Raw genomic sequence first — 68673 nt, 5'->3', positions numbered from 1 at the left:
TTCCTGAGGACCAGCCTCACATAACCAAGGACCTGTGAGCATTTCTACCTGTCCAACCAGGAGGCATGTCAGTGTCACCTGGACCCATCCTCAATCTCTCCCATAGAGCTGATGTTCTCCCAATGTTCTTGCCTCCAAAACATCCAACAGCTGTTCTCAGTGCTTCCCTTCCCCATGTTCTCACGCCGATGTCTAGAGTCACGGATGGATGGATGGAGTTTTGTATTATGTGTGCATGTGTCTGTTGGTTTTTCCTGAGGTCCAGCTGATTGAGAACATAGGAGTCGTTTCAGATAAACAACATGGTGATTCACTATTTTTACAGCTTAGACTCAATGTCAAGTGTTCATGAGATATTAATGAAGTTCATGACTTAGAGCCACTCTCCATCTCCACCATCTTCATCGGCTACCGTGAAAACAGGACGAGGCTATCTCGAGAGTGGAAAAACCACACTTCAGTCTCTCTAGTAAACGGATGTTTCAAAGGAACTTTTGAAAATGGGGAAGAAAACCCTTTCACAATGTCACTGCTCAGTTCGAAAGGCCATGGGTGAGGGACAGATACTTAAATGGAGGCCAGGTTTTTCAGTAACGTGACTCACTGTCCCCTAAGTCTGAGGACGAATCACAGGAGGAGGAAGCGGTTCTGTCCAAGAAAGCAGGAGCACCAACGAGGCATGAATGACTGAGGGGCTTGTCCCCAGGAGGGGGGTGTAGATGCTGTTGCAGGAAAGGAGAAGTCAGAGGTGGGTGTGGGAAAAAAAAAGCCACAGACTGAGCTGGGAGTCCTGTTTCCTTCCCTCATGCCCTTGACTTCTCCTCTGCGCTCACGGCCGCGCTGACCTACACTGAGCTGCACTTAGATGCTAGATGTGCGTCTCTAATGACCTGAGCTCTGCAGGGCAGGGGGAACCTACATTTATCTGAAGCATCTCCAGGACTGGTGACCCCTGTCCACGCGGAGGAGCCACAGGGATGTGCTGATGGACGGGCGGAGGAGGAAGGAGACCCCAAGGGGAGGCTCTGAGAGGGAGGACACAGCCTGGTCACCTATGCCTGGAAGGGGCACCAGGTTTGTCATGGACACAAGCACCAGGCTCCCAGGAAGAGGCAGTTCCCCCTTCTGTGGGGATGCGGACGTGACAGCCCAGTGACAGGCACCAGCCTCCGAGGGGCCACACCCTGCAGTCTGTGTGTCCTGAGGGCGCTGGGCTCTCCTCCAGCTGCACAGCCTGGACCACGGGGAGGAGACGCCATGACCCCCACACTCCCGGGCCTGCTCTGCCTCGGTGAGAAGCAGGGCGAGGGGAAGCCCTGCTCCGGGGAGGACCCGCCCCCTCCCCACACCAGCCTGTGCTCTCGGGACACCCAGCACCCAGGGGGCGCCCGGGCATGAAAGGTTCTGCTCAGAGTCCAGGGCAAGTCCTCACAGGTGCTTTCTTCCAGGGCTGAGTGTGAGCCTGGGGACCCAGGTGCAGGCAGGTGAGTCCGTGCCCAGAGGTCCCAGCACCTCAGTGGGGACAAGGGGCCACCCCCAGGCACTGGGCATGGAGACGGCAGGGAGGGGCTGAAGGGTGGGGAGCCAGGCAGGGTTGGGCTGAGAGCTGGGGGCCTGGGGGCGGGGAGGTCTTGTGACCTGGTCTCTCATGTCCTTCCAGGGACCCTCCCCAAACCCACCCTCTGGGCTGAACCAGGCCCTCTGGTCACCTGGAATAGCTCTGTGACCATCTGGTGTCAGGGGACCCTGGGGGACCAGAAGTTCCATCTGGTTAAAGAGGGAAGGCAAACTCCCTGGGACCGACTGAGCCCACTGGAGGCTGGGGACAAGGCCAAGTTCTCCATCCCGTACATGACCCAGGACTACACAGGGAGGTACCGCTGTTACTGTATCAGCCCCTCTGGCAGGTCAGAGCCCAGTGACACTCTGGAGCTGGTGGTGACAGGTGAGAGGACACTCAGGGGGCCCAGCCTCAGGCTCTGATCTCAGGCAGGGGTCTGCTCTCAGGGTGGGTCCCTCTCACAGCCCAGCCCTGGGGGAGCTCAGGGGCCATGAGCCCCATGTAACAAGCTGCCCCCTTCTCTCCTAGGAGCCCACAGAAAACCCGCCCTCTCAGCCCTGCCCAGCCCTGTGGTGGCCTCAGGAGGGAACGTGACCCTCCAGTGTGGCTCACAGGACAGATATGACAGGTTCATCCTGACTAAGGAAGGAGAACACAAGTCCTCCTGGACCCTGGACACACAGCAACACCCTAATAGGCAGACCCGGGCCCTGTTCCCTGTGGGCCCCGTGACCCCCAGCCACAGGGGGACGTTCAGATGCTATGGCTCTTTCAGAGACAAACCCCAGGTGTGGTCAGAACCCAGTGACCCCCTGGAGCTCCTGGTCTCAGGTGAGGGGGGCCCAGCCTGGTCCCAGAGCCCCATGTGAGTGGGAGGCTCAGGGGGTGGGGCTCCTGGACCAGAACCCAGAGTGTGAGAGACAGTGAGACCTGGGGGCAAGGGGGGACAAGGGGGTCATGGGGGAAGCAGCCCCTAACTCAGGGCTCTCTCTCCCCAGGGGGCTCTGGGAAGCCCTCCCTCCTGACCCCGCAGGGCCCTGTCGTGGCCTCTGGACAGAGCCTGACCCTCCAGTGTCGCTCTGCCATCAGCTATGACAGGTTCGCTCTGGCCAAGGAGGGGGCACGGGTCCTCCGCCAGCGCCCTGCCTGGCAGCCCCAGGCTGGGCTCTCTCAGGCCCACTTCCCCCTGGGCCAGGTGAGCGGCCTCCATGGGGGCCGGTACAGATGCTATGGTGGACACAACCTCTCCTCCCTGTGGTCGGCCCCCAGTGACCCCCTGGACATCCTGGTGGCAGGTGAGGAGCCAGCGGGTCAGGCGGGGACCCAGCCTCTGCACAGGCCCTGCTGGGGGAGCCCCAGGGGGGATGCTGGGACCAGGGGAAGGGGTCCCCAGGGAGGGAGGGACAGACATGGGGTTGGGGGGATGGAGAGGCTCAGAGAAACACAGATACACACAGATGAGGGTCCTCAGAGAGGCCCTGCCGAGTCTCTGTTCAGAATCAGGCCGGCCGGTAGCCCCTCACCACCTCCTTCTCTCTAGGATGGTTCCCTGCCACACCCTCCCTCTCGGTGCAGCCGGGCCCCTCGGTGGCCGCAGGACAGAACGTGACCCTGCTGTGTCGGTCATGGGTTCCCATGGACACTTTCCTTCTGTCCAAGGAGGGGGCGGCCCACCCCCCGCTGCGTCTTAGGTCACAGCCCCGAGCTGGGCAGAACCAGGCCCAGTTCTCCATGGGTCCTGTGACCTCGGCCCATGGGGGCACCTACAGGTGCTACGGCTCACTCAGCAGGGACCCCTACCTGCTGTCACAGCCCAGTCAGCCCCTGGAACTCGAGATCTCAGGTGAGAGCACCATGACCTTGTCCTGAGCTCAGGCAGCCCAGGACCCTGTCCCCTGAGAGCTCCTGGCTGGGGTGGGCGTGAGGGGACCTGCCCCTCAGAGGCCCTTCTGCCTCTGCCCATCCCTCCCCTCCCCAGGTCTGAAAGGTACCAGGCGGGCACCAGGAGGGTCTTGAGGAGGAGACAGGGCAGGTGCAGGGAGAGTTTGGTGAGGCAGGGACTCAGGGGCAGCCCCAGCCCCCAGCCCCCAGCCCCTTCCTGGCCTCATTCCCAGGAGCCCTGGGAGCCACCAGCCCCCACACCCAGGCCCCAGTTCAACAATGGGGGAATCTCAGGGCCCATTTGCTCACGGAGAGCACAGGCCACCACAGGGCAGTTTTGAGTCTCTGAGGAACTAATGCTGCTCAGAGGCTCAAGGAGAGGCTGGTCATCCAGGGGGAGGGGTAAGGCAGAGATTGGGGGGGACCCCAGGGCTCCAGGGGCTCTGAGATGGGTGGGTAAAGGTGGTCACGGGAGGGAGATGTTGGGACCAGCCCCCTTACCTCCCATCCTGACCCCCAGGAGGCTCCCAGGATCAACCCCTCCCACCCACGGACTCAGCCCCCCCCAGGGGTGAGTGCAGGTCTGTGGAGGGGAGTACTCGGGGGACACGGTGGGGTAAACCCCACTGACCAGCTGAGCTTCCTGTTCTCAGGGGACGGGTCCCGAGTCTGCCCTGTTAGAGCTCAGTCAGCACAGGGTCCTGACCCCAGAAAAGTATGAGACACTCATACAAGAGGGGACACAGGGCAGACTCCACAGAGGGGGACACAGAACCCAGGGAAGGGCTGCGTGTCCCCAACTCCTCACCCAAACCCCACTTCATGATTCTCAGGACCAGCAGACACCATCCGCCCATCACAAAACCAGCCAGATCCCACGAGCGGTGAGGAGGAAAAATCCTCAATTATGGGGCTGGGTTCTGGGGTGCAGGTCCTATAAAGGGGAGGCTGTGCCCAGGGTTCTGGGGGGACTGGGGTCTGCCCTCACCTCTGTGACCTCTCTGTCCGCATCCCCTAGCCTCTCCCCGACAAGACTACACAGTGGGGAACATCGTCCGGATGGCCGTGGCTGCCCTGATCCTGCTGGGCCTTGGGATTCTGCTCTTTGAAGTTCAACATGGCCATGGAGGAACCCAAGACGCAGCCAGGAGCTGAGCACAGAGGCCACAGGGCACCATCCAGAGGGCACAGCCTTGGCAATGAGCCGATGGGCCCAGGAGGTTCTGGAAGAGAATCCGCAGTGTTGTGAGAACTGCCTGCTGAGACCGTGGAGTGAGAGATGGGGTGTGGGTGTCGGGGGAGGACTGGGGAGTCCCCGTGCAAGGCTCTGCCTCTGTTAAACCGAGGTGCTCTCCCCCTCCTTGGACGCCTCTCCCTGACGGCCTGTCTTCTCTCACCTGGGACATGAGGTGCAGCCCACATGGCAGGTGTGTGCCCAAACCTGAAACACCTGCGTGCTCTGGTCCAATTTCATGGGGGATATTTGTCTTTTAATTTAATTCCACATTCCCTGAGATGTACTACTGACCTCCACCTCTGCAGCCAGAAGCAAAAGATGGTTTAAAGAACTGAACTAGAGAAAAAATGATTGAGAGAGAAAAATAAACGAATAAATAAAAATAAATAAAAAACTGAACAAGTGACGAAAAATCAGGTACTCTTTGGAACGGATGAATCCAAAACGATTCCCTTAAGCCCTTTCTGGAATCTCCAGCCCTCCCCTCCTCATCACATGTCACCCAGTGCAGTTCTTCCAGAAGCACCTGCACTTTGCAGGGACACCCTGGTGTTTGAGGTGACAGCCAGGTGCCGTGCTGATAAATGGACCCTAAGAATATGTCATTTGTCAAAAGCCCATCCTCGTGGCCTTTGTCTCTCTTTAGACTATCTCTTTCTGGCCACCGTCAGGGTGCCCGTGCAAATGCACTGAAGGCAGAGGTGGGAAGCAGGGAAGAGAGTTGTGTGATGGGACTTCCTGTCGGGGCTCAGGGGTAGTGAATCTCATGAGTATCCATGAGGACACAGGATCCATCCCTGGCCTTGCCCAGTGGGTTAAGGATCTGGTGTGGCTGTGACCTGTGGTGTAGGCAGGCAGCTGAAGCTCCAATTTGACCCCTGGTCCAGGTACCATGGGTGCGGCCATAAAAGCAAATATATATATGTATTTATATAAATTAAAAATTTCTTCAAGTCCACAAAAAGTAAATGCTGGGAGGCTGTGGAGAAAAGGGACCCCCCCCTACGGTGCTGGTGGGAAGGTAACTTGGTGCAGCCACCATGGAGAACAGTATGGGGGTTCCTCAGAAAACTAAATGTAGAACCACCACAGGACCCAGCAATCCCACTCCTGGGCATCTATCCAGGGAAAACCACCATTTGAAAAGATCCACGCACCCCCGTGTCCAGCGCAGCCCCATTTACAACAGCCAACCTCGTGGCCGTCGGCAGAGGAGGGAGAAGAAGACGCGGTACGTGGATACGTGGATACGACGGGTGAGGCTCAGGGAGGGAAGCCGAATGGAAGAGTGCTGTTTGCAGCAACACACATGGACCTCGAGACGCGCACACGGAGGTCAGTGACTCAGACAGAGAAAGACAGAGAGCATGTGACAGACAGCCCGGACACAGGGAATCTCGGTTTTAACATGGTATCAATAATGCATTTACAAAACAGACACAGACGGACACAACAGAAATCAAACTTCAGGTTTCCAATGGAGAAATGTTGGGAGAGGAATCAGGCATTTGGGACTAACCCACATGCACTATTCCACAGACAGTAACAACCATCAGGGAGCCTGAAAGGCACAGGGCCATCCACTCAATCATCTGGAATAAACTGTATGCTAAAGAACTGGAGGAGTTGCCTCTGGGGGCACCCACAGCGAGTGAAGGGCCCAACTTGTCTCCATGAGGATGTGGGTTGGATCCCTGGCCTGGATCAGTGGGTTAACTACCCGGCTTTGCCGGAAGCTGTGCTGTAGGTCACAGACACGGCTCCGATCTGGCGTGGCTGTGGGTGTGGAGGCGTCTGGCGCAACAGCTCTGATTCAACCCCAGCCTGGGAACTTCCCTATTTTGCAAGTGTGGCTCTAAAAGGCAAACCAAAGAAAAAAAAATCTGAACGAGGGTGTATATATGTACATGCAGATGCAATTCACTTCGTTGTACACCTGAAACTAACACGACATACTCAACCATACTCTGATAAACTTTTTTAAAAATCAAATAAAACAAAAGCCATTTCTCAAAGACAAAGTAACGGCAAAAGACCCACAAGAGCCGAAACATCTTGACAAAGAACAACGGAGTTGGACACCGCATACGTCCTCAAGTAAAACTTTATGACAGAGTCGCAGGATCTCATCACCATGATGCCAGCATCAGGATGCATGCTCGCAATAAAACCGAAGGACAACACGCAAACCCACATGAAGGATCAGCTGAGTTTTTACAAAGCTGCCAAGACTCCCACGTGGGGAAAGGACACTCTCTTCAACCAGCGGAGCGGGGAAATCGGGGTCTCCACCTGCAGAAGAACAAGGCTGGAGCCTTACCCTCATCATACCCACAAATCAGCTCCAAAGGATCAGTGGAAGAGCGGAAAGGCTTCTAGAGAAAACAGAAGTAAGTCACTGTAACTGTGAACTTCACAGCATTTCTTAGATAGGACACTAACAAGGACAAGAAGAAAAGGAAGCATAGATGAATTGAACCTCATCAAAATATAAAGTATACAAGCATCAAAAACAATAAAGAGGATAAAGGACACGGTAAAAATTCAAAAAAAAAAATGCCTGCACACCCCCTGTCTCATTGGAGTAGAGGATCCTGACAGAGAAAGAACACCTGTAACTCAATCATAAGAAATGACCCAGTATGTTAAAAAAATATCAAGAGGCTTGAATAGACATTTCCACACAGACGATACCCAGGGGCACAGTGAGCACAGAAAATGGGGTTCAGCACACTGGCCATTAGAGAAATGCAACAAACACCAAGGGAAATACCAGCTGAAACCAACCACATCGACCAAAACGTGAAAAAACTGATTAACCAGTGGCAAGGAGCAGGTGGGGAGATTTGAACCCACATACACCGCTCTTGGGAACGTGAACTGGGTCAACCTCTGTCCACAGCCAGTGGCACGTCCTGAAAAGCTGGAACCCGGGAGGACCGGATGACCTAGGCATTCCACCTCTAGCTGTGGCCTCTATGGTGCAGCGTCCTGTGCTCTAGAGAGCTGCTGTCCAAGTGTGACCCCCCATGGGTACAGGAGCTGGGTCTCAGGGGAAGAGCTCTGCCTGCCACAAAGAAAAAGGACAAGAAAATTCAGCCAGCAGGTTCCAGCACGTCTGCAGGTGGGCTCACCAGGGAATTCACAGGAAACACAACAGGACAACCACCCAGAAGCCCGACACTGATGAAGACACACACACAGAAACCACAGCTCCTGGTCGCCACTTGGTGCTCTGCCCACAGCACGGAAACGGAGCCGACAGCATCAGAGGAGGAGTGACTGGCCGGGGGCAAGTGGTGGGCGGGAAATGACTCTAGGTCTGGATGAAGAGGGATGACGAGGGGGGGCTGCTGCTGAGAGCAACGAGGACGTGGGAAAGGGCGAGGGTTTGGGAGAAACACAACCACACATCCAGCCCAGGAGGGTGGGGGGGCCTCCGGGGATCAGAGGACAGGAGCATCAACACCTCCCTGAACCCCTTCTGCCCCGGGCTCCTCCATCCTCCGATGGCCCCACTTGTCCCCTGGACCAGCAAGGGGACACCCAGGGGCCCTCGAGTCTTCGCCCTCTCCCAGCCCACAGACAACAAACCAGCCCACAGGCCTGGCCCTGAGCCCTTCCAATCCCTGGCCTGGTCCCACACCACAGTCGAGCTCAGGGCAAGACGCAGGAGGATGTGCTGGTGCGACCCCAGCAGCCTCCTTCCTGGCGTTCCTGCCCCAGGACCTCATGCCCAGCTGCGGGATTTGCTTCGCATGGCCCCAACCTCCACTACCGCAGGACCCGCCCCTGCAAAGCATCCTTCCAGGGTCTCCACCTGCCCTCAGGAAACTCCAAGGGCCCCCACCTGACATCCCACGAGGCTGGTGGTCAGAATGAGCTGACCTCTCCAGCACCAGCCAAGCTGACGCCCCCCTCAGGCCCAACTCATCCAGGAGTCATCTCCTCTCCCCAGACACACACAACCAGAGGTATCACGTGAGGTTCTTCTCAAGGGCCGACCCTTGAGCCTGGTTTTCACATCACAGACTCCTGCCCAAACCTCCCGGACCATGAAGACAACAAAGAACTCCGTTCCACAGGGAATGTGCTTGTTGTAGGATTCATTTAAGGGTTTCCTGAGAAATGCACACGCACCACTCAGGTACTGATCCAGGCATCACTTCGTGGTCAGACTGATGCTGGGGCCGACTCACTCTGTATTCCCACATCCTGCTGCCCTCCCGTCCCAACAGCCACGTGTCCACACCTTCCTCAAGGCTGTGGCCTGAAGGACAGACTCCAGGCACACTTGCAGGGGCCCCAGACCCTGTGGGATGGGGGGCAAGAGCCCTGATGGCTCCAGCCCTTGGCACAGCTCCCCTCTCCCTGGTCGAGGATGCCAGCCCCTCACCGCACCTGTGCTCACCTCTGTCCGTCTGGGTCTGTCCTGCTAAAGGTCCCCACACTCACGCAATCACAAGGCGACTGGATGTTCACCTGTTCCTGTCTCGCTGTCCTCTGTCCTTCTCTGCCTACACAAGTCACCAAAACAGAGCCATCACCGACACACGCACTGCCCATTGTCACCATCAGAGTTCCATGAGTCCAGGGAAGGACCTGGCCACCTTCACAAGGAAGCTCATGTCTGGATATAGCACCTGCTCCATAATCCCTGGCTGACAGCCTGGGTGGTGGGAGGAAGAAAGGCTGCATTGACAAGTTGCAGGAAGGGAAGTGACCTCCCCAAGGCCCACAGGGTCAAGGAAGAGCAGAGTCAGAACTGGAACCAAAGCAGTGCTCTCACTGGCCCCTCAGCTGGGTCTTCGGCTCTAGCCGTGTCTGGACGGAACAGACCCAGGGACGCCCTCCCTCCAGCCTCCGACCTCCCTCCAAGCATTTCCCAGTCCCAACCTTGGAACAAATCCCTCCCCCATCCTCTGCCTCCAGGACCAGCCCACACCATCTTCTGAGCTTCACTCCGTATTGCTGACCCACCAGGAGCGCCCAGATGCGTCAGAATCATTCCACCGAGGTGGAGGCCACCATCGACCGCCTGGTCAACAGGCATCTGCCCACATCTCACACCTACCTCTCGCTGGCCTTCTTTGTCCACTGCTGTGATGAGGCTTTGGAGGGGATGCGCCCCTTTTTTCTTAAAATGCTGAGCAGAATCACGAGGGTGCCGAGCTCTCCGGAAAATGCAAAGGTGCAGAGGGGGCTGCAGCCTCTTCCAGGACGAGCAGAACCCCCTCAGGAGCAGGGGTGAAAACCCAGGACGCCATGGAAGCTGCTGAGCTGCTGGAGAAGACCTGAACCGGGCCCTCTGGACCCAAAGGCCCTGGGTTCTCCCCACACACATGCCCACCTCCCTGACTTCCTGTGGAGCCGCTGCCTGGGGAGCAGGTGAAACTCACCAGGAAGATGGGCCACCACCTGACCGCCCTCTGCAGGCTGCCCGCCCCTGGGCTGTGCTGGGCTACTTTCTCCTGCAAAGCCTCCCCCTCAGGTGCCCCCAGAAGCCTCTGGGAACCAGCCCGAGCCTGGGCGTCTGCCTCAAGTCTCTCTGCAGACACGATGCAGCTCTCGAACCACCCTGGACCCTTTGCCCCAGCCGTGAACCAAAGGGATACAAATACAACATTGCAGAAAAAAGAACTGGCATTAGACGAGGCTGCTCCTGGCCCTGCCCTGCATCCTCACCTGCCTGCCCTGGACCCGTCTCTCTCCCTGGATGTGGCTTTGGCATGAGGGTGTGTGGGGCCCGGTGTAACTCAGATAGGGCCTCACCTGAGGCATATGTGAGTTCCCAGGCTAGGGGCTGACCTGGAGCTACCGCTGCTGGCCTATGCCACAACCATGGCAGTGCAGAATTGAAGACACATCTGCAACCTATACCATAGTGTATGGGAATGCCGGATCCTGAACCCACTAAGTGAGGCCAGGGATCGAACCTGCATCCTCATGGATACTAGTCGGATGGTTTGTTTTGTTTTGTTTTGCTTTACTTTTTGCTTTTTAGGGTCACACCTTGGGCATATGGAGGTGCCCAGGCTAGGGACAGAATTGGACCTGTAGCTGCTGGACTACCCCACAGCCACACCAATGCAGGATCCAAGCCATGGCTGTGACCTACACCACAGCTCATCACAATGCCAGATACTTAACCCAACGAGCAAAGCCAAGGATCGAACCTGCATCCTCACGGATGCTAGTCAGATTCGTTAACCACCAAGCCACAACAGGAACTCTACTAGTCGGATTCTTTTCCACAGAGCCACAATGAGAACTCCTGCAGCATTTATTTATAACAGAAAGATACAGGAGCAACCCAAGTGGCCAGCAACAGACCATGGCTTAAGATCTGGTGTGTAGGACTCCCTGTCGTGGCTCAGTGGAAACCAATCCCACTAGGAACCATGAGGTTGTGGGTTTGATCCCTGGCCTCCCTCCATGAGTTAAGGATCTGGCATTGCCATGAGCTGTGGGGTAGGTCACAGACCTGTCTTGGATCTGGTATTGCTGTGGCTGTGGTGTAGGCCGGCGGCTACAGCTCCAATGCGACCCCTAGCCTGGGAACCTCCATATGCCATGGGTGTGGCCCTAAAACGCAAACCAACACACAAAATCTGGTGTGGAACCCACTGCTCCAGGCCATGGATCAAACCGGCCCCTCTGCAGAGACCAACCCCTACGCCTCAGCGGGAACTCCACGTCACTGCTCATTATAAACACGATGCTGAGTGTTAGACCCCGACTCATTTCTCCTCTAACTGAAGTTTGAAGCAACAGCAGCTGGTGAATCTGACCTGCTTTATGACATTTTACAAATACGCCAAAATTTGCTTTAACCTACAATCCCTTTTTTCCAAAGAAATTCACTATGTTTTAAATTTCTTGCTTAGTATTTATTTATTTTTCATTTTGGGGCTGAACCCACAGCATAGGGAGGCTCCCAGGCTGAAATCAGAGCTTCAGCTGCCAGCCTCCGCCACAGCCACAGCAATGCCAGATCCAAGTTGTATCTGTGACCTACACCACAGCTCTTGTGCTTATAAATATTGCTACTATAGACACCCTTGAAATATTCTACTCTCTATACATGCAAGTTTTTCTATGTTTGACATGGCAAGGAACTGCTGGGTAGCACAGACATACCTGAAAAACTAATGGGTAATGACACAGTTCTCACTTAATTAAGGTCTTAATTTACACAACCAGAAACACGTACAGTAAACCCATCTGTCCCAGACTCACTAACACTTTTCTTGTCAGACTTTTTAAAAGCATTTGCCAAGCTCTCATTCAAGAAATTTAATTCACCGTTTAATAAAACTCTCCCCAAAGAGAACTCCAGGCCTCAGAGCCTTGACTTTAAATTCCAGAAAACAGGTAAGAACCATAACACCAATTCTGCACAATCTCTCCCAGACACCAGATGAGGAGGAAATGCTTTGTACTTTACGAGGCTACACTCTAATGACAAAACTAAACAAAGACAATGCAAGACACACAACAAAAACCTGCAGGCCAGTCTCCCCCGAGAGCATAAACGTGACCTTCAAATCAAATTTTACACTGTCTTTTCAAAATGCTACGCCACATCCAAGGGGAGCTTATCCCAGGCACGCAAGGCTGGTTTGATATGCAGAAATCAAACCACCACACTGACAATCCAAGAAAGACAAACCACCCGCTCGAGTCAGAGCGGGGCCCAATCAACCTCCACTCACGAGGAACCACCCAACACAGCAGAACCCCTGGCGCTCTAGTCCTAAAGGAGCTTCCTCAGTCAGACAGAAGACAGGGCCACGAGCCTGCAGAGAAGAGCATATCTAATGGCGAACAATGAACTGAGGGGGAAAATATAGAGGAGGCAGGGGTATACAAGGACCTGGAGCTCAGGAAAAAGGTCCTGTCTGGGCACTGGGGGTGGGGCCTGAAAGGCCTTCTTCTTGCAGCTTAGAGCCATCCTCCCGGTGGCCATCAGAGGGCGCAAGAGAGTCGCAGCAGAGTCTCTCCTTGGACCAAGACCATGTTCAGAATGGGACACACTGTACTTTAAACTTTCAAAATGTATTTTTTAAAAAAGCCAGAATGAGGAGTTCCCGTTGTGGCTCAGCAGTTAACGAATCCGACTAGGAACCATGAGGTTGCAGGTTGGATCCCTGGTCTTGCTCAGTGGGTTAAGGATCCGGCGTTGCAGTGAGCTATGGTGTATGTTATAGACGTGGCTTGTATCCCAAGTTGCTGTGGCTCTGGTGTAGGCCAGAGGCTATACCTCCTATTCCACCCTTAGCCTGGGAAACTCAATATGCCCCGGGAGCAGCCCAAGAAATGGTAGAGGAAAAAAAGGCAAAAAAACCCCAAAACAAAACAAACAAACAAAAAAAACCACCCACGGAGTTCCCGTTGTGGCGCAGTGGTTAACGAATCTGGCTAGGAACCAAGAGGTTGCAGGTACGATCCCTGGCCTGCTCAGTGGGTTAAGGATCCGGCATTGCCGTGAGCTGTGGTACAGTTCGAAGCTGCAGCTCGGATCCTGAGTTGCTGTGGCTCTGGCGTAGGCTGGCAACTACAGCTCCGATTGGACCCCTAGCCTGGGAACCTCCATATGCCACAGCAGCAGCACAAGTAATGGCAAAAAGATAAGAAAAACAAAACAGAATGAGACACAGTGTACAAATTCCAGTGGAACAGGGGGCATTATTTCCTTAAATGAAGAGTCTGCCCTTGGGAAAGCCCATGCAAGGCCCACAAACACTGTGTGCCCAGCTGGACCAGCACAGGGTCTTTTTAAAGACCCTTCGGTTAGAGAGGCTGATAAAACAACGATATTTGGCCCAATTAACTTTCCTGCAAACTCCAGTGCCCTGATGAGTTGAAAAAACCGCGGATAAGCAAAAACCCAAGAAAAACCACTTTGAAATGGAGAATAAGGGCAGCTTCTCTTTAGCCCTGTCACCCCTCCCTGAGTCTGGCACAGCTCCACACTGAGAGGCCCCCGCCCTCTGCCCAGGCTTCCCCCTCCCTCTGAGGACAGTGAGTGAGGCTGCAGGTGACACCCCCAGGATTCAGCGGCTGCCTGAGACCTGCCTGCCACTCCAATCACAGCATGGGGAGCGCCGGGGCTCCAGGCACACGTGGCAGCAGCAAAGAACTCAGAAAAGGGACAGGACTCTCAGCAGGGGCACAGCCGAGCTGCGGGATGGAGGGGAGGGGCCCTCGTCTGTAGGAGGAACAGGGAGCTTGCCCCCTGCCTCAGCCTCCCCCTTCATCACTCAGGGAAACGGGGTGCAGGGCTGAGGGAGGGGCCAAGGCAAGCAACTCAGCATCTTCTACCCAGGAGGGAGGAAAGCAGAGTTGGCACGTCCACAGAAAATCTTTCAGAGCTTCCAGAATCTCTAACGGGCTGATGGGGCAAACCCACTGACACCAAAGCAAAGCAACGAGAAACACGAAGACTCAGGGAAATGGGACACTGCCAATGCCACAGGATAAACCCCATCAACGGACCAAAGCACATCAGACACCTGTGAGTTATCTGACGGATGAGGCGAAAGAATTGTCTTTGAGAAGCCATGAGCTAATCCTTGACAGGGTGCCAGAACACACGACCGGGGCAGGACAGCCCTTCCATAAATAAATGATGGTGGGGACACAAGACATCCACACACAGGACGGCACTGGGCCCCAGACGCACCCCACACACAAAACCCACTCAGAATGGGTTCAGGACTTAACCATGGCGAGCGCCCTGGTGGTGCAGCAGGGGAAGGACTGGCTCCCTGGCCCCAGAGCTTCTGCAGGCCCTCGGCTTGGCCAAAAAAAAAAAAAAAAAAAAGGTTTAAAAACTTAAACACAGGACTGACACCATAAAAGTGCAAGAACAAAACACTGGAAAAGCTTCTGCTTCTTTTCTTTTTTCTTTTTCTTTTTTTCTTTTTCTTTTTTTTTTTTTTTTTTTGGCGACACCCGCGACACGTGGACGTTCCCCAGCCAGGGATGGAACCTGCTGCGCCACAGCCACGGCTTGAGCAGCTGCACAGACACTGCCGGATCCTCAACCCGCTCCTGGCAAAGCTTCCTGACACAAGTTTGGACACGGCTTTTCGGTTACGACCCTAAAAGCACAAGCAACAAATACGTGAAGAGACAAGGAAGAGCCCGTCAAATGAAAGCGACTGCACACAAAAGAAACAGGCAACTGCGTGAAGGAGCAGAAGCAAGAAGATCCCTGCAAACCGTCTCTCTGACAAGCCGTCACCTCCCCAGACACAGGGGGAGCACACACAACTGCATGCAAAGCGGTAACAAGCCGCTTTTCATGGGCAAAGCACCCAAAGAGACGTTTCTCAAAAGAAGATCCAAACGGCCAAACAGTCCCTGAAAAGCTTCGGCCCCTCACCGACCAGCAGGGAAACCCTGGTCAAAACCACAGGGAGGGAGGGAGTTCCCTGACGGTCTAGGGCTTAGGACCCGGCGCTCTCCCCGCAGACCCCGGGTTCAATCCCTGCTTTGGGAAGGGAGATCCCACCTCAAACTGCAGTTGCCATGCATATATAAATACAGGTGTTTAATGGGGGCCTCCTTCCTCTTGGGGCAAATCATGAAACACACACGGGGAGAGACCCCCTTGCACCTGTTACAACAGCTGGTGGGAAAAGACCCAGGGCAGCAAGGGTGACAAACACGAGCAGAAAAGAGGGCCTTGGGCATGGTTGGTGGGAACGCAAACGTCTGTCAAAGAGAAGGAGAGAGACAGACCGGCACATGCAGCTATTTCCCATCTTGATCTATGTCCCCAGCAGGTGACATCAGCGTCACAGAGAGACACCTGCATGTCTCTGTCCACTGCTGCATCCCTCACGACAGCCGGAGCCGAGCCATGGAAACCACCTCGACGGCTGTCGGCAGATGAATGGGTCAGAAAACATCATTCTCACACACACTCACACACACACACTCACACACTCACACTCACACACTCAGGATATTCCTCGGCCTTCACAAAGAGGGACCCCTTCCTTTGGGGACAACATGGGGTAACCTGGAGGACCTCATGCCAAGGAAAACAACCGAGACACCGCAAGACCAAGACAGCGGATCTCACTTACCTGCGGGACCGGAAACTCTCAGGGAAACAGCACAGTGACAGCTGCCAGAGGCTGGGAAGGGGTCAAGGGCGGAGCGGCTGGTCCCGGGGTGCGAACAGCCAGTAACACAGATGATTCAGTTTTGGACGCAGTGATGTGGTTTGAGGTAACGGCACTCCTGGGTATATGCCTTGTTCTGCTGAGCAGGTGGACCTTCATGGTTCCCACCACACACACAGAGACGTGAACTATGTGACTGTGGTGACTATTTCACACTGAAAAATGAATCGAAGTGTCACGTGGTGAAGTTCCCATCAGGGATCAACGGAAACCAACCTGACGAGCATCTATGAGGCTTCGTGTTCCATCCCTGGCCTCCCTCAGTGGGTTAAGGGTCCCACATTGCTGTGAGCTGTGCTGTGGGTCACACATGTGTCCCAGATCCAGAGGGGTTGAGGCTGTGGCCCAGGCTGGCAGCTGCACCCCAATTCCACCCCTAGCCTGGGAACCTCCAAGTGACTCGGGTGCGGCCCTAAACCGAAAACAATAAAGAATCCACTGGTACCTCTTCCGCACGTACAATTTCCACCAATTTCATCTCAGTAAAGCTGGTTTCGTTTAATTTGACCAAGTACGTGGGAAGGTCCCTGCTCTGATTGGCGCCGGTCGCTCCCACGCTGCTCTTTCGGAACAAGCACGCCTTCCCCTCCCGCTTCAGAGGGGACTCGGTTCCAGGCATCGCGTCCTGGATGCTGAGCACTCGTACACACGAGTGTGTGTGTGTGCGCGTGTGCACGCCTCGGGCACATGTGCAGGCGTGTCTGTGTGGGCGCGAGTGTGTCTGCGGCACGTCCCACAGCTTCGGGGCCATGTCTCCCTCCCTGTCGCATCTCACTCTCTCCACGACATCACCTCGTGCTCCTCTCACGAGCGGGAAACCCTCACTGGGAACTCGCCTTCTTTCGCTCTCAGTCCATCAGGTCAGCGGAAAACGTTTGCTTCCTTCAAAAAACGTGTGTCACGCGGGGAAAGGAGAGGCAACGACAGGGCTGGTGAGGGGATCCCTGCCCCCTACCCCTCCTTCTCTCTGGTGAAGATGCAGCCTGGGGCGCCCCCCAGCAGCGCAGCCCGGGAAGGACCCGGCCTTGTCACTGCTGGGGTCTGGCTTCCACCCCCGCCCTGGGAACAGCCACAGGCCTGGGTCTGGCCACAACAGATGCAGCCTGAGGAGTGGGGGAGACCCAGCTCGACAGGGTCCGAGGTGCCCAGGATCTCTCTGTGTTCAGGGATTTCTCCCCTGATGACCCGGGCCCTGTTGACCCTTACAAACAAGTGGGCTCCCAATACACGCTCTCACCATTCATTCCTCGATGTGCTTCTCCAGTATCTTCGGGCATCACTTTCTGGTACGGTGGCGTCGCAGCCCAATATTAGCTCGTCATTCTCTCCGTGGTACCTTTCAGTTTCCAGAAGAAGACATTTAGGACATTTTTAGGGCCCCTCGCCAGTCCTCCTTGAATTTTTTAAGTAGAAATGTCCATAAAATAGAATTAGCCATTTTAAAGCATACAATTCAGGGCAGGAAACGGTTTTTCTAATTTGCCCTCTCTTCTCTTCATTTACCAGGAAGGCTCAAGATACAGAAGTCTTTTTTTTTGTTTTCTCTTTTTGTTTTTGTTTTTGTTTTGCCTTTTAGAGCCGCACCCATGGCATATCGAGCTTGCCAGGCTCGAGGTCGAACGGGAGCCACAGCTGCTGGCCTACACCCCAACCACAGCCACGCCAGATCCGAGCCGCATCTGTGACCACCACAGCTCAAGCAATGCTGGATCCTAAACACACTGTGCGAGGCCAGGGATCCACACACAACCTCATGGTTCCTAATCGGATTCCTTTCCACTGTGCCACAACGGGAACTCCCAGATGTCCTTTTAAATCTAAGCATTTCAGCACCGGGCTGGTCTGTCTTCACCTCTGCAAAATGCTCAGTTCCTTCTCTCTCTCGTTCCTCCCATGGCATATGGAAGTTTTGGGGGGCCAGGGAGCAAATCCAAACCACAGCTGCGACCTACCAGGCAGCTGCCGCAACACCAGATCCTGTAAGTTTCTGCACTGGGCTGGGGGGATCCAACGCCCGCCTCCACAGACACCCGAGCCACTGCAGTCAGATCCTAAACTCACATCCACATGGTGCGAAATCCGGGTATTTGTGTCCTGAGCATGAGTTTCTTTCCTTCTGATGCCCACAGCAGACACCAAGGGGGACCCCCGCATCTTCTGCAGGATCTGGAACTTCCACTTCTCACCTCTCTGCACAGCCTTCTGGAACAGCTCCAAGATTCCCTTTCCTCTTGCACCAAGGGCCTCGCTCGCGAGCTCCTCCTGCGATCAAGGGTCTCATGTGTTGATGCCACTGCATTTGTCATTGCTAACACTTCTGTTTTTGGAAACTGCCGGGGCTTCTAGCACATAACCCACACACTTGCTGCCACTTCCTTTCCAGAGACGGGAACGCGCTCCATGCAGGAGGGCGCCCCGGGTTTCCCCCACTGACGCCTCACCTCGCACGGACCGGCCCCCTTCCTCGGCAGCCTGCGGTCTGAAGGCCGGTCCCCCTCCGGAGGGGACCTGGACGCCTGCTGGGGCGCACACCCAGCCTGCAGAGCAGGCTTCTCCCAGGGCACTCCTGCGAGTCCGGCTGACCAGGGCAGGCCGGCAGCCCCTCTGGCCCCGCGGGGTCCAAGTTCTCAGAGGCAGCACCTGCTGGAGGGGCTGCCGGCAGGATGCCCAGGCAAGCCTCGCACCCACGCCCGGCCGCCCACACTGGCTGCACTCGGTTTCAGGCCCACGGGGGCCGCGGCTCAGCGCTGCCATGGGTCTGGGTCTGCGAGCAGAGCCACCTCACCCAGGACCTGCCCAGCAACACGGGAGACACAGAGGCACAACGTCCACCCTCGCCTGGAGCCCTGACCCCTCCCCACTGTGAGCAGCTGGGGTCCCCCTCCCCGAGGCCCCCAACTGACCCGGACCCCCTGGGGCTTCTCCTCTCCTTCCTGGGCCCCTCTCCACTCTGGGAACTTTCTTCCTTTCCTTCTGCCTGTGCCTGTGGCCACCTGGGTCACAAACGGTCTGAGGGGCCTTTCTCAGGGTTCACAGCAGAGCCCAGCTCCGGGGGGAGGGGGGCGGTGGTGCTGGTGGTTGGGCACAGCAAGCATCAACTTTGCCAGGGAGTCTGAATCCACGGCCCATTCATGTCCCAACCCGGTCCTTCTGTCACTCAGTCGGGAAGGTAACGTGACCCGTCCTCCAAGGGACTCAGTCACCGCTCAGCCCACACCCCTCCCAGGAGTGGGGTTCCTGACAACAGGTGGAGGAGGAAACTCAGGCTTAGAGAAAGGGCACTGCTCTCGAGGCTCCAGGAGCAGAGGCGACACTTGAAGGAAGTGGTTTCCTTCAAAGGAAGCCCTCACCCACATCAGGGTCCTCTAAAGCTGCAAGGCAGGACCTCGGCAGGAGGAGGACGCCCCGCCAAGGACCAAGGGTCGGGAAGAGGCAGGAAGAGCTCAGGGCCTGAGCCCACGGAGGTGGGGGGGGACGCTGTTGCAGGAGAGACACAGAGAAGCCCCTGGAGGGGCTGGGACAGACAGAAGCCACCCTCGGGGACAGGAGAAGAGGAGCCTCTCCTTCCCACATCTTCCTTCTTCCCCTCCCAGCTCACTGCCACCTTGCCTGAACTGGACTCAGAAGCCACACACAGGTCCGTGATGCACTGAGCCCTGGCTGTGGTGGGCACCTGCATCTTCCCTGAAGCATCGCCAGGGTCTGTGGCCCCGTCCACTCCCAGCACCCACAGGGACGTGCTGGTGGGCGGGTTGGGGAGGGAGCTAGACCCCAGGGGGAGCCTCTCAGAGGGAAGGACGGGCCCTGGTTCCCATCACTGGACAGGGATGCCAGGAAGGCACCAACGCTGTCCCCAAAACAAGAACCAGGGGAGTTTTTGGCATGGCTCAGTGGTAACACACCCGGGCCTTCCTTAGTGGGTTAAGATGCCGGTGTGGCCACAAGCTGAGGTGTAGGACACAGATGCGGCTCGGATGCCGTGTTGCCATGGCTGTTTTGCAGGCTGGCACCTGCTAGCTCTGATGCCACCATAGCCTGGGAAATTCCATATGCAGCAACAGGGGCCCTAAAAAGACCAGGAAAAAAAAAACCCACAAAAATAGAGCCAGGCTCCCGAGAAGAGGCAGTTCCCCTTCCTGTGGGGCTGCAGACCTGACAGCCCCGTGACAGGAAGGACCAGCCTCTGAGGGGCCACACCCTGGGCCCTGTCTGTCCTGAGGGCGCCGGGCTCTCCTCCAGCTGCACAGCCTGGACCACGGGGAGGAGACGCCATGACCCCCATGCTCCCGGGCCTGCTCTACCTCGGTGAGATGCAGGGCGAGGGGAAGCCCTGCTCCGGGGGTACCCGCCCCCTCCCCACACCGGCATCTTCTCTTGGGACACCCAGCACGCAGGGGCGCCCAGGCACGAGGGGTTCTGCTCAGAGTCCAGGGCGAGTCCTCACGGGTACTCTCTTCCAGGGCTGAATGTGGGCCTGGGGACCCAGGTGCAGGCAGGTGAGTCGCTGCCCAGGGGTCCCAGCGCCTCCTCTCCTCCGTGGGGACTTGGGGCCACCCCCAGGCACTGGGCATGGAGACGGCAGGGAGAGGCTGAAGGGGGGGGGGGAACCAGGTAGGGTTGGGCTGAGAGCTGGGGAGGTCTCGTGACCTGGTCTCTCATGTCCTTCCAGGGATTCTCCCCAAACCCACCCTCTGGGCTGAGCCAGGCCCTCTGGTCACCTGGAATAGCCCTGTGACCATCTGGTGTCAGGGGGCTCTGTGGGCCCAGGAGTTCCATCTGGTTAAAGAGGGAAGGCAAATTCCCTGGTACCAACTGAGACCACTGGAGGATCGGGTCACGGCCAAGTTCTCCATTCAATACATGACCCAGGTCTACGCAGGGAGGTACCGCTGTTACTACATCAGTCCCATTGGCGAGTCACAGCCCAGCGATGCCCTGGAACTGGTGGTGACAGGTGAGAGGACACTCAGGGGGCCCAGCCTCAGGTGCTGCCCTCAGGAAGGGAGTCTGCTCTCAGGGTGGGTCCCAGCCCTGGGGGAGCTCAGGGGCCATGAGCCCCATGTAACAAGCTGCCCCCTTCTCTCCTAGGAGACCACAGCAAACCCGCCCTCTCAGCCCTGCCCAGCCCTGTGGTGGCCTCAGGAGGGAACGTGACCCTCCAGTGTGGCTCATGGCACAGATATGACAGGTTCATCCTGACTAAGGAAGGAGAACACAAGTCCTCCTGGACCCTGGACACACAGAGACACCCCGATGGGCAGACCCAGGCCCTGTTTTCTGTGGGCCCTGTGACCCCTAGCCACAGGGGGACATTCAGATGCTATGGCTATTTCAGAGACAAACCCCAGGTGTGGTCAGAACCCAGTGACCCCCTGGAGCTCCTGGTCTCAGGTGAGGGGGGCCCAGCCTGGTCCCAGAGGCTTTGGGGCCCCAGGCAGGTCCCTGGGGGCCTGGTCAGAGCAGAGCCCCATGTGAGGGGGAGGCTCAGGGGGTGGGGCTCCTGGACAGAACCCAAAGTGTGAGAGACAGTGAGACCTGGGGGCCAGGGGGGACAAGGGGGTCATGGGGGAAGCAGCCTCTAACCCAGAGCTCTCTCTCCCCAGGGGGCTCTGGGAAGCCCTCCCTCCTGACCCCGCAGGGCCCTGTCGTGGCCTCTGGACAGAGCCTGACCCTCCAGTGTCGCTCTGCCATCAGCTATGACAGGTTTGCTCTGGCCAAGGAGGGGGCACAGTACCTCCTCCAGTGCCTTGCCCAGCAGCCCCAGGCTGGGCTCTCTCAGGCCCACTTCCGCCTGGGCCAGGTGAGCGGCCTCCATGGGGGCCGGTACAGATGCTATGGTGGACACAACCTCTCCTCCCTGTGGTCGGTCCCCAGTGACCCCCTGGACATCCTGGTGGCAGGTGAGGAGCCAGCGGGTCAGCGGGGACCCACCTCTGCACAGGCCCTGCTGGGGGAGCCCCAGGGGGATGCTGGGACCAGGGGGAGGGGTCCCCAGGGAGGGAGGGACAGCCAGACTGGAGGTCGGGGGGATGGAGAGGCTCAGAGAAACACAGACACACACAGATGAGGGTCCTCGGAGATGCCCTGCCGAGTCTCTGTTCAGAACCAGGGCGGCTGGCAGCCCCTCACCCCTTCCCTCTCTCTAGGACGGTTCCCTGCCACACCCTCCCTCTCACAACAACCGGGCCCCTCAGTGGCCGCAGGACAGAACGTGACCCTGCTGTGTCGGTCATGGGTTCCCATGGACACTTTCCTTCTGTCCAAGGAGGGGGCGGCCCACCCCCCGCTGCGTCTTAGGTCACAGCCCCGAGCTGGGCAGAACCAGGCCCAGTTCTCCATGGGTCCTGTGACCTCAGCCCATGGGGGCACCTACAGGTGCTACGGCTCACTCAGCAGGGACCCCTACCTGCTGTCACAGCCCAGTCAGCCCCTGGAGCTCGTGGTCTCAGGTGAGGGGACCTGTCCTCTGTGTGTCCCCATGGCCAGCTCTAGGGGACCCCCTTTCTAGGGTGCAGTGAAGTGGACTCAAGGGAGGGTCACCCCCCAGGGGGATGGAGGGATCCTGCCCCCTTCCCTCGTCTCGACTCCAGGGTCCTCGGGGGAGGAGGGAGAAGGCCATGGGGCGGCCCCAGGGCAGATTCAGGGAGGAGTGTGAGTGGAGATGGGGGGCCCCCAAGGAGCTGCAACCCCTCGCCCACCCACAGCCCTTTCCCAGGATCCTCTGGGGCCCCATCCCCACACACAGGTCCAACTCAAAGCTGGGGAGTCACGGGGGCCTCAGTCCAGCGAGTGCACCCCTGGCCCCAGGCCTGTCCCTCGAGCTCTTAGCTGACCTAACTCCTGCTCCAATCCCAGCGCAGCTTGTGTCCTAGAGTGGGGGAGGGATCGGACAGAGATGTGGGGGGACCCCAGGGCTCCAGGGGCTCTGAGGGGGGGGTCATGGGGGTCATGGGGAGGGAGATGTTGGGACCAGCCCTCTCACCTCCCATCCTGACCCCCAGGAGGCTCCCAGGATCAGCCCCTCCCCCCCACGGACTCAGGCCCCCGCAGGGGTAAGTGCGGGTCTGTGGATGGGGGTCCCCTACCTGCTGTCACAGCCCAGTGACCCCCTGGAGCTCGTGGTCTCAGGTGAGGGGACCCTGACCTTGTTGTGAGCTCAGGCAGCCCAGGACCCTGTCCCCTGATAGCGCCTGGCTGGGGTGGGCGTGAAGGGACCTGCCCCTCAGAGGCCCTGCCTCCCCCACTCACCCCCCTCCCCTAGGTCTGGAAGGTGCCAGGCGGGCACCGGGAGGGTCTTGGGGAGGACACAGGGCAGGTGCAGGGAGAGTTTAGTGAGGTGGGGACTCCAGGGGCATCCCCAACCCCCAGCCCCTTCCTGGCCTCATTCCCAGGACCCCTAGGAGCCCCAGCCCTCACCCCCAGGCCCCAATTCAGCAACAGGGAGTCTCGGGGCCCAGTTGCTCATGGGAAGCACAGGCCACCCAGGGCAGTTTTGAGTCTTGGAGGAGCTAATGCTGCTCAGAGGCTCAAGGAGAGGCTGGTCATCCAGGGGGTGGGGTCGGGCAGAGACTGGGGGGACCCCAGGGCTCCAGGGGCTCTTGGGGGGGCGAAGGGGGTCACAGGGAGGGGGATGCTGGGACCAGCCTCCTCACCTCCCATCCTGACCCCCAGGAGGCTCCCAGGATCAGCCCCTCCCCCCCACGGACTCAGGCCCCCGCAGGGGTAAGTGCGGGTCTGTGGAGGGGGGTCCGTGGGGGGCAGGGCGGGGCTGTGCCCCCAAGTCAGGCACCTCTGGACACTCGGACATGGATGCCCCCACCCCCCGAGGGCCTCTGCCTGTCCACATGTCAATGGAGAGAGTCGAGGCCCAGAGCTCGGGGGTCCTTCCAGGTCTGATTCTACCGGGACCCACGAAAACAGGAGGCCTCACAGGGAGGCCCCCAGGAGGGACTGGATGGGGCCTGTCCCCTCTTGGCCTGATGGTGACACTGTGGGTGGGAGGGGGCGGGGGCAGGACAGGGGCCCAGGGTTCCAGGCGCTTCCCCTTCAGCTCGGGGAGCTCAGCTCCCGGAGGAAGTGCGCGGGCTGGGCTCAGACTCCCGGCTGCAGTCCCAGCTCCCGCTGTCGAACCAGCCAGGGGCCTCCCTCCTCAGAGTCTCCGGTCCAAGGCTGGTGGGCTCCCTGGTCCCCTGCCCCGGGATCACAGGGCTGCCATCAGGTGAGGAGCAGTGACACCCACTTCATGGAGCTTGGGGGGGACACAGCCCCCAGCCCAGACCTTCCCAGGGCACCAGAGCCTGCAGGGGGGTGCTCCTGGGGGGGGGGACAAAACTCCATCCCAGGTCCTCCCCACCCTGTGCCAAGTCCTGCTGGTCTGGGGTGGGCACGGTGACAAGGAAGGACCCTCAGCCCCAGATGAGACCCTGGGACAGGGCCCCCTGCACAGGAGGAGACCCCGAGCAGGAAGCGGGTGTCTGCCTGGGGGGCAGCACGAGGAGAGCTCAGGGAGCCCAGAGTCCTGGGTGCCAGTCCCAGGGCTGTCGTCCAGGCTGGGTCGCACAGGGCCCTGATTTCCCCGTCTGGGCCTCAGTTTCCCCATCTGTAAAATGGGCGAGTGGGTAGGGGAGGTGAATGCACAGACCCCAGCAGGAGTCTGGCACACAGTAGGTGCACGATTAAATGGCTCATGACCTCACTGGTGCCCCAGGCCTCCCATGGTACCTGAGCCTTCTGATCGGGGTCTTGGTGGCCTTCGTCCTGCTGCTGCTCCTCCTCCTCCTCCGACATCGACACCGACACCGGGGTCAGGACAGATGCAGGAAGTCAGGTGAGCAGGGAACAGGGGGACCCAGGCCCCCAGAGGCGCTGGGTTGAGGGCACCAGCCAACGAGAACCAAAGAGGTGGGTGAGGTCAGCTTAGAAGGAGATGGTCCAGAGTCTCAGGTCTGAAAATCTGGAACGAAGACTCTTAACGTCAGGTCACAGGCAGACATGCAGGGGGTTTCTCGGGTCTCATGTCCTGAAACACTGACACCCACGTGCGGGAAGGAGTCAGGGTTTCCTTCTTGCCCTGGAGCCCCGTGGAGCAGGGGGCATAACAGGCCCAGGCTGAGGTGTGCCCGCTGACCCCGCCCAGGGCAACGCTGACCTCCAACTTCCTGCAGGGGCTGCAGACCCAGAGCCCGAGGACAGAGGCCTGCAGAACAGGTGACTCCTGCCCCAAGACCCCAGGCTCCCAGCTGCCCGCAGCCCCGTCCGCCCCTAACACCCCCATCTCCTCCCAGCTCCAGCCCAGCCGCCGACACCCAGGACCAGAACCTCTGTGAGCAGAAGAGGAGGGTGGCCCTGGGGGTGGGGGCGGAGAGCTCTGCGGGGGGGGGGGACGGGAGCCCAAGGTGGGGCAAGGACTGATGCAGCACCCATCACCTGCCTTCTGGGTGCAGGGGGCCCAGCCCTGAGCGATCTCAGGGAGTCCTGCCCAGCAAGGCCCCCGTCTCCCCGGTTCTGCCCCAGCAGATGCTGCCCTGAAGGACACACAGTCTGAGGAGGGGACGGAGCTGGACCATCTGGTGAGACCCCTGCTCCTGGCCAGGCCACCAAAGACCTTCTTGTGGCCCAACTTCACCCAGGGCAGCCGTCTCAGTGCCCACACCCCAGCCCCACCGGCACCCACACTGGCCTCTCCTCTGGGCCCCTGGGTCATCCCCCTGTGGCTCCCCCTCCTGTTTCCTCATGACCCCACCTTCGGGGTCCCCTCTCCCGACTCCTCCTCCTCTGTCTGACCCTCTGGTGCTGGATGCAGCCCCGCGGCTCAGGAGGATGCGTGGATAAGGGAATGGCCCGCAAGTGCCCAGGCTCCCGTCCTTCCTGCTCCCAACAGACGGGCCCAGGGGAGCACCTCGCCCGGCACCCTGTAGGTGCTGCAGCTGCAGAGGGAGCACGGTCCACACTGCCTGAGCTCCCCTGCAGCGGGGAGAGAGGCACTATGCAGAGGGGCAGGCAGGGTCCTCGGATGCAGGGAGATAAAGCAAGAGAAGGGGACTGGGTGCCGGCGGGGGGCCGCATGTCCAAAGGTCCTGGCTGAGGCCGAGAGGGGCTGTGGCAGGAAGGTGGGCGGTGTGGCTGGAGCCACATGAGCAAGGACAGGTGCTGAGACAGAATCAGGACCGCGGAAAGCGTCCAGAGGCCCCGAGGTGTGAGGGAGCCCTGGCGATTCCATCAGGAAAGGGCCCCCAGCGGACCACAGAGGGGAACACTGACTGCAGGAGGGGAGCGGGACCCGGGAGGTGCTGTTTCTGTCTCACCGTCTCCCTCCAGCAGAACGGGCAGCATGGAGCCCTCCAGGAGCAGACCTACGCCCAGGTCAACCACTCCAGATCGAGAGTGAGGCGGGGGGTGGCCCCCTCTCCTCCCTCCCCGTCGGGGGCACTGCTGGACAGACCAGCCGAAGATGACAGGCAGGGGGACGGTCAGGTGGGTGTCTGCCTCTCTGGGCCCCCATGCTGCCCCTCACCCCAGAGGTACAGCTGGACTCTCTCTCCCCCACTGCAGGCTGCTGCATCTGCAGATGCCCAGGACGTGACCTACGCCCAGCTGAGCCACGGGACCCTCAGTCGGGGGACAACGGCACCCCCTCCCTCCCAGTCTGGGGAGCCCCCAGCAGAGCCCAGCGTGTATGCTGTTCTCGCCATCCGCTAGCCCCCCAAGGACCCAGACCCCGCATTCCAGGGACTGGATTGCAGGCACCCCAGCAGGCACGGGAGCTGCTGGCCGTGGACACCCCCTAAGGACCACCCCCCAGCCAGGACTCCTCACACAGACTCCGGGTGCCCTCTGGGGTCACCTTCCACCCTAAGGAACTAACAACCCCACATGTTGGACATAAAGCAACAGACATCTCAACTACCAGGGATTTGGAAAGAGAATCGTACATTATTCCAAACAAAGGTAGAAAGAGGGAAATTAGAATGACAAGAATCACTACCAAGGAGGACAAGCAAAAACTGGAGGAAAATCCAGAGAGCCAACATGCCATTCTTGCCAACACCGATCACACGCTCAAACCCCAGGCACGGGAACCAAGGGTCAAGGGACGAAGGCACACGTGACCCTTGTCGGGACACTACGCAGACCCTACAGATGGGGTTTTCTGGGGTTTTTCTTTTCTGGCCACGCCTGCATCATGCAGAAGGTCCTGGACCAGGGATCAAACCCTCACCACAACAATGACAATGCCGGATCCTTAACCCATTGAGCCACAAGGGAACTCCCCTACAGTTTTAAGTAAAGAACTTTATGGAGTTCCCACCGTGGCTCACGGGATCAGCAGGATCTCTGACCACTAGGATGCAGGTTCGATCCCCGGCCTGGCACCGGGTGTTAAGGGTCCAGCATTGCCGCAGACACTGCATACGACTCAGACCTGATCCCTGGCCTCGGAATTCCGCATGCCGCAGGGAGGCCAGAAAAGAAAAACTAAATACACAAATAAACAGAACTGTGTGAACAATTTTATGCCACAAGAAAATTCAGATGAAATCCAGACAGGTTTGAGGGACAAAAATCCTCAAAAATACAATTTACTAAAATGATGGAGATAAACAGAAATAACAAACCTTGGAGTTCCCGTCATGGCTCAGTGGTAATGAATCCAACTAGCATCCATGAGGATGCAGGCTGGATCCCTGGCCCCGCTCAGTGGGTGAAGGATCCGGCGTTGCCATGAGCTGTGCTCTAGGTCGCAGATGTGGCTCTGACCCTGTGTCGATGTGGCTGTGGTCGAGGCTGCCAGCTGCAGCTCTGGTTTGAACCCTAGCCTGGGAACTTCCATAGGCCTCGGGTGTGGCCCTGAAACAGGGGAAAAAAAAAAAAAAAAAAAAAAAAGGCCAAAAACAGATCTGAATTGTGGTCTGTGTTAAATATGTTGAAACTGTGGTTTAAAATTTGACCCCCAAGTGGCCTCTGCGTCTGGAAGTGTGTCTGGATTTCACGTGCTTCTGAACAAGCATGTCCTTATGAAACACACACACGCACAGACACACAGCGGACTTACCCCGGCTGCTCCAGAGAACAGGGAAGGACCGGACTGCTCTCCCCAGCACATCTGACTCGGCCACAGCAAAGCCGAACAGATACCAACACCTGGCCAGGGAGCTCGAAGACAGGGAACGCGCAGGGAGCTCGGCTTTTGTGTTCTGGGTTTCATCCTCCAAAGCCAACCAACACTCGTCAAACACTGAAAGATGACAGAGGGAGTCCCACTATGGTGCAGCAGCTTAAGCCTCCAGGCATTGTCTCTGCAGCAGCATGGGTTCCAACCCCAGACCAGCACGGCAGCCGGCTTCAGGGTCCGCTGTTGTCGCAGCTGCTACCAACATCACAGCTGTGGCTTGGAGTCTGTCCCTGGCCCAGTGACTTCATATGCCATGGGTGTGGCCAAGGAAGAAAAAGATTAAATAGAAAAAAAATACTGATGGAGTTCCCTGGTAGCTCTCGTAGGTGAAGGATCCAGCATTGTCACTGATGTGGCTCTGATGATGGGTTCAATCCCTGGTCCTGGAATCTGGGTATGACATGAGTGTGGCCAAAAATATATATATATATACCAAAAGATAAAAAGCTTTTGATAAATATGTCACCAATCTATAATTTAAAAACACAGAAATAAAAGAACATAAACTATCATTTATCAAAGTATCTGTAAAAATCTAAAATAAAATATTACTTTTTGTCATGCCTGGAGCACGTGGATATTTCCCGGCCACGAATGTCATCTGAGGCACAGAAGTGACAACGCCAGATCCTTAATCCACTGAGCCACCAGGGAACTCCAAAAATCTTTCTTTCTTTTTTTTTTCTTGAGACTTAAGTTTTATTGGGGAGAAAATGAGTACTTAAGCCAGGAAGCAGCAGCACAAGTAACCCTGAGAAAATCACTCCTCGGAAATCATTTTCTATTGGGGTTTTCTTGGCTTCTTTTGGGGAGGGAGCCACAACGGCAGCATATGGAGGTTCCCAGGCTAGGGGTTGAATCGGAGCTACAGCGGCCAGCCTACTGCACAGCCACAGTGACACAGGATCCGAGCCGCGTCTGGGACCTACGCCACAGTTCACGGCAAGGCCAGATCCTTAACCCATGAGCCAGGCCAGGGATCGAACCTGCAACCTCATGGTTCCTCGTCAGATTCCTTTCCACTGTGCCACAGCAGGAACACCAGAGATCATGTCTTAAAGGTAAATAATGTGAAATCTGTCTTTGCAGTTAAGGCTGAGTCAAGAATGTTCCCTCTTACACTTTTATTCGGCAGGACACTGGAAGAACCAAGCCATTAAATAAAGTTTGCCAAAGGTGATAAGTGCCGAGGGATGGAATAAAACTCTATGGCTCACGATTACCACGCTGCACGCACAGAAAATCAAAAATAAGATTAAGCATCTCTCCCTCTCATTTGAAAATATTTACCTCATGTCCCCGAGTGCCTCCTCGATGCATACAAATCAGCTGCACCTCAGACTTGCAGGCGAGGATCAGGAGGAGACAGAAGCGTGTCTCCCCACCTTGCCCCCATCAAGCAGAGCTCCACTCCTGGTGTGACATGTATAAGGTAGAAACAGGCATATCGCCTTTTATTGTGTTCTATACCACTGCACTTCCTAGAAATGAAGTTTTTTCTTTTTAAATTGAAGGGTTGTGGCAGCTGATAGACTGAGCAAGTCTATTAGTGACAGTTTTCCAAGAGCGTTATTGTTTAATTGAAGGGTGTACACTGGTTTTGTGCGGTGGGGGGGGGGGTTGGTTGGTTTGGTTTGGTATTTTCGCTTTTTTTTTTTTTGGTCATTTGTCGTTTTAGGGCCATACCTGCAGCACACAGAGGTTCCCAGGCTAGGGGTCAAATCGGAGCTGTAGCCACCCACTTACACCACAGTAACACAGGATCCGAGCCACGTCTGCCACCCACACCACAGCCCATGGCCATGCTGGATCCTTAACCCACTGAGCGAGGCCAGGGATCAAACTCGAGTCCTCATGGAGACAAGTCGGGTTCCTTAAGCCCTGAGCCCCAGCGGGAACTCCTACGGTCGAATTCGTAACCCACTGCGCCACAGGAACTCCAGCGTCTTTGGTTTCTCTACGATCATTTTAAGAAACAGAGTAAATGAGAGTTTGGCTTCAGTTCCCAGAGCCTGCACAGTGACGACAGGCGTTTCAAGTTCAGGCTGAGCCCTTGGGACAACCAAGAAGCATCCAGAGCCGTGCCCTCCTCAAGAGGCCAAAGAAACCCTAGGATGTGCCCACACACAGATGTAACACAGACTTTTTTTTAAGCCTTCAAAGGATACACTGACCCACAAAGTCACGGAATCAGCGTCCAAAGCAGAGTCAGTCTCGAAAGACAGGAAAGCGAATCTCCCCCTGACAAGGTAACTCCGACAGGCCCTGCACGGTGAAGCCAAACCAGCCCTCACTCAGGTGGACTAGCAGGGACCAGGGCCCCCCTCACACACCCAAGAGAGGTGGTGGTGGGGGCCCACAGAGCCCTGCTTACGACAGCAGCCTGGCCCCTGAGAAACAGAACGGGTCAAGGGTACCTGAGGCTGGCAGTTCCCGAGGGGCCCAGCGAGGTCAGGGTCTGGCTTTATCACTGCTGTGCCTCAGATCACTGCTGTGGCACGGATGCCATCCCTGGCCCTGGAACTTCTGCAGGCCATGGGCGTGGCCAAGCAAGGGGGGTGTTGGATGGTGGAGTGCCATGACTTCACCCAGCGCCCACCCACCCCTGTCACAGCTGCTGTGCCGCATGGATACCATCCCCAGGAGAGAACTGGGCAGCCTTTGGTCACGTGACTGTGGCTGTGCCCCAAGGAAGTAAGCAGCTGCTCCTCTTCACCTGGGAGGGGGGACAGTACACATTCACCCTTGGGACAAATCCACCTGCCCTCGGTCACAGCACAGCCCAGGGACCCTGAGCACTGGTCCACCAGGCTGATGGCGTCTTGTGAACGGGGCATGAGGAAGAGAGGGTGGGGGTGTTCAAGTTGCTCTGAGACAGACTCCATGTGCTGGGAGTGATGGCAGGTCTTTTTTTTTTTTTTTTTTCCTTTTTTTATAGGGCCACACATGCAGCATATGGAGGTTCCCAGGCCAGGGGTCCAATCAGAGCTGCAGCTGCCGGCCTACACCACAGCCACAGCCACACCACATCCTTAGCTCGCTGAGCGAGACCAGGGATCAAACCCACGTCCTCATGGATACTAGTCAGGGTCTTAACCCAATGAGCCCCAACTCTTTTTTTAAGAAAAAAAGAAACTCAAGGATTCAGAGCCTGCCAAAGCAGAGATCCTGGCAGAGGACCTGTTCTCTGAGACCCGCCAAGACACAGCCCCTCCAGCAAGGCACACGCCACTGCACCCGGCAACACCCAGCACAGAGAGCGGCACAGCTCTGGGTCCGCATCCTTGGACTGTGGAAGCAGCAGGTGTCATACCTGAGAGGAGAAGGGACTTCTCAAGGGACTGAGACCGGTGCGGGTCTGAGGGGAGCCCACGGTTTTAGAAACGGGGCTCTGCCGGAGCCTCGGGCTACCGTCCAGGACCCGACGAACCCGTGGGCACTGGGAGGCCTGGCGATTCTCGCGGAGCCCAGGGGCTGAGGGGAGGTTCGGTCCCTGCAGGTTCAGGTCATCTCATCCATCACCTGCAGCGGAAAGCCAGGTGCCATCGCAACACGGCTCCTGACAGGCCCCCGGTGCCCGATAGACACTGACGGAAAGAGACATCGGGCGTCTGTGCGGATGGAGCTTCCCGTGACGACCTGGGCACTGCCATCCCCACCAAGTCACAAGGCTGCAACCCACTGATGGGGGACAGGTAAACCTGCGCCAGGAACGGGTCTGGAGGTCAAGGTGAGTCCCCCAAAGACAGGGCTAGGAGGCCCACGATACCGCCCCCACCAACAAAGTGACACCCTCAGCTGTCGACTACAGCGTCAGGGCCTGGGTCACCGCTGGGCAGTGCCAGGTTTGGGGGAAGCAGTGATGCTCGGGGCTCTGCAAGATGCTAAGGAGACCAGAGGCATTCAGCCCTTGCTGGATGCCAGCTGCTGCATGCGGGTGGGTAAGCAGTGGGATCCTGCTGGATCGTCCGGGGAACGGAATCTGAGCACTTGTGACGGAATATGCTGGAGGAGGGTGTGAAGGAAGGAACCAATGCGTATGAACGGGTCACTGTGCTGTGCCACAGAACATGGTAAGTCGCCTATAGGAAAACATTTTAAAAGGAGTTCCCGCCGTGGCGCAGTGGTTAACGAATCCAACGAGAAACCATGAGGTTGCGGGTTTGATCCTTGGCCTGGCTCAGTGGGTTAAGGATCTGGCATTGCCGTGAGCGGTGGTGTAGGTTGCAGATGTGCCTCGGATCCTGCGTTGCTGTGACTCTGGCTAGGCCGGTGGCTACAGCTCCGATTAGACCCCTAGCTTGGGAACCTCCATAGGCCATGGGAGCGGCCCAAGAAATGGCAAAAAGACCAAAAAAATTTTTTTAATGAATAAATTTAGAAAATGCTTCCAATGCGCAGACATCTGGGGGCTGAACAGGATACTACACTCGTGGGCAGGAGAACAGGCTAGACAGAGAGACGTCCCCGGACTCGGGCAGAAGAGGCTCTCCAGGAAGGAGACGGGGCCACAGGGGTGGGCACAAAGCCCTTGGGGCTTTTTTTCCTGTCTTTTTTTTTTTTTTTTTTTTTCCTTTTCTAGGGCCACTCCCATGGCACATGGAGGTTCCCAGGCTAGGGGTCTAATCAGAGCTGTAGGCACCGGCCTACACCAGAGCCACTGCAACGCAGGATCCGAGCTGCGACTGCAACCTACACCACAGTTCGTGGCAACACTGGATCCTTAACCCACTGAGCTGGGCCAGGGATGGAACCCACAACCTCATGGTTCCTCGTTGGATTCGTTAACCACTGAGCCACAGTGGGAACTTCAGCCCTTGGGGCTTTGACTGTGGTGTCACCATCCCCTGAGCCCCACCACACACAGGGCCCTTGGTAACCAGGGGACGGGGCCGCTGGTTCAGGGGCTGCTCTCCAGCCTCTGCCCCAGTGTGGACACTGGACCTTCCACCAACACGTGCTGGTCTCCGTTCCCCTAAACACGGCTTTGGCTGCATCCCCCAAAGACGAGGGGGCTGTACTTTCATTTCCATCCAGTTCAAAATAGTTTCCAGTTTTCCCTGAGGTCTTCTTTGCCTTGTGCATTAGGCAGAAGGGTGCCCTTTAATTTCCAAATTCCTAAATGGGGTCCTTTAATTCTTGGCCCAGTCTGACGATGTCCACCAGTTAGTGGTGCTGTCACCGCTTACAGGTCATGGAATGACCAACGAGGCTGTTTCTAAGCTCGCCCTTCGGTCCGCTCCTTGTCCCCGCTCTTGTTTGCTCTTCGGGTGTCCCCCTCCTGCCTCCTTCTGGCTTTGGGAGTATTTCTTAGTATCCACTGTATCCACTGGTGTTCCAGCTGTAGCTCTTGCTGTGCTGTGCAAGTGGCTGCACCAGGCGTATAATACACGCGCCCAATGTCAGACCGAATGTTGTCAGCGCCTCAGAGAAACACAGAACCCGCATCTTCCTAAGACCCCTGCACCCCCCGCCCTCTCGCTGCAGCTGCTCTGCGTCTTCGTCTGCATGCACCAAACTCCCCACCACACGCGATGTTTGCTTTCAAAAGCCCCACGGGATTCAAAGAGCTGAGGGGAGAACACACCCGCTGCCTTTACCTGCTACTGCCCACCTGGGGGTCTCCCTTCGCTGGGGACCCTGCATGTGCCCCCGAGAATGGCTTCCTTTCCACCCGAAGACTCGCCCTCACCATTTCCCTTCGAGCAGGTCTGTGGGCACCAAGTCTCTCCACACTCCTCCCTCTAACGATGCCCGTCTTGCCTTCACGCCCCAAGAATGTCGCCAGGAGACTCCCAAGCCGGCCCGTTCCATCTCTCCAGAACTCCCCCTCTGCTGACAGCACTGGTTTCGGAGGTGGAAGCTCGACTCGTCCGAACCGCTTCTCCTCCAGATGGAACATGACGTCGTCTCTGGACGCTTCTCATCGTTTCCACTGGTTTCATTACGACTGTGATGGGTGAGCGGACTTCATAAAGCCTGTGCTGGTTTTCATTCACAAAGCTTCTGGGACACGTAAATTTGTGGCTTTGAGCAAACCTACAAGATGATCGGCTCTTTCTTTCCTCAGATACTATTTTGTCTTCACTGACATCACTCTCTTTTTGCGGGGAGATGGACGGTCCAGGCTCTCGCAGCAGCCTTATCTGGTTTCCTTTGTTAATACCGGCTTTTCCTGCAGCCTGCGTTTTTACCCAGTGCTGGAGACAGCATTCGGGTCTGAGATGAGGAGGGGGTTGTGCCAGGGGAGGAAGGGGCAGGGAGGGGGCAGAAAGGACTCAGAGGTCGTGAAGAAGGGTGATGAGAAAAGCGGGTGCTGAACTGCAGAAACAAGGACGTCAGGGAAGGAGTTCCCGCTGGGGCTCAGCGGATGACGAACCTAACCAGCATCCAGGAGGATGCAGCTTCCATCCTCGGCCTCACTCAGTGGGTTAAGGATCTGGTGTTGCCATGAGCTGTGGTGAAGGTCGCAGACACAGCTTGGATCCTGTGTTGCTGGGGCTGTGGTGTAGACTGACAGCTCCAGCTCCAGCTCAACCCCTACCGTGGGAACCTCCATATGCTGTGGGTGTGGCCACAAAAAGAAAAAAAAAAAAAAAAAAGGAACTCAGTGGAGGGAAGGGCTTGAGGGAAGAAAACCCACAACCCCAGGTCAGGAGGCAGGGCTGTGCCCTCCTCCCGCCAGGCCCCGCTCTATGGGCATCCTCCTCCCGCTGCTGGCGGCCCCGTTGGCTCCTCCAGAAAACCAAGGCCCACACTGGCAGCACCGGCAGCATCCCCCTCTCCCCCACCTCACACTCAACCCCCGAATCCACACTGCTGGGCCCCTGGGCCCTGCTCCACAAGGTCCCTGACCCCCGGGAGCCCTGAGACGTCCCGTCTATGCCGGCACATCCACCTCCTTCCTGGTCCTCCAAAGGGGGTCCCCGCTCACTCGGGCTCATTCCTCTCCCACCTCCAAAGGCCTCTTCCTAGAGCCCGACCGCACCCACCCCTGTGAGCACAGCGCCCCCTCCTCAGCCAAGCCCATCCCAGGGAAACCCTTCCCCGCGAACACACGCGCTCCCAAGGGCTCCCTGTGTGCTGCACCCCCGGACACGGCGCCTTCGGCTAGTCTGAACGGACCACGGCCTTGCCTGTCTGCCGGACCAGGAAGCCTGCCTTTTGCTTTCCACTCCACCAAGAACATGTTTAGAGCCACAGGTTCCTGGGAAGTGTCATATGAGAAAACCACGGGGAACGACCTAAAACACTGATCAATACACCATCCAGGAGCCAGCATGACGCTGGGGGTTGCCTCTTAAGAAGTTAATTATCACTGGAGCCCTCCTCCTGCATTACATCCCCTCCACGGTGGCAGGCTTTTTTTTTTTTTTTTTTTTTTTGCCTTTTGGTGCCGCACCCATGGCATATGGAGGTTCCCAGGCTATTGATCGAACGGCAGCTGCAACCACTGGCCTACACCACAGCCACAGCCACAGCAATGAGGGATCTGAGCTGTGTCTGCAACCTATACCAGAGCTCACAGCCATGCCAGATCCTTACCCACTGAGCAATGCCAGGGATCGAAACCGTATCCTTGTGGATACTAGTCAGATTCTTTTCCACTGAACCACAAGGGAACTCAGTGGCAGTCTTTTTAAAAGAGAAATCTGTCCGCACTCTCTACTGACGAAAACCTTCTCAGGGCTTTAAAGAGAAAATCCAAAATACTTGCACGGTGCTCAAGACCCTGCGTGACCCGGGGCCTGACTGCTCTCCCTCCTGAGAACAACTCAAGACCTGTCTGGTCCAGGTGACCCCACCACCACCAGGACCGCCCATAGCGCACCCGCCCCCACGCATTCAGCCACCAGGAGGCGCCCTCCCAACCCGCACCCAGGCTTCATGACACTCACCTGGTCATGAGGCTCAGGGTCTTGCTTTCTTGTTTTTTCACACCTTGGAATGGTCTCCTAAGACTACACCGAATTGTTGCCACGGAAGCAGTGGTGATGCCTGGCTTCATTCATTTCAGCCCCGCGAGTCCAGGGAAAGCCCAGTGTCAGTGGTCCTGACTGAACGTGCTCCTTACTCAACAAATACCGACCGAAAGGACGCGCTGATGAAAGGCAGGAACAAGGCGTGCATTTGCAGAAGCACAGGAAAGGGAAGTTCTTGCTGAAGATTCCACGGCCCATGTCAGAGGCAGAGGGAGAACCAGACAGCTCGGGGCAGCCCTGGGCCCTGCCGCTGCCTCTCGCCCCTGGGTCTGGGACAACAGCACTCTCTGGATGTGCATCTGGCAGGAGCTAGAGGCCGGAGGGCAGACCCTGGGAGGGGATGCAGGGAGGCTCAGAGGTGGCCTCAGAGGTGCTCAGAGACGGCCACGCCCTCGGCCACATCCTCTAGGGAGAGTGGAGTCGGGCTGAGGAGGAACCCCCGCTGAGCAACTCGGAGCCTGGGCCTCGGTCACACACTCTGCATCTCTCTGTCCCGCTGCCTCTGAGGACTGGGCGAGTCACCTCAATGGCTGAGGACCATGGGAGGTGGCAGCACAACCCCGAGCCTCACGGCCCTTCTCTGCCTCGGTGAGCTGTGGGGAAGGAGGGATTGGGCCCCTCTCCCCCAGGGCTGGGCCCTGAGAGACCCGGGGACACAGGAACCTCAGTCGGGGGAGAACTTCTGGGATGGGGGGATGGGCTCAGCCCCAGATCTGACCCCAGCACCCAGGGGCCAGACCAGACCTGGAGCATCTGTGTGTGAGGGGTGGGGCTCACCTCATGGGGACTCTCTTCCAGGGCTGTGCTGGCGCCCATGGGACCAGGTCCAGGCAAGTGAGTCCCCCAGACCTCCTGCTTCCACCCAACCAGCCTTCTGTCCTGGGGGAGGGGGGCACAGCGGGTGGGGCTGATGGTGACCAGGCTGGGAGGGCCCTGGGGAGACAGGCCGAAGGAGAAGGGCACCCTGACACTCCAGGTCTGATTCCTTTCCAGGGGTCCTTCCCAAACCCTCCATCCGGGCTGACCTGGGACCCACTGTCCCAAGGGGAGCCCTGTGACCCTCTGGTGTCAGGGGTCCCCACAGGCTGATGTCTACCGTCTGTATAAAGTGGGGGACTCTGGACTCTGGGAGGATGAAGCCACACAGGACTCCAGGAACACAGCCCGGTTCCACTTTGAATCCTTGAGCTCCCGCCATGCAGGGCGGTACCAGTTTACTTATCAGAGCAGGAACAGCTCGTCCAGGCGGAGTGACCCCCTGGCCCTCGTGGTGACAGGTAAGAGGGAGGACCCGGGTCCCTCCCACCCCGGGCTCCTCCTCACAGGCAGGGCGAGCAGACTGTGGGCTCAGGGGGCCTGTCCCCTCACAGCACACAGCTGGGGAGTGGGGTGAAGGCCCCCCTTTAACACCATCCCTCCTGCCCCCTCAGGACTGTACACAGCACCCTCCCTCTCAGCCCACCCGAGCCCCATGGTGGCATCAGGAGGGAACGTGTCCCTCTCCTGTAGCTCACAGTTCTGGTCAGGCATACTACACCTGCTGAAGGAGGGAGGCGCTGACGCACCCTGACGTAGCGGGTGGAGGAAATTCGGGAACTCGGGAGGGAGGCAGACCCTCTTCCCTGTGGGCCCCGTGAACGCCTCCCACGGGGGCACCTACAGATGCTATGATTCCCCCAGCTCCCATCAATACGTGTGGTCATGGCCCAGTGACCCTCTGCATCTCCAGGTCAAAGGTGAGGGCACTCAGACCCATCTATTTCCTGGACCCTTGATCTAAGCTTGGTGCCCAGTGGAGTCCTGGGGCTAAGGGGGCACCAGGGAAGGGACTCACATGAGATTCGCAGGGGAACTATGAGCGGGAGGCTTTGGGGTGACCTAAGTGAACTCTCCCTGCAGCCCCAGGGAACAATGTGGGGGGCACGTCCCTCAGGGCCACCGCCCCTGCCTCCCCAGGTGTGTACAGGGAGCCCTCCCTCTCGGCCCAGCCGGGCTCCCTCGTGCTCCTCGGAGACAGACTGACCCTCCAGTGTCGCTCAGACGCCGGCTTTGGCAGATTCGCTCTGACCAAGGACGAGGGAAGCACACCTCCCCTCCGCCTTGACGGCCAGCACAGCCCCGACTTCACCCTGGGTCATGTGAGCCACACCCGAGGGGGCTGGTACAGGTGCTACGCTGCACACAACCTCTCCAATGAGTGGTCAGCCCCCAGTGCCCCCCTGGACATCCTGATCGCGGGTGAGGAGCCCCTATCCTGCCCATGGCCGGACTCTCTGTCCAGGAGGCATACAGTGGTGATGGGGTCCCGAGAGAGGGGCCTGGAGCAGAGGCTGAGAAGGGGCAGTGGTCTAAGGGAAAGGGGGTGGGAGTGTGGAGATAAGAGACCCACACAGAGGGCCTGAGAAGGGGTCCCAGACAGGGTCCCTAGAGAGAGGACAGTGTCCCTCAGCTCAGGGTCAAGGGTGTGTGGCAGGGGCAGCTCTCTATACATCCCCCCTCCTCTCCTCCAGGAATGTACCAGAAACCCTCCCTCTCAGCCCATCCAGGGACCTCAGTGTCCTGAGGAGAGAACGTGACCCTGCAGTGTCGCTCTGAGATCGTGTTGGACACCTTCCATCTGTTCAAGGAGGGGTCGCTGGCTCCTGCCCAGAGCCTGAGTCTGCAGGACACAACTGCACCCCTTCAGGCCAACTTCACCTTGAGTCCTATGACCTCAGCCCACAATGAGACCTACAGGTGCTACACCTCACAGAGCACCTCCCCCTATGTCCTGTCAAACCCCAGTGACCCCCTGCAGCTCTTGATCTCAGGTAAGGAACCCCAGCCCTGGCCCTCTGGGTCCTGGTCAGTTCAGGGTGCTGATGACCCCAGAGCAGCTCTTGGCTTGGGGGGGAGTAAGGAGGTCAGAGAAGGAGGGGAAGCCACTCTCAGAGGGATGGCAACTCCTTTCCCCCCCACCAGCTGCATCCTCATTGCTGGGGTCCAGCCGTGCTCCTGGAGAGTAGAGGGAGGCTAGAGGACTCAGGGCTGACCCAAAGGGGGAAATGCTAGAGACCCACGTCTCGAGCCCCTGGTCTGCAGGCCTTGCAGCCCCTCACATGGGGAGAACAACACTAGGACACGGAGTGACCAGAGGCCTCGATCGCCTAGGGACCAAGATCACAGACCCCAGCACGGCTGGTCTCTCAGGAGGGCTGGGATTTGGGCAGGAGATGCAGGGGGACCACAGGACTCCAGAGGCACCAAGGGTCGGAGGGTGATGGAAAGGGGGTCACGGTGAGGGAGTGTAGGTGCTCAGCCTGGGAGAAGCAGCGCCCCTCACCTGCCCTGAGGATGGGCTCTGAAGATGGGCTCACAGAGTCAGGCTTGCAGAGGGGAAAGGGAGGGTCGGCTGCAGGTGGGGGTGTGTCATGGGAAGCAGGGCTGTCACACCCTCGTGACCCACGGGAGCTCATGGTCTCAGGGGAGGGGTGCCAAGTCTGCCCTGTTGGAGCTCAGTCAGCACAGGGTCCTGACCCCAGAAAAGTCTGAGACAGTCATACAAGAGGGGACACAGGGCAGACTCCACAGAGGGGGACACAGAACCCAGGGAAGGGCTGCGTGTCCCCAACTCCACACTCACAGCCCCACTTCATGATTCTCAGGACCAGCAGACACCATCCACCCATCACAAAACCATTCAGATCCCAGGAGTGGTGAGGAAGAGAAATCCTGTTATGGGGCTGAGTTCTGGGGTGCATGTCCTATAAAGGGGAGGCTGTGCCCAGGATTCTGGGGGGACTGCGATCTGCCCTGATCTCTGTGACCTCTCTGTCCGCAACCCCTACCCTCTCCCCACAAGACTACACAGTGGGGAACATCATCCGGATGGCCATGGCTGCCCTGATCCTCCTGGGCCTCGGGATTCTGCTCTTCCAGGCTCAACACGGCCATGGAGGAACCCAAGACACGGCCAGGAGCTGAGCACAGAGGCAAAAGGGCACCATCCAGAGTGCAGAGCCTTGGCAATGACCTGATGGGCCCAGGAGGTTCTGGAAGAGAATCTGCAGTGTTGTGAGAACTGCCTGCTGAGACCGTGGAGGGAGAGACGGGGTGTGGGTGCAGGCGGAGGACTGGGGAGTCCCCGTGCAGGGCTCTGCCTCTGTTACACCGAGGTGCTCTCCTCCTCCACAGATGCCTCTCCCTGACGGCCTGTCCTCTCTCACCTGGGACATGAGGCACAGCCCACATGGCAGGTGTGTCCCCACACCTGACACACCTGCATGCTCTGGCCCAATTTCATGGGGGATATTTGTCCTTTAATTTAATTCCACATTCTCTCATGTGTACTACTGACCTCCACCTCTGCAGCCAGAAGCAAAAGATGGTTTAAAGAACTGAACAAGAGGGGGGGAAAAAGAGTGAGAGAGAGAGAAAAATAAACAAATAAATAAATAAAAATAAAGAAAGAACTGAACAAGTGAAGAAGATTCATGTACTGTTTGGAACGGATGAATCCAAAACGATTCCCTTAAGCCCTTTCTGGAATCTCCAGCCCTCCCCTCCTCATCACATGTCACCCAGTGCAGTTCTTCCAGAAGCACCTGCACTTTGCAGGGACACCCTGGTGTTTGAGGTGACAGCCAGGTGCCGTGCTGATAAATGGACCCTAAGAATATGTCATTTGTCAAAAGCCCATCCTCGTGGCCTTTGTCTGTCTTTAGACTGTCTCTTCCTGGCCACCGTCAGGGTGCCCGTGCAAATGCACTGAAGGCAGAGGTGGGAAGCAGGGAAGAGAGTTGTGTGATGGGAGTTCCCGTTGGGGCTCAGGGGAAGTGAATCTCATGAGTATCCATGAGGACACAGGATCCATCCCTGGCCTTGCCCAGTGGGTGAAGGTTCTGGCGTGCCTGTGACCTGTGGTGGAGGCAGGCAGCTGAAGCTCCAATTTGACCCCTGGTCCTTGTACCATGGGTTCGACCATAAAAGCAAATATATATGTATAAATTAGTTAAAAATTTTATCAAGTCCACAAAAAATAAATGCTGAGGAGGCTGTGGAGAAACGGGAACCCCCCTACGGCGCTGGTGGGAACGTAACTTGGTGCAGCCACCATGGAGAACAGTATGGGGGTTCCTCAGAAAACTAAATGTAGAACCACCACAGGACCCAGCAATCCCACTCCTGGGCATCTATCCAGGGAAAACCACCATTTGAAAAGATCCACGCACCCCCGTGTCCAGCGCAGCCCCATTTACAACAGTCAACCTCATGGTCGTCGGCAGAGGAGGGATAAGAAGACGCGGTACGTGGATATGACAGGTGAGGCTCAGGGAGGGAAGCCGAATGGAAGAGTGCTGTTTGCAGCAACACACATGGACCTCGAGACGCGCACACGGAGGTCAGTGACTCAGACAGAGAAAGACAGAGAGCATGCGACAGACAGCATGGACACAGGGAATCTCGGTTTTAACATGGTATCAATAATGCATTTACAAAACAGACACAGACGGACACAACAGAAATCAAACTTCAGGTTTCCAAAGGCGAAACGTTGGGAGAGGAATCAGGCATTTGGGACTAACCTGCATGCACAGACAATAACAACCATCAGGGAGCCTGAAAGGCACAGGGCCATCCACTCAATCATCTGGAATTAACTGTATACTAAAGAACCGGAGGAGTTGCCTCTGGTGGCACCCACAGCGAGTGAAGGGCCCGACTCGTCTCCATGAGGATGTGGGTTGGATCCCTGGCCTCGAACAGTGGGTTAACTACCCGGCATCGCCAGAAGCTGTGCTGTAGGTCACAGACACAGCTCTGATCTGGCGTGGCTGTGGGTGTGGAGGCGTCTGGCGCAACAGCTCCGATGCAACCCCAGCCTGGGAACTTCCATATTTCTCAAATGTGGCTCTAAAAATGAAACCAAAGAAAAAAAATCTGAGCAAGGGTGTATATATGTACATACAGATGCAATTCACTTCGTTGTACACCTGAAACTAACACGACATACTCAACCATACTCGGATAAACTTTTTTAAAAATCAAATAAAACAAAAGCCATTTCTTTAAGACAAAGTAACGGCAAAAGACCCACAAGAGCCGAAACATCTTGACAAAGAACAACCGAGTTGGACACGGCATACCTCCTCAAGTAAAACTTTATGACAGAGTCGCAGGATCTCAGCACCATGGTGCCGGCATCAGGATGCATGCTTGCAATAAAACCGAAGGACAACACGAAACCCACACGAAGGATCAGCTGAGCTTTTACAAAGCTGCCAAGACTCCCACGTGGGGAAAGGACACTCTCTTCAACCAGCGGAGCGGGGAAATCGGGGTCTCCACCTGCAGAAGAACAAGGCTGGAGCCTTACCCTCATCATACCCACAAATCAGCTCCAATGGATCAGTGGAAGAGCGGAAAGGCTTCTAGAGAAAACAGAAGTAAGTCACTGTAACTGTGAACTTCACAGCATTTCTTAGAGAGGCCACGTAAGGAATTATAGAGGAATCGCCTCAAAATATAAAGTATACATGCATCAAAAATAATAAAGAGCTTAAAGAACAAGGTAAAATTTCAAAAAATGCCTGCACACCCTCTGTCTCATCGGAGTAGAGGATCCTGAGAGAGAAAGAACACCTGTAACTCAATCATAAGAAATGACCCAGTATGTTAAAAAATTATCAAGAGGCTTCAATAGACATTTCCACAGGGGACAGCGAGAACAGAAAAGGGGGTTCAGCACACTGGCCATTAGAGAAATGCAACAAACACCAAGGGAAATTCCACCTAAAACCAACCACACTGACCAAAACGTGAAAATAACGATTAACCACTGGTGAGGAGCAGGTGGGGAGATCCGAACCCACACACATGGCTCCTGGGAACGTGAACTGCGTCAGCCTCTGTCCACAGCCAGTGGGCACGTCCTGAAAAGCTGGAACCCGGAACGACCAGATAACCTAGACATTCCACCTCTAGCAGCGTCCTGAGGTCTAGAGAGCTGCTGTCCAAGTGTGAGCCCACAGTTTCCAACAGCCGGATGTGACCCCCCATGGGTACAGGAGCTGGGTCTCAGGGGAAGAGCTCTGCCTGCCACAAAGAAAAAGGACAAGAAAACGCAGCCAGCAGGTTCCAGCACGTCTGCAGGTGGGCTCACCGGGGAATTCACAGGAAACACAACAGGACAACCACCCAGAAGCCCGACACTGATGAAGACACACACACAGAAACCACAGCTCCTGGTCGCCACTTGGTGCTCTGCCCACAGCATGGAAACGGAGCCGACAGCATCAGAGGAAGAGTGACTGGCCGGGGGCAAGCGGTGGGCGGGAAATGACTCTAGGTCTGGATGCAGAGGGATGACGAGGGGGGGCTGCTGCTGAGAGCAACGAGGACATCGGAAAGGGCAAGGGTTTGGGAGAAACACAACCACACACTCAGCCCAGGAGGGAGGGGGGCCTCCAGGGGTCAGAGGACAGGAGCATCAACACCTCCCTGAGCCCCTTCTGCCCCGGGATCCTCCATCCTCCGATGGCCCCACTTGTCCCCTGGACCAGCAAGGGGACACCGCAGGGGCCCTCGAGTCTTCGCCCTCTCCCAGCCCACAGACAACAAACCAGCCCACAGGCCTGGCCCTGAGCCCTTCCAATCCCTGGCCTGGTCCCACACCACAGTCGAGCTCAGGGCAAGACGCAGGAGGATGTGCTGGTGCGACCCCAGCAGCCTCCTTCCTGGCGTTCCTGCCCCAGGACCTCATGCCCAGCTGCGGGATTTGCTTCGCATGGCCCCAACCTCCACTACCGCAGGACCCGCCCCTGCAAAGCATCCTTCCAGGGTCTCCACCTGCCCTCAGGAAACTCCAAGGGCCCCCACCTGACATCCCACGAGGCTGGTGGTCAGAATGAGCTGACCTCTCCAGCACCAGCCAAGCTGACGCCCCCCTCAGGCCCAACTCATCCAGGAGTCATCTCCTCTCCCCAGACACACACAACCAGAGGTATCACGTGAGGTTCTTCTCAAGGGCCGACCCTTGAGCCAGGTTTTCACATCACAGACTCCTGCCCAAACCTCCCGGACCATGAAGACAACAAAGAACTCCATTCCACAGGGAATGTGCCTGTTGTAGGATTCATTTAAGGGTTTCCTGAGAAATGCACACGCACCACTCAGGTACTGATCCAGGCATCACTTCGTGGTCAGACTGATGCTGGAGCCGTCTCACTCTGTATTCCCACATCCTGCTGCCCTCCCTTCCCGACAGCCACATCTCCATACCTTCCTTCCTCAAGGCTGTGGCCTGAAGGACAGACTCCAGGCACACTTGCAGGGGCCCCAGACCCTGTGGGATGAGGGGCAGGAGCCCTGATGGCTCCAGCCCTTGGCACAGCTCCCCTCTCCCTGGTCGAGGATGCCAGCCCCTCACCGTACCTGTGCTCACCTCTGTCCGTCTGGGTCTGTCCTTCTGCTAAAGGTCCTCACACTCACGCATCACAAGGCTACTGGATGTTCACCTGTTCCTGTCTCGATGTCCTCTCTCCTTCTCTGCCTACACAAGTCACCAAACCAGAGCCATCACCGACACACGCACTGCCCATTGTCACCATCAGAGTTCCATGAGTCCAGGGAAGGACCTGGCCACCTTCACAAGGAAGCTCATGTCTGGATATAGCACCTGCTCCATAATCCCTGGCTGTCGGCCTGGGTGGTGGGAGGAAGAAAGGCTGCATTGACAAGTCGCAGGAAGGGAAGTGACCTCCCCAAGGCCCACAGGGTCAAGGAAGAGCAGAGTCAGAACTGGAAGCAAAGCAGTGCTCTCACTGGCCCCTCAGCTGGGTCTTCGGCTCCAGCCGTGTCTGGACGGAACAGACCCAGGGACGCCCTCCCTCCAGCCTCCGACCTCCCTCCAAGCGTTTCCCAGTCCCAGCCTTGGAACAAACCGCTCCCCCATCCTCTGCCTCCAGGACCAGCCCACACCATCTTCTGAGCTTCACTCCGTATTGCTGACCCACCAGGAGCGCCCAGATGCGTCAGAATCATTCCACCGAGGTGGAGGCCACCATCGACCGCCTGGTCAACAGGCACCTGCCCACATCTCACACCTACCTCTCGCTGGCCTTCTTTGTCCACTGTGACGACGCAGCTCAGGAGGGTGTGGAAAATTCTCCCATGAATTGCTGAGCAGAATCACGAGGGTGCCGAGCTCTCCGGAAAATGCAAAGGTGCAGAGGGGGCTGCAGCCTCTTCCAGGACGAGCAGAAGCCACCTAAGGAGCAGGGGCGAAAACCCAGGAGGCCATGGAAGCTGCTGAGTTGCTGGAGAAGACCTGGACTGGGCCCTCTGGACCTGAAGGCCCTGGGTTCTCCCCAATGCACACACCCACCTCCCTGACTTCCCGTGGAGCTGCTGCCTGGGGAGCAGGTGAAACTCACCAGGAAGATGGGCCACCACCTGACCGCCCTCTGCAGGCTGCCTGCCCCCGGGCTGTGCTGGGCCACTTTCTCCTGCAAAGCCTCCCCCTCCGGTGCCCCCAGGAGCCTCTGGGAACCAGCCCGAGCCTGGGCTTCTGCCTTAAGTCTCTCTGCAGACACGAGGCAGCTCTCGAACCACCCTGGACCCTTCACCCCAGCTGTGAACCTAAGGGAAACAAATACATTATGGCAGATAAAGGAACTGGAATTAAACAGGACTGCTCCTGGCCCTGCCCTGCATCCTCACCTGCCTGCCCTGGACCCGTCTCTCTCCCTGGATGTGGCTTTGGCATGAGGGTGTGTGGGGCCCGGTGAGACTGGATAGGGCCTCACCTGAGGCATATGTGAGTTCCCAGGCTAGGGGCTGACCTGGAGCTACCGCTGCTGGCCTATGCCACAACCATGGCAGTGCAGACCTGAAGCCACATCTGCAACCTACACCATAGTGCACAGGAATGCCGGATCCCTGACCCACTAAGTGAGGCCAGGGATCGAACCTGCATCCTCATGGATACTAGTCGGATGGTTTGTTTTGTTTTGCTTTGCTTTACTTTTTGCTTTTTAGGGTCACACCTTGGGCATATGGAGGTGCCCAGGCTAGGGACAGAATTGGACCTGTAGCTGCTGGACTACCCCACAGCCACACCAATGCAGGATCCAAGCCATGGCTGTGACCTACACCACAGCTCATCACAATGCCAGATACTTAACCCAATGAGCAAAGCCAAGGATCGAACCTGCATCCTCACGGATGCTAGTCAGACTCAATAACCACCAAGCCACAAAAAGAACTCTACTAGTCGGATTCTTTTCCACAGAGCCACAGTGAGAACTCCTGCAGCACTTGTTTATAACAGAAAGATATAGGAGCAACAAGAGGCCAGCAATAGACCGTGGCTTAAGATCTGGTGTCTAGGAGTTCCTGTTGTGGCTCAGCGAAAATGCATCCCACTAGGAACCATGAGGTTGTGGGTTTGATCCCTGGCCTCGCTCCGTGGGTTAAGGATCTGGCATTGCCATGAGCTGTGGGGTAGGTCATAGACCTGTCTCGCATCTGGCATTGCTGTGGCTCTGGCATAGCCCGGCGGCTACAGCTCCAATGCGACCCCTAACCAGGGAACCTCCATATGCCGTGGGTGTGGCCCTCAAAAGCAAAGCAACACACAACAACTGGTGTTTAAGCCACTGCTCCAGGCCATGGTTCAAACAGGCCCCTCCACAGAGACAAGCCAGAGCATTAAACCCCTGGGCCTCAGCGGGAACTCCACGTCACTGCTCACTATAACCGCGGTGCTGAGTGTTAGACCCCGACTCATTCATCCTCAGACTGAAGTTTGAAGCAACAGCAGGTGGTGAAGCTGACCTGCTTTATGATATTTTATGAATATGCCAAAATTTGCTTTAACCTACAATCCCTTTTATCTTATTTTATTTTATTTTTTATTTTTTTTATTTTTTGTCTTTTGCCTTTTGGAGGGCCACACCCACAGCATATGGAGGTTCCCAGACTAGGGGTCTAATTGGAGGTGTAGCCGACGGCCTACACCAGAGCCACAGCAACGCGGGATCCGAGCCCCATCTGCAACCTACACCACAGCTCCCAGCAACGCCGCACAGCTCCCGGCAACGCCGCATTCTTAACCCACTGAGCAAAGCCAGGGATCCAACCCAAAACCTCATGGTTCCTAGTCAGATTCGTTAACCCCTGAGCCATGACAGGAACTCCTACAATCCCTTTTTTGTAAAAGAAATTCAATGTCTTCAATTTCTTGCTTAGTATTTATTTATTTTTCATTTTGGGGCTGAACCCACAGCATAGGGAGGTTAAGATCAGAGCTTCAGCTGCCAGCCTCCACCACAGCCACACCAATGCCTGATCCAAGCTGCATCTGTGACCTACGCTACAGCTCTTGTGCTTATAAATATTGCTACTATAGACACCCTTGAAATATTTTACTCTTTATAATGCAAGTTTTTCTGGGTTTGACATGGCAAGGAACTGCTGGGTAGCACAGACATACCTGAAACTCTAATGGGTAATGACACAGTTCTCACTTAATTAAGGTCTTAATTTACACAACCAGAAACACGTACAGTAAACCCATCTGTCCCAGACTCACTAACACTTTTCTTGTCAGACTTTTTAAAAGCATTTGCCAAGCTCTCATTCAAGAAATTAAATTCATCATTTGATAAAACTCTCCCCAAAGAGAACTCCAGGCCTCAGAGCCTTGACTTTAAATTCCAGAAAACAGGTAAGAACCATAACACCAATTCTGCACAATCTCTCCCAGACACCAGATGAGGAGGAAATGCTTTGTACTTTATGAGGCCACACTCTAATGACAAAACTAAACAAAGACAATGCAAGACACACAACAAAAACCTGCAGGCCAGTCTCCCCCGAGAGCATAAACGTGACCTTCAAATCAAATTTTACACTGTCTTTTCAAAGCACTACGCCACATCCAAGCGGAGCTTATCCCAGGCACGAAAGGCTGGTTTGATATGCAGAAATCAAACCACCACACTGACAATCCAAGAAAGACAAACCACCCACTCGAGGCAGAGAGGGGCCCAATCAACCTCCACTCACGAGGAACCACCCAACACAGCAGAACCCCTGGCGCTCTAGTCCTAAAGGAGCTTCCTCAGTCAGACAGAAGACAGCGCCACGAGCCTGCAGAGAAGAGCATATCTAATGGCGAACAATGAACTGAGGGGGGAAATATAGAGGAGGCAGGGGTACACAAGGACCTGGAGCTCAGGAAAAAGGTCCTGCCTGGGCATTGGAGGGGCCTTGAAAGGCCCTCTTCTCCCAGCTTAGAGCCATCGTCCTGGTGGCCATCAGAGGGCGCAAGAGAGACGCAGCAGAGCCTGTCCTTGGACGAAGACCATGTTCGGAATGGGACACACTGTACTTTAAACTTTAAAAATGTATTTAAAAATAAAAAACCAGAATGAGGAGTTCCCATCGTGCCTCAGTGGTTAACGAATCCGACTAGGAACCATGAGGTTGCGGGTTCGATCCCTGGCATTGCTCAGGGTTTAAGGATCTGTCATGGCTGTGAGCTGTGGTGTGGGTCTCAGACGCGCCTCAGATCCCGCGTTGCTGGGGCTCGGGAATAGGCCGGCAGCTACAGCATAGATTCGACTCCTAGCCTGGGAACCTCCATGTACCGCAGGAGTGGCCCAAGAAATGATTAAAAAAAAAAAAAAAAAAAACAGAAAAAAAAAATATGAGACACACTGCACAACTTCCAGTGGAACAGGGGGCATTATTTCCCTCCAATGAAGAGTCTGCCCTCGGGAAACCCCGCGTGAATACCTCAAAGACTGTGTGCCCAGCTGGGCCAGCACAGGGTCTTTTTAAAGACCCTTCAGTTAGAGAGGCTGATAAAACAACAATATTTGGCCCAATTAACTTTCCTGCAAACTCCAGTGCCCAGATGAGTTGCAACACTGCAGAAAAGGAAAGAACCAAGAAAAACCACTTTGAAATGGAGAATAAGGGCAGCTTCACTTTAGCCCTGGCACCCCTCCCTGGGGCTGGCACAGCTCCACACTGAGAGGCCCCCACCCTCTGCCCAGGCTTCCCCCTCCCTCTGAGGACAGTGAGTGAGGCTGCAGGTGACACCCCCAGGCTTTAGGTGCCGCCTGAGACCTGTCTGCCACTCCACTCAGATCACGGAGAGCACCGGGCTCCAGGCACACGTGGGGGCAGCAAAGAACTCGGAAAAGGGACAGGACTCTCAGCAGGGGCACAGCCGAGCTGCAAGATCGAGGGGAGGGGCCCTCGTCTGTAGGAGGAAGAGGGTGCTTGCCCCGTGCCTCAGCCTCCCCCATCATCCCTCAGGGAAATGGGGTGCAGGGCTGAGGGAGGGGCCAAGGCAAGCAACTCGGCATCTTCTCCCCAGGAGGGAGGAAAGCAGAGTTGGCACGTCCACAGAAAATCTTTCAGAGCTTCCAGAATCTCTAACGGGCTGATGGGCAAACCCACAGACACCAAAGCAAAGCAACGAGGAACACGAAGACTCAGGGAAATAGGACACTGCCAATGCCTCAGGATAAATCCCCATCAACGGACCAAAGCACATCAGAAACCTGTGACTTGCCTGACGGATGAGGCGAAAGAATTGTCTTCGAGAAGCCGTGAGCTAATCCTTGACAGGGTGCCAGAACACACGACCGGGGCAGGACAGCCCTTCCATAAATAAATGATGGTGGGGACACGAGACATCCACACACAGGATGGCACGGGCCCCAGACGCATGCCACACACAAAACCCACTCAGAATGGGTTCAGGACTTAACCATGGCGAGCGCCCTGGTGGTGCAGCAGGGGAAGGACTGGCTCCCTGGCCCCAGAGCTTCTGCAGGCCCTCGGCTTGGCCAAAAAAAAAAAAAAGGTTTACAAACTTAAACACAGGACTGACACCATAAAAGTGCAAGAACAAAACACTGGAAAAGCTTCTGCTTCTTTTCTTTTTTTTTTTTTCTTTTTTTCTTTTTTTTTTTTTTTTTTTTGCAACACCCGTGACATATGGACGTTCCCCAGCCAGAGATGGAACCTGCTGCACCACAGCAACCGCTTCAGCAGCTGCGGGGACACCGCTAGATCCTCAACCCGCTCCTGGCAAAGCTTCCTGACACAAGTTTGGACACGGCTTTTCGGTTACGACCCCAAAAGCACAAGCAACAAATACGTGAAGAGACAAGGAGGAGCCCATCAAATGAAAGGGACTGCACACAAAAGAAACAGGCAACAGCGTGAAGGAGCAGAAGCAAGAAGATCCCTGCAAACCGTCTCTCTGACAAGCCGTCACCTCCCCAGACACAGGGGGAGCACACAACTGCATGCAAAGCAGTAACAAGCTGATGTTCATGGGGCAAAACACCCGAAGAGACGTTTCTCAAAAGAAGATCCAAATGGCCAAACAGTCCCTGAAAAGCTGTGGCCCCTCACCGACCAGCAGGGAAACCCTGGTCAAAACCACAGGGAGGGAGGGAGTTCCCTGACGGTCTAGGGCTTAGGACCCGGCGCTCTCCCCGCAGACCCCAGGTTCAATCCCTGCTCTGGGAAGGGAGATCCCACCTCAAACTGCAGTCGCCATGCATATATAAATACAGGTGTTAAATGGGGGCCTCCTTCCTCTCGGGGCAAATCATGAAACACACACGGGGAGAGACCCCCTCGCACCTGTTACAACAGCTGGTGGGAAAAGACCCAGGGCAGCAAGGCTGACAAACACGTGCAGAAAAGAGGGCCTTGGGCATGGTTGGTGGGAACGCAAACATCTGTCAAAGAGAAGGAGAGAGACAGACCGGCCACATGCAGCTATTTCCCATCTTGATCTATGTCCCCAGCAGGTGACATCAGCGTCACAGAGAGACACCTGCACATCCCTGTCCACTGCTGTATCCCTCACGACAGCCAGAGCCGAGCCACGGAAACCACCTCGACTGCTGTCGGCAGATGAATGGGTCAGAAAACATCACTCACACTCACATACACACACACACACACACACACACACAGAGACATGAACTATGTGACTGTGGTAACGATTTCACACTGAAAAATGAATCAAAGTGTAACGTGGTGAAGTTCCCATTAGGGATCAACGGAAACCAACCTGACGAGCATCTATGAGGCTTCGTGTTCCATCCCTGGCCTCCCTCAGTGGGTTAAGGGTCCCGCGTTGCTGTGAGCTGTGCTGTGGGTCACACATGTGTCCCAGATCCAGAGGGGTTGTGGCTGTGGCCCAGGCTGGCAGCTGCACCCCGATTCCACCCCTAGCCTGGGAACCTCCAAATGACTCATGTGCGGCCCTAAACCGAAAACAATAAAGAATCCACTGGTACCTCTTCCACACGTACAATTTCTGCCAATTGCATCTCAGTAAAGCTGAAGACTCTGGTTTCGTTTAATTTGACCAAGTACGTGGGAAGGTCCCTGCTCTGATTGGCGCCGGTCGCTCCCACGCTGCTCTTTCGCAACAAGCACGCCTTCCCCTCCCGCTTCAGAGGGGACTCGGTTCCAGGCATCGCGTCCTGGATGCTGAGCACTCGTACACACAAGTGTGTGTGTGTGCGCGTGTGCACGCCTCGGGCACGTGTGCAGGCGTGTCTGTGTGGGCGTGAGTGTGTCTGCGGCACGTCCCACAGCTTCGGGGCCATGTCTCCCTCCCTGTCGCATCTCACTCTCTCCACGACATCACCTCGTGCTCCTCTCATGAGCGGGAAACCCTCACCGGGAACTCGCCTTCTTTCACTCTCAGTCCATCAGGTCAGCGGAAAACGTTTGCTTCCTTCAAAGAACGTGTGTCACGCGGGGAAAGGAGAGGCAACGACAGGCTGGTGAGGGGATCCCTGCCCCCTAGCCCTCCTTCTCTCTGGTGAAGATGCAGCCTGGGGCGCCCCCCGGCGGCGCAGCCCGGGAAGGACCCGGCCTTGTCACTGCTGGGGTCTGGCTTCCACCCCCGCCCTGGGAACAGCCACAGGCCTGGGTCTGGCCACAACAGATGCAGCCTGAGGAGTGGGGGAGACCCAGCTCGACAGGGTCCGAGGTGCCCAGGATCTCTCTGTGTTCAGGGATTTCTCCCCTGATGACCCGGGCCCTGTTGACCCTTACAAACAAGTGGACTCCCAATACAGGCTCTCACCATTCAGTCCTTGATGTGCTTCTCCAGTATCTTCGGGCATCACTTTCTGGTACGGTGGCGTCGCAGCCAATGTTAGCTCGTCATTCTCTCCGTGGTACCTTTCAGTTTCCAGAGGAAGACATTTAGGACATTTTTAGGGCCCGTCGCCAGTCCTCCTTGAATTTTTTAAGTAGAAATGTCCATAAAATAGAATTAGCCATTTTAAAGCATACAATTCAGGGCTGGAAACGGTTTTTCTAATTTGCCCTTCCTTCTCTTCATTTACCAGGAAGGCTCAAGATACAGAAGTCTCTTTTTTTGTTTTCTCTTTTTGTTTTTGTTTTTGTTTTGCTTTTTAGAGCCGCACCCATGGCATATCGAGCTTGCCAGGCTCGAGGTCGAACGGGAGCCACAGCTGCTGGCCTACACCCCAACCACAGCCACGCCAGATCCGAGCCGCATCTGTGACCACCACAGCTCAAGCAATGCTGGATCCTAAACACACTGTGCGAGGCCAGGGATCCACACACAACCTCATGGTTCCTAATCAGATTCCTTTCCACTGCGCCACAACGGGAACTCCCAGATGTCCTTTTAAATCTAAGCATTTCAGCACCGGGCTGGTCTGTCTTCACCTCTGCAAAATGCTCAGTTCCTTCTCTCTCTCTCTCGTTCCTCCCACGGCATATGGAAGTTTTGGGGGCCAGGGAGCAAATCCAAACCACAGCTGCGACCTACCAGGCAGCTGCCGCAACACCAGATCCTGTAAGTTTCTGCACTGGGCTGGGGGGATCCAACGCCCGCCTCCACAGACACCCGAGCCACTGCAGTCAGATCCTGAACTCACATCCACACGGTGCAAAATCCGGGTACTTGTGTCCTGAGCATGAGTTTCTTTCCTTCTGACGCCCACAGCAGACACCAAGGGGGACCCCCGCATCTTCTGCAGGATCTGGAACTTCCACTTCTCACCTCTCTGCACAGCCTTCTGGAACCGCTCCAAGATTCCCTTTCCTCCTGCATGAGGGGCCTCGCTCACGAGCTCCTCCTGCGATCAAGGGTCAAATGTGTTGATGCGACTGCATTTGTCATTGCTAACACTTCTGTTTTTGGAAACTGCCGGGGCTTCTAGCACATAACGCACAGGCTTGCTGCCACTTCCTTTCCAGAGACGGGAACGCGCTCCATGCAAGAGGGCGCCCCGGTTTTCCCCACTGACGCCTCACCTCGCACGGACCGGCACCCTTCCTCGGCAGCCTGTGGTCCGCGGGCCGGTCCCCCTCCGGAGGGGCCCTGGACGCCCGCTGGGGCGCACACCCAGCCTGCAGAGCAGGCTTCTCCCAGGGCGCTCCTGCGAGTCCGGCTGACCAGGGCAGGCCGGCAGCCCCTCTGGCCCCGCGGGGTCCAAGGTCTCAGACGCAGCACCTGCTGGAGGGGCTGCCGGCAAGATGCCCAGGCAAGCCTCGCACCCGCGCCCGCTGAGGCGCACAGCCGCCCACACTGGCTGCGCTCAGTTTCAGGCCCACGGGGGCCGCGGCTCAGCTCTGCCATGTGTCTGGGTCCGCGAGCAGACCCAGGCCCGCCCAGCAACACGGGGGACACAGGGGCACAGCGTCCACCCTCGCCTGGAGCCCTGGCCCCTCCCCACTGTGAGCAGCTAGGGTCCCCCTCCCTGAGGCCCCCGGATGACCTGGACCCCCGGGGCCTCTCCGCTCCTTCTCTGGGCCCCTCTCCACTCTGGGAACTTTCTTCCTCTTCTTCTGCCTGGGCCTGTGGCTACATGGGTCACAAACGGTCTGAGGGGCCTTTCTCAGGGTTCACAGCAGAGACCAGCTCGGGGGGAGGGGGGCGGTGGTGCTGGTGGTTGGGCACAGCAAGCATCCACTTTGCCAGGGAGTCTGAGCCCACGGCCCTTTCATGTCCCAACCCGGTCCTTCTGTCACTCAGTCGGGAAGGTAACATGACCAGTCCTCCAGGGGACCCAGTCACCGCTCAGCCCACACCCCTCCCAGGAGTGGGGTTCCTGACAACAGGCGGAATAGGAAACTCAGGCTCAGAGAAAGGGCACTGCTCTCGAAGCTCCAGGAGCAGAGGCGACACTTGAAGGAAGTGGTTTCCTTCAAAGGAAGCCCTCACCCACATCAGGGTCCTCTAAAGCTTCAAGGCAGGACCTCGGGAGGAGGAGGAGGCCCCGCCAAGGACCAAGGGTCGGGAAGAGGCAGGAAGAGCTCAGGGCATGAGCCCATGGAGGTGGGGGGTACGCTGTTGCAGGAGAGACACAGAGAAGCCCCTGGAGTGGCTGGGACAGACAGAAGCCCACCCTCGGGGACAGGAGAAGAGGAGCCTCTCCTTCCCACATCTTCCTTCTTCCCCTCCCAGCTCACTGCCACTTGCCTGAGCTGGACTCGGAAGCCACACACAGGTCCGTGCTGCACTGAGCCCTGGCTGTGGTGGGCACCTGCATCTTCCCTGAAGCATCGCCAGGGTCTGTGGCCCCGTCCACTCCCAGCACCCACAGGGACGTGCTGGTGGGCGGGTTGGGGAGGGAGCTAGACCCCAGGGGGAGCCTCTCAGAGGGAAGGACGGGCCCTGGTTCCCATCACTGGACAGGGATGCCAGGAAGGCACCAACGCTGTCCCTAAAACAAGAACCAGGGGAGTTGTGGACATGGCTCAGTGGTAACACACCCGGGCCTTCCTTAGTGGGTTAAGATGCCGGTGTGGCCACAAGCTGAGGTGTAGGACACAGATGCGGCTCGGATGCCCTGTTGCCATGGCTGTCTTGCAGGCTGGCACCTGCTAGCTCTGATGCCACCATAGCCTGGGAAATTCCATATGCAGCAACAGGGGCCCTAAAAAGACCAAACAAAAACAAAAACAACCCCAAAAAAATAGAGCCAGGCTCCCGAGAAGAGGCAGTTCCCCTTCCTGTGGGGCTGCTGAGGTAACAACCCCGTGACAGGGAGGACCGGCCTCCGAGGGGCCACACCCTGGGCCCTGTCTGTCCTGAGGGCGCCGGGCTCTCCTCCAGCTGCACAGCCTGGACCACGGGGAGGAGACGCCATGACCCCCACGCTCCCGGGCCTGCTCTGCCTCGGTGAGATGCAGGGCGAGGGGAAGCCCTGCTCCGGGGGGGACCCACCCCCTCCCCACACCAGCCTGTGCTCTTGGGACACCCAGCACCCAGGGGGCGCCCGGGCATGAGAAGTTCTGCTCAGAGTCCAGGGCGAGTCCTCACAGATGCTTTCTTCCAGGGCTGAGTGTGGGCCTGGGGACCCAGGTGCAGGCAGGTGAGTCGGTGCCCAGGGGTGCCAGCGCCTCCTCTCCTCTGTGGCGACAAGGGGCCACCCCCAGGCACTGGGCATGGAGACGGCAGGGAGGGGCTGGAGGGGGGGAGTCAGGCAGGGTTGGGCTGAGAGCTGGGGGCCTGGGGGTGGGGAGGTCTTGTGACCTGGTCTCTCATGTCCTTCCAGGGACCCTGCCCAAACCCACCCTGAGCCAGGCCCTCTGGTCACCTGGGGGAGCCCTGTGACCATCTGGTGTCAGGGGGCTCTGTGGGTCCAGGAGTTCCATCTGGTTAAAGAGGGAAGCCCAACTCCCTGGGACAGACAGACCCCACGGGAGGCTGGGGACAAGGCCAAGTTCTCCATTCAATACATGACCCAGGTCTACGCAGGGAGGTACCGCTGTTACTACATCAGCCCCACTGGCAGGTCAGAGCCCAGTGACACTCTGGAGCTGGTGGTGACAGGTGAGAGGACACTCAGGGGGCCCAGCCTCAGGCTCTGCCCTCAGGCAGGGGTCTGCTCTCAGGGTGGGTCCCTCTCACAGCCCAGCCCTGGGGGAGCTCAGGGGCTGTGAGCCCCAGGTAACAAGCTGCCTCCTTCTCTCCTAGGAGCCTCCGAAAAACCCGCCTTCTCAGCCCTGCCCAGCCCTGTGGTGGCCTCAGGAGGGAATGTGACCCTCCAGTGTGGCTCACGGCACGGATATGACAGGTTCATCCTGACTAAGGAAGGAGAACACAAGTCCTCCTGGACCCTGGACACACAGAGACGCCCCGATGGGCAGACCCGGGCCCTGTTCCCTGTGGGCCCCGTGACCCCCAGCCACAGGGGGACATTCAGATGCTATGGCTATTTCAGAGACAAACCCCAGGTGTGGTCAGAACCCAGTGACCCCCTGGAGCTCCTGGTCTCAGGTGAGGGGGCCCAGCCTGGTCCCAGAGGCTTTGGGGCCTCAGGCAGGTCCCTGAGGGCCTGGCTCAGAGCAGAGCCCCATGTGAGGGGGAGGCTCAGGGGGTGGGGCTCCTGGACCAGAACCCAGAGTGTGAGAGACAGTGAGACCTGGAGGTCAGGGGGGACAAGGGGGTCATGGGGGAAGCAGCCCCTAACCCAGGGCTCTCTCTCCCCAGGGGACTCTGGGAAGCCCTCCCTCCTGACCCCGCAGGGCCATGTCATGGCCACTGGACAGAGTCTGACCCTCCAGTGTCACTCTGCCATCAGCTATGACAGGTTTGCTCTGGCCAAGGAGGGGGCACAGGACCTCCAACAGAGCCCTGCCTGGCAGCCCCAGGCTGGGCTCTCTCAGGCCCACTTCCCCCTGGGCCAGGTGAGCAGCCACCCTGGGGGCCGGTACAGATGCTACGGTGGACACAACCTCTCCTCCCTGTGGTCGGCCCCCAGTGACCCCCTGGACATCCTGGTGGCAGGTGAGGAGCCAGCGGGTCAGACGGGGACCCACACTCTGCACAGGCCCTGCTGGGGGAGCCCCAGGAGGAATGCTGGGACCAGGGGGAAGGGTCCCTAGGGAGGGAGGGACAGACAGACAGGGGGTGGTGGGCGATGGAGAGGCTCAGAGAAATACAGATACACACAGAGGAGGGTGCTCGGAGAGGCCCTGCCGAGTCTCTGTTCAGAACCAGTGCGGCTGGCAGCCCCTCACCCCTTCCCTCTCTCCTGGATGGCTCATTGGCACAGCCTACATCTCGGTGCAACCGGGCCCCTCGGTGGCTGCAGGACAGAACGTGACCCTGCTGTGTCGGTCATGGGTTCCCATGGACACTTTCCTTCTGTCCAAGGAGGGGGCGGCCCACCCCCCGCTGCGTCTTAGGTCACAGCCCCAAGCTGGGCAGAACCAGGCCCAGTTCTCCATGGGTCCTGTGACCTCGGCCCACGGGGGCACCTACAGGTGCTACGGCTCACTCACCAGGGACCCCTACCTACTGTCACAGCCCAGTCAGCCCCTGGAGCTCGTGGTCTCAGGTGAGGGGACCTGTCCTCTGTGTGTCCCCATGGCCAGCTCTAGGGGGACCCCCTTTCTAGGGTGCAGTGAAGTGGACTCAACGGAGGGTCACCCCCCAGGGGGATGGAGGGACCCTGCCCCCTTCCCCCATCTCATCTCCAGGGTCCTCGGGGGAGGAGGGAGAAGGCCATGGGGCGGCCGCAGGGCAGATTCGGGGAGGAGCGTGAGCGGAGGTGGGGAGCCCCGAGGAGCTGCAACCTCTCGCCCACCCACAGCCCTTTCCCAGGATCCTCTGGGGCCCCATCCCCACCCACAGGCCCAATTCCAAGCTGGGGAGTCACGGGGGCCTCTGTCCAGTGAGTGCACCACTGGTCCCAGGCCTGTCCCTCAAGCTCTCAGCTGACCTAACTCCTGCTCCAATCCCAGCGCAGCTTGTGTCCTGGGGCGGGGTGGGGTTGGGCAGAGATGTGGGGGGACCCGAGGGCTCCACGGCTCTGGGGGGGGGTGGAGGGGGTCATGGGGAGGGAGATGTTGGGACCAGCCCCCTCACCTCCCATCCTGACCCCCAGGAGGCTCCCAGGATCAGCCCCTCCGCCCCACGGACTCACGCCCCGACAGGGGTGAGTGCGGGTCTATGGAGGGGGGTCCACGGGGGGCAGGGTGGGGCTGTGCCCCCGGGTCAGGCACCTCTGGACATTCGGTCATGGATGCCCCCACCCCCCGCCTATCCACGTGTCAAAGGAGAGAGTCGAGGCCCAGAGCTCGGGGGTCCTTCCAGGTCTGATTCTGCCGGGAACCCCCGGGACAGGAGGCCTCACAGGCAGGCCCTCAGGAGGGACTGGATGGGGTCCTGTCCCCTCTCAGCATGATGGTGACACTGTGGGGGGGGGGGAGCAGGACAGGGGTCTTGGCGTCCGTGTGCTTCCCCTTCAGCCTGGGGAGCTCAGCTCCAGGGGGAAGCACAAGGGCTGGGCTCAGACTCCTGGCTGCAGTCCCCGCTCCCACTGTCAGACCAGCCAGGGGCCTCCCTCCTCAGAGTCTCGGGTCCGAGGGTGGCGGGCTCCCTGGTCCCCTGCCCCGGGATCACAGGGCTGCCATCAGGTGAGACACAGTGACACCCAGCTTCACAGAGCTCCAGGGGATACAGCCCCCAGCATGGAACTTCCAGGGCACCAGGGCCTGCAGGGGGTGCACCTGGTGGGGGGGGACACAGACTCCACCCCAGGTACCCCCCTCCCACAGTCCAGCTGGTCTGGGGTGGGCAGGGTGACAAGGAAGGACCCTCAGCCCAGATGAGACCCTGGGACAGGGCCCCCTGCACAGGAGGAGCCCCTGAGCAGGAAGCTGGTGTCTGCCAGGGAGGCAGCACGAGGAGAGCTCAGGGAGCCCAGAGTCCTGGGTGCCAGTCCCAGGGCTGTCGTCCAGGCTGGGTCGCCCAGCGCCCTGATTTCCCCGTCTGGGCCTCAGTTTCCCCATCTGTAAAACGGGCAGGTGGGTAGGGGAGGTGAATGCACAGACCCCAGCAGGAGTCTGGCACACAGTAGGTGCACGATTAAATGGCTCATGACCTCACTGGTGCCCCAGGCCTCCCATGGTACCTGAGCCTTCTGATCGGGGTCTTGGTGGCCTTCATCCTGCTGCTGCTCCTCCTCCTCTTCCTCCTCATCCGACACCGACGCCGGGATCAGGACAGATGCAGGAAGTCAGGTGAGCAGGGAACAGGGGGACCCAGGCCCCCAGAGGCGCCGGGCTTAGGGCACCAGCCAACGGGAACCAAAGAAAGAGGTGGGTGAGGTCAGCTTAGAGATGGTCCAGAGTCTCAGGTCTGAAAATCTGGAACGAAAACTCTTAACGTCAGGTCACAGGCAGACATGCAGGGGGTTTCTCGGGTCTCATGTCCTGAAACACTGACACCCACGTGCGGGAAGGAGTCAGGGTTTCCTTCTTGCCCTGGAGCCCCGTGGAGCAGGGGGCATAACAGGCCCAGGCTGAGGTGTGCCCGCTGACACCACCCAGGGCAATGCTGACCTCCGACTTCCTGCAGGGGCTGCAGACCCAGAGCCCGAGGACAGAGGCCTGCAGAACAGGTGACTCCTGCCCCAAAGACCCCAGGCTCCCAGCTGCCCGCAGCCCCGTCCGCCCCTAACACCCCCATCTCCTCCCAGCTCCAGCCCAGCCGCCGACACCCAGGACCAGAACCTCTGTGAGCAGAAGAGGAGGGTGGCCCTGGGGGTGGGCGCGGAGAGCTCTGCGGGGGGTGGGGGGACGGGAGCCCAAGGTGGGGCAAGGACTGATGCAGCACCCATCACCTGCCTTCTGGGTACAGGGGGTCCAGCCCTGAGCGATCTCAGGGAGTCCTGCCCAGCAAGGCCTCCCTCCCCGTTCTGCCCCAGCAGATGCTGCCCTGAAGGACACAGTCTGAGGAGGGGACGGAGCTGGACCATCTGGTGAGACCCCTGCTCCTGGCCAGGCCACCAAAGACCTTCTTGTGGCCCAACTTCACCCAGGGCAGCCGTCTCAGTGCCCACACCCCAGCTCCACCAGCACCCACACTGGCCTCTCCTCTGGGCCCCGGGTCGTCCCCTGTGGCTCCCCCTCCTGTCCACTTGTGGCCCCACCTTCGGGGTCCCCTCTCCTGACTCCTCCTCCTCTGTCTGACCCTCTGGTGCTGGATGCAGCCCCGCGGCTCAGGAGGATGCGTGGATAAGGGAATGGCCCGCAAGTGCCCAGGCTCCCGACCTTCCTGCTCCCAACAGACGGGCCCAGGGGAGCACCTCGCCCGGCACCCTGTAGGTGCTGCAGCTGCAGAGGGAGCACGGTCCACACTGCCTGAGCTCCCCTGCAGTGGGGAGAGAGAGGCTATGCAGAGGGGCAGGCAGGGTCCTCAGACTCAGGGAGATAAAGCAAGAGAAGAGGACTGGGTGCTGGCGGGGGGCAGCAAGTGCAAAGCTCCTGGCTGAGGCCGAGAGGGCTGTGGCAAGAAGGTGGGCGGTGTGGCTGGAGCCACATGAGCAAGGACAGGTGCTGAGACAGAATCAGGTGCTGAGACAGAATCAGGACCCCCAGAGGCCCCAAGGTGTGAGGGAGCCCTGGCGATTCCATCAGGAAAGGGCCCCCAGCGGACCACAGAGGGGAACACTGACTGCAGGAGGGGAGCGGGACCCGGGAGGTGCTGTTTCTGTCTCACCGTCTCCCTCCAGCAGAACGGGCAGCATGGAGCCCTCCAGGAGCAGACCTACGCCCAGGTCAACCACTCCAGATCGAGAGTGAGGCGGGGGGTGGCCCCCTCTCCTCCCTCCCCGTCGGGGGCACTGCTGGACAGACCAGCCGAAGATGACAGGCAGGGGGACGGTCAGGTGGGTGTCTGCCTCTCTGGGCCCCCAGGCTGCCCCTCACCCCAGAGGTACAGCTGGACTCTCTCTCCCCCACTGCAGGCTGCTGCATCTGCAGATGCCCAGGACGTGACCTACGCCCAGCTGAGCCACGGGACCCTCAGTCGGGGACAACGGCACCCCCTCCCTCCCAGTCTGGGGAGCCCCCAGCAGAGCCCAGCGTGTATGCTGCTCTCGCCATCCGCTAGCCCCCCAAGGACCCAGACCCCGCATTCCAGGGACTGGATTGCAGGCACCCCAGCAGGCACGGGAGCTGCTGGTCGTGGACACCCCCTAAGGACCACCCCCCAGCAGGACTCCTCACACGAGTCCAGGAGCTCCGGGGGCCCTCTGGGGTCACCTTCCATCCAAAGGAACTAACAACCCCACATGTTGGACTTAAAGCAACAGACCTCTCAACTACCAGGGATTCGGAAAGAGAATCGTACATTATTCCAAACGAAGGTAGAAGGAGGGAAATTAGAATGACAAGAATCAGTACCAAGGAGGACAAGCAAAAACTGGAGGAAAATCCAGAGAGCCAACATGCCATTCTTGCCAACACCGATCACACGCTCAAACCCCAGGCACGGGAACCAAGGGTCAAGGGACGAAGGCACACGTCACCCTTGTCGGGACACTACGCAGACCCTACAGATGGGGTTTTCTGGGGTTTTTCTTTTCTGGCCACGCCTGCATCATGCAGAAGGTCCTGGACCAGGGATCAAACCCTCACCACAACAATGACAACGCCGGATCCTTAACCCACTGAGCCACAAGGGAACTCCCCTACAGTTTTAAGTAAAGAACTTTATGGAGTTCCCACCGTGGCTCACGGGATCAGCAGGATCTCTGACCACTAGGATGCAGGTTCGATCCCCGGCCTGGCACCGGGTGTTAAGGGTCCAGCATTGCCGCAGACACTGCATACGACTCAGACCTGATCCCTGGCCTCGGAATTCCGCATGCCGCAGGGAGGCCAGAAAAGAAAAACTAAATACACAAATAAATAGAACTGTGTGAACAATTTTATGCCACAAGAAAATGTAGATGAAAGGGACAAAAATTCTCAAAAATACAATTTACCAAAATGATGGAGATAAACGGAGATAACAAATCTTGGAGTTCCCGTCATGGCTCAGTGGTAATGAACCCAACTAGCATCCAGGAGGATGCTGTGACCGTGCGGGTGTTTTTTTCAGGAATGCAGGATTGGTTTCATCCTCCAATGCCAACCAACACAAGCCAAACACTGAAAGATGACAGAGGGAGTCCCACTATGGTGCAGCAGCTTAAGCATCCAGGCATTGTCTCTGCAGCAGCGTGGGTTCCAACCCCAGACCAGCACGGCAGCCGGCTTCAGGGTCCGCTGTTGTCGCAGCTGCTACCAACGTCACAGCTGTGGCTTGGAGTCTGTCCCTGGCCCAGTGACTTCATATGCCATGGGTGTGGCCAAAGAAGAAAAAGATTAAATAGAAAAAAAATACTGATGGAGTTCCCTGGTACTCTCGTAGGTGAAGGATCCAGCATTGTCACTGCTGTGGCTCTGATGATGGGTTCAATCCCTGGTCCTGGAATTTGGTATGCCATGAGTGTGGCCAAAATATATATATATATATACCAAAAGATGAAAGGCTTTTGATTAAAGACATCACCAATCTATAATTAAAAACTCAGAAATAAAAGAACCTATACTATCATTTATCAAAGCATCTGTAAAAATCTACAATAAATTGGGTTTTTTGGTCATGCCTGTACCTCGTGGATATTTCCCAGCCAAGGATGGAACCCGAGGCACAGCAGTGACAATGCCAGATCCTTGATCCACTGAGGCACCAGGGAACTCCAAAACTCTTTCTTTTTTCTTGAGACTTACGTTTCATTGGGGAGAAAATGAGGATTTAAGCCAGGAAGCAGCATCACAAGTAACCCTGAGAAAAATCACTCCTCAGAAATCATTCTTTTTTTTTTTGGTTTTTTGGGGGGAAGCCACACCAGCGGCATATGGAGGTTCCCAGGCCAGGGGTCCGATCGAGGCTACAGTGGCCAGCCTACTGCACAGCCACAGTGACACAGGATCCAAACCACGTCTGCGACCTACACCACAGCTCACGGAAACGCCGGATCCTTAACCCACTGAGTGGGGCCAGGGATCGAACCTGCATCCTCATGGTTCCTAGTGGGGTTCGTTTCCACTGCAACACATTGGAAACTCCTGGTATTTTTTGCTTTTTTTAGGGGTCCACCCTCAGCATATGGAAGTGCCCAGGCGAGAGGTCAAGTCGGAGCTGCAGCCGCCGACCTACACCACAGCCACAGAAACACAGGATCCTTAACCCACAGAGTGAGGCCAGGGATCAAAACCGCGTCCTCATGGATACTAGTCGGGTTTGTAACCCGCTGAGCCACAGCGGCAGCTCCCCACATTGGTTTTTGACACACACAGTGCTACTGCACACTCACTAGACAACACTGCCGTGAACACATAGCTTTTATGAGCGCTGGGAAAAGCAGGTGTCTGTGTGCCTCCCTTTCGTGTGATATTTGCCTGAGGGCCGTGGTCTGCACCTGAGCCGCAGTCGCTCTGTGCTCTGAAGAGTGGAGGGAAGGCAGCGGAAAAGGCACCACGACTGCGGAGGCCCCGGGAGTGACACAGAGGCTGTCAGAGGAGACCGCGTCGGGCACCTGACTGTCCCCTCCACCTGGCAGGAAGGAGTCCGCATGGGTCGGAAAAGTCCTTCTGTGGCAGACGGTTTCCTTAGCTGAGACCCAGAGCCTCGTAGCATAACGTCCAGGTCCCGACTGGAAAAAGCATCCACCTGCACACAAACCAGGAGAAGCTCATCTGGAGGGAGAAATAAACATTGTTATCAGATGCTAACACCGAGGTGACACAGATACTGGCATTCTCCAAAAGGATTGTAAAACAGCCACAATAAACACGCTTTGCGGAGTTCCTGGCATGGCGCAGCGGAAATGAATCTGACTAGGAACCATGTGGTTGCGGGTTTGATCCCTGGCCTCGCTTGATGGGTTAAGGATCCAGTGTTGCTACGAGCTGTGGTGTAGGTCGAAAACTCGGTTCGGATCTGGTGGGGTGTGTCTGTGGTGTAGGCTGGCAGGTCCAGCTCCGATTAGACCTGGGAACCTCCATATGCCGCAGGTGCCGCCCTAAAATGACAAAAACAAAACCAAAAAAAAAATGCTTTGAGGAGCAATTACACACACGCAGAAAGTAAATCTAAAAAGAATAGAACGTGTCAGTGAGGAAACAGAAGAACACAATGGAAACTGCAGCTCTGAAAGATACATTCCTCAAAACACAAGGCTCCATGGATGGATGGGCTCCAGAGCAGGAAGCAGGTGACAGAGGGAATAACGGTGTAAGCTACAACCACAGAAACTGCTCCATCTGAGAGTTCCCGTCGTGGCACAGTGGTTAGCAAATCCGACTGGGAACCATGAGGTTGTGGGTTCGATCCCTGGCCTTGCTCAGTGGGTTAAGGATCCGGCGATTCTGTGAGCTGTGGTGTAGGTCACAGATGCGGCTCGGATCCCGAGTTGCTGTGTCTCTGGTGTAGGCTGGCGGCTACAGCTCTGATTGGACCCCTAGCCTGGGAACCTCCATATGGCACGGGTGGGGCCCTAGAGAAGGCCAGAAAAAGAAAAAGAAAAAAAAAAAAAGAAACTGCTCCATCGGAACGACGGGAAGCACATACTCTGGGAAAGCATATGAACAGGGTCACAGCGATCTCACATCCCTGGGATCTGGGATCTGGGTCCTCGAAGCAGAGGAGAGAGAAGACAAGACTGGAAAACTATTCAAGAAATAACGGCTGAAATTGCCCCCGAACCTGGCAAAAGGCCTAAATCCATGCCTTCGGGAAACTCAGGGAAGCCCCACCAGGAAAAACCCAGAGAAACCCCTGCCAGGACCTGCCGCAGTCCAACGACAGAGGAATTTCCTTGAAGGCAGCGAGACGGAGACGCCACCCCACTCCCGAGGGAAGAACCCCCTCGAGACACCACCCCACTCCCGAGGGAAGAACCCCCTCAAATGACAAAGGACATAGCCAACGACGACGTGCGAAGGCAGGAAGGAAGCGGCCCAACGCTTTCCAAGGGCCGGAAAGAAAAGACCGGACGACCCCCAGTTCCACACGCAGGGAAACTGCCCTTCGCAGTGACGGGGAATGAACATTCCGGGGAAGGTGAAGCAGAGCCTCTGTCACAAGCACCCCTCCCTACAGGCCTGGCCAGGGCAGCTCTGGCCCCAGAAAAGGGAGCATCAGGACGCAAGAAAGAAGACGGGAAACTGCTGTGGCCGGGAGGCCAGCACGTCCCACCTGCCCGCTTGTTTTTCCTCCATGAGCACCAGCTGCACGCGGTTTCCAAACGCCAAGGCAGCAAACTCAGCTCGTGCATGCTGTCCTCCAAGGAAGTTGGCATCTTTCGTTTTCCTTTTTTGACATTTATGGCCACCCGTCAAAGCACGTGCAAGTTCCCAGGCCAGGACTGAATCTGAGCCACAGGTGAGACGTAGAGCACAGCGGGGGCGGGGGCAGCTTCAGACCCTCAAAGCCACTGTGCCTGGCTGGGGGGCAAACCTCCACCTCCACAGCGACCTGAGCCTCTGCAGTCACAGTCCCGCTTTTTTACTTTCTTTTCTTTCTTTTTTCTTTTCAGAGCTGCACTTGCAGCATATGGAGGTTCCCAGGCTAGGGGTCGAATCGGGACTGCAGGTGCTGGCCTACACCACAGCCACAGCAGCAGCGATCTGAGCCATATCTGCAGTCTACACCACAGCTCACAGCAACGCCAGATCTTTAACCCACTGAGCGAGGCCAGGGATCCAAGCTGCATCCTTGTGGATACTAGTTGTGTTTGTTACTGCTCAGCCACAGTGAGAACTCCTGCAGTCGGATTTTTATTTATTTATTTATGCGCTCATTTGTTTTTTTAGGGCCGCAACCACGGCACATGGAGGTTCCCAGGCCAGGGGTCCAATCAGAGCTACAGCTGCCAGCCTACACCACAGCCACAGCATCGCCAGATCCGAGCCACGTCTGGGAACTACACCACAGCCACAGCAACACCACATCCTTAGCTCGCTGAGCAGGACCAGGGATCGAACACACGTCCTCATGGATACTAGTCAGGGTCTTAACCCAATGAGCCCCAACTCTTTTTTTAAGAAAAAAAGAAATTCAAGGATTCAGAGCCTGCCAAAGCAGAGATCCTGGCAGAGGACCTGTTCTCTGAGACCCGCCAAGACACAGCCCCTCCAGCAAGGCACACGCCACCGCACCCGGCAACACCTGGCACAGAGAGCGGCACAGCTCTGGGTCCGCATCCTTGGACTGTGGAAGCAGCAGGTGTCATACCTGAGAGGACAAGGGACTTCTCAAGGGACTGAGACTGGTGAGGGTCTGAGGGGAGCCCACGGTTTTAGAATCGGGGCTCTGCCGGAGCCTCGGGCTACCGTCCAGGACCCGACGAACCCGTGGGCACTGGGAGGCCTGGCGATTCTCGCGGAGCCCAGGGGCTGAGGGGAGGTTCGGTCCCTGCAGGTTCAGGTCATCTCATCCATCACCTGCAGCGGAAAGCCAGGTGCCATCGCAACACGGCTCCTGACAGGCCCCCAGTGCCCGACAGACACTGACGGAAAGTGACATTGGGCGTCTGTGCGGATGGAGCTTCCCGTGACGACCTGGGCACTGCCATCCCCACCAAGTCACAAGGCTGCAACCCACTGTTGGGAGACAGGTAAACCTGAGCCACGAACAGGTCCAGAGGTCAAGGTGAGCCCCCCAAAGACAGGGCTAGGAGGCCCACGATACCACCCCCCCAACAAAGTGACACCCTCAGCTGTCCTCTACAGCGTCACGCCTGGGTCACCGCTGGGCAGTGCCAGGTTTGGGGGAAGCAGTGATGCTCGGGGCTCTGCAAGATGCTAAGGAGACCAGAGGCATTCAACCCTTGCTGGATGCCAGCTGCTGCATGCGGGTGGGTAAGCAGTGGGATCCTGCTGGATCGCCCGGGGAACGGAATCTGAGCACTTGTGATGGAATATGCTGGAGGAGGGTGTGAAGGAAAGAACCAATGCATATGAACGGGTCACTGTGCTGTGCCACAGAACCCGGTAAGTCGCCTATAGTAAAACATTTTAGTGAATAAATTAACAAAATGCTTCCAATGCGCAGACATCTGGGGGCTGAACAGGATGATACACTCATGTGGCAGGAGAACAGGCTAGACAGAGAGATTTCCCCGGACTCGGGCAGGAGACGAGGCTCTCCAGAAGGAGACGTGTCCACTGGGGTGGACACAAAGCCCTTGGGGCTTTGACTGTGGTGTCACCATCCACTGAGCCCCACCACACACAGGGCCCTTGGTAACCAGGGGACGGGGCCGCTGGTTCGGGGGCTGCTCTCCAGCCTCTGCCCCCTGTGTGGACACTGGACCTTCCACCAACACGTGCTGGTCTCCGTTCCCCCTAAACACGGCTTTGGCTGCATCCCCCAAAGACGAGGGCGCTGTACTTTCATTTCCATCCAGTTCAAAATAGTTTCCAGTTTCCCTGAGGTCTTCTTTGCCTTGTGCATTAGGCAGAAGGTGCCCTTTAATTTCCAAATTCCTAAATGGGGCCCCTTAATTCTTGGTCCAGTCTGACGATGTCCACCAGTTAGTGGTGCTGTCACCGCTTACAGGTCATGGAATGACCAACGAGGCTGTTTCTAAGCTCGCCCTTCGGTCCGCTCCTTGTCCCCGCTCTTGTTTGCTCTTCCAGGTTCCCCCTCTTGCCTCCTTCTGGCTTTGGGAGTATTTCTTAGTATCCACTGTATCCACTGGTGTTCCAGCTGTAGCTCTTGCTGTGCTGTGCAAGTGGCTGTACCAGGCGGTATAATACACATGCCCAACGTCAGACCGAATGTTGTCAGCGCCTCAGAGAAACACAGAACCCGCACCATCCTAAGACCCCTGCACCCCCCGCCCTCTCGCTGCAGCTGCTCTGCGTCTTCGTCTGCATGCACCAAACTCCCCACCACACGCGATGTTTGCTTTCAAAAGCCCCACGGGATTCAAAGACCTGAGGGGAGAACACACCCGCTGCCTTTACCTGCTACTGCCCACCTGGGGGTCTCACTTCACTGGGGACCCTGCAAGTCCCCCCCCCGAGAATGGCTTCCTTTCCACCCGAAGACTCGCCCTCACCATTTCCCTTAGAGCAGGTCCACGGGCACCAAGTCTCTCCACACTCCTCCCTCTAACGATGCCCGTTTCGCCTTCACACCCCAAGAATGTCGCCGGGAGACTCCCAGAACGTCCTGTCTCTCCAGAACGCCTCCTCTGCTGACAGCACTGGTTTCCGAGGTGGAAGCTCGAGTCGGCCAAACCGCTTCTCCTCTGGATGGAACATGACATCGTCTCTGGACGCTTCTCATCGTTTCCACTGGTTTCATTATGACTGTGATGGGTGAGCAGACTTCATAAAGCCTGTGCTGGTTTTCATTCGCGAAGCTTCTGGGACGCGTAAATAGGTGGTTTTGAACAAACCTACAAGACGATCGGCTCTTTCTTTCCTCAGATACTATTTTGTCTTCACTGACATCACTCTCTTTTTGCGGGGAGATGGACGGTCCAGGCTCTCACAGAGGCCTGATCTGGGTTCCTTTGTTAATACCGGCTTTTCCTGCAGCCTGCGTTTTTACCCAGTGCCTGGAGACAGCATTCGGGTCTGAGATGAGGAGGGGGTTGTGCCTGGGGAGGAAGGGGCAGCGAGGGGGCAGAAAGGACTCAGAGGTCGTGAAGAAGGGTGATGAGAAAAGCGGGTGCTGAACTGCAGAAACAAGGACATCAGGGAAGGAGTTCCCACTGGGGCTCAGCGGATGACGAATCTAACCAGCATCCAGGAGGACCCAGCTTCCATCCCCG

At 57.3% G+C, this 68673-nt stretch overlaps 4 protein-coding genes and 1 pseudogene across 8 annotated transcripts in view; all 5 read left to right on the top strand.

Annotated features, from left to right (window-relative positions):
* Positions 1-6409, top strand: part of LOC100521529 (leukocyte immunoglobulin-like receptor subfamily A member 6) — a 7532-nt gene extending 1123 nt beyond the window's left edge. Inside the window, exons 1-8 of one of the 2 annotated variants that reach the window (XM_003134173.4) lie at positions 1-1291; positions 1449-1484; positions 1661-1945; positions 2090-2392; positions 2560-2856; positions 3102-3404; positions 4276-4326; positions 4461-6403. The exon at positions 1-1291 is cut by the window's left edge and continues 1118 nt beyond it. In XM_003134173.4, coding sequence (XP_003134221.2) covers positions 1258-1291; positions 1449-1484; positions 1661-1945; positions 2090-2392; positions 2560-2856; positions 3102-3404; positions 4276-4326; positions 4461-4597 — 1446 coding nt within the window. In that variant the 5' untranslated portion in view covers positions 1-1257 and the 3' untranslated portion in view covers positions 4598-6403. Of the gene's footprint in view, positions 1292-1448; positions 1485-1660; positions 1946-2089; positions 2393-2559; positions 2857-3101; positions 3405-4275; positions 4327-4460 lie in introns of both variants that reach the window. The other variant, XM_021094958.1, reaches the window with a different exon arrangement.
* LOC100521696 (leukocyte immunoglobulin-like receptor subfamily A member 6) lies at positions 19976-21969 on the top strand. Its single transcript, XM_021094950.1, has 5 exons — positions 19976-20182; positions 20338-20373; positions 20547-20831; positions 20966-21268; positions 21481-21969. The coding sequence occupies exons 1-5, from the start codon at positions 20149-20151 to the stop codon at positions 21942-21944; spliced, it is 1122 nt and encodes a 373-aa protein (XP_020950609.1). The 5' UTR covers positions 19976-20148; the 3' UTR covers positions 21945-21969.
* LOC106508173 (leukocyte immunoglobulin-like receptor subfamily B member 3) lies at positions 21932-27122 on the top strand. 4 transcript variants are annotated; one of them, XM_021094953.1, is made up of 9 exons: positions 21932-22326; positions 23549-23599; positions 24585-24704; positions 25042-25084; positions 25162-25199; positions 25394-25446; positions 25680-25790; positions 26198-26350; positions 26429-27122. In XM_021094953.1, the coding sequence occupies exons 1-9, from the start codon at positions 21957-21959 to the stop codon at positions 26573-26575; spliced, it is 1086 nt and encodes a 361-aa protein (XP_020950612.1). In that variant the 5' UTR covers positions 21932-21956; the 3' UTR covers positions 26576-27122. The 4 variants fall into 4 exon arrangements, with proteins under 4 accessions (XP_020950612.1, XP_020950610.1, XP_020950614.1 ...); XM_021094951.1 differs by lacking the exon at positions 23549-23599 and adding an exon at positions 22879-22929; XM_021094955.1 differs by lacking the exons at positions 23549-23599; positions 25680-25790 and adding an exon at positions 22879-22929.
* LOC100521875 lies at positions 37056-40423 on the top strand (annotated as a pseudogene).
* On the top strand, positions 53466-62484 carry LOC100522579 (leukocyte immunoglobulin-like receptor subfamily B member 3). The gene is given in 14 exon segments (XM_021094949.1): positions 53466-55223; positions 55381-55416; positions 55600-55617; positions 55620-55877; positions 56022-56324; positions 56538-56834; positions 57085-57387; positions 57937-57987; positions 58952-59074; positions 59412-59454; positions 59533-59570; positions 59764-59814; positions 60571-60723; positions 60802-62484. Coding segments are annotated over 12 exon segments (1530 nt in total). The 5' UTR covers positions 53466-55189; the 3' UTR covers positions 59790-59814; positions 60571-60723; positions 60802-62484.

The sequence above is a fragment of the Sus scrofa genome, chromosome 6 (assembly GCF_000003025.6).
Source record: "Sus scrofa isolate TJ Tabasco breed Duroc chromosome 6, Sscrofa11.1, whole genome shotgun sequence".
NCBI lineage: Eukaryota > Metazoa > Chordata > Mammalia > Artiodactyla > Suidae > Sus > Sus scrofa.
The sequence above is the reverse complement of the archived record's forward strand: the minus strand, read 5'-3'. Positions and strand labels throughout refer to the sequence as shown.

Coding starts and splice junctions, on each gene's coding strand:
- LOC100521696 (XM_021094950.1), top strand. CDS start 20,149: ATGACCCCCATGCTCCCGGGCCTGCTCTACCTCG. Junction 20,183..20,337: donor CCCGGGCCTGCTCTACCTCG/GTGAGATGCAGG, acceptor ACTCTCTTCCAG/GGCTGAATGTGGGCCTGGGG. Junction 21,269..21,480: donor CCTGGAGCTCCTGGTCTCAG/GTGAGGGGGGCC, acceptor CTCTCTCCCCAG/GGGGCTCTGGGAAGCCCTCC.
- LOC106508173 (XM_021094953.1), top strand. CDS start 21,957: ATGCCCTGCCGAGTCTCTGTTCAGAACCAGGGCGGCTGGCAGCCCCTC. Junction 22,327..23,548: donor CCTGGAGCTCGTGGTCTCAG/GTGAGGGGACCT, acceptor CCTGACCCCCAG/GAGGCTCCCAGGATCAGCCC. Junction 26,351..26,428: donor ACAGGCAGGGGGACGGTCAG/GTGGGTGTCTGC, acceptor CCCCCACTGCAG/GCTGCTGCATCTGCAGATGC.